This window comes from Trachurus trachurus (assembly GCF_905171665.1).
Source record: "Trachurus trachurus genome assembly, chromosome: 8".
In the NCBI taxonomy this organism is placed as follows: domain Eukaryota; kingdom Metazoa; phylum Chordata; class Actinopteri; order Carangiformes; family Carangidae; genus Trachurus; species Trachurus trachurus.
In genome coordinates this window covers 32,345,200-32,404,838 of record NC_139905.1, presented here as the reverse complement: position 1 = coordinate 32,404,838, position 59,639 = coordinate 32,345,200, and the positions used below count along the sequence as shown (strand labels likewise).

Below are 59,639 nucleotides of genomic sequence, written 5' to 3'. Positions count from 1 at the left end.
CTAGACTGCTTATCCTGCACTAAGGTTGCAGGTGAGCTGGAGCCTTCAGGCGGGGTACACCCTGGACAGGTCACCAGTCTATCGCAGGGTTAACAACCGTTCACACTCACACCTATCAGAGTTAGAGTCACCAATGAACCTCACCTGCATGTCTTTGGTCTGTGGGAGGAAGCCTGAGTACCCAGAGAGAACCCACATGCACAGGGGGAACATGCAAACTCCACACAGAGGGGCCCCATGGGCCTGATCAATATCACCAATATCACCGCAATAAAAGAAATCCTCCTCCTCCTCACTCAGTCACTCCCACCCATTTACAGTATTATCTGTTGTGAGGGATAATACCAGCAATGGATTAGCTTTAGTTGTGAAAAAATGTGACCATGTTTGACATTGCAAACAAACATAAAACCCCAGTCTATAACTCCTTGCCATAGCTACATAGGTGGTTTGCAGGTGACGTCACATGGAACGGGATGGTATGGCAGGAAGTGTTTTGCCGACAGGATAACGGTTGGAAAATGCCCAAGTTTTGCGCTGCTACGGCTGTACAAACCAGTCAAACCAGGAAAAACAAAATAATAACAACATTGAGGGAGAAAGAAGTTATTATCTCCATTATGTGACTGAAACATGGCAGGTAATTCCCACCAGCCGCGTGGTGTTCACAGCTCGGGGCCGTTCACCGCCTGGCGGCGGAGGAAGAGGTGTCATAAGACGACCGAGGCAGATGCAACTTTTCAATGATGCACCACAAGTCTGAGACGCCCCGTCTGCCTCGGCCGTCTCACTGACCCACCGTCCGTCTGATCCTCTGCCCTTCCTGATCGGCTCCGAGCTGCAAACACCCCACAGTTGAAAGCGGGGCGGTTGGTTTTTGCACCAGTCCAGTCTCTCCACTCTGGCCTTTTTTTTCACTTTTCCTCAGTGTGTATGGATCACATCCGATATCTTTTTCTATTTTTAGACAATACCTGCTACTTGCAGGCTTACCCAACACTTTTGAGTACTCGCTTTCCATTAATTTCCAATCACCGTTCTCCACTTCCTGCCCCCCATCTGAACTTCACGCATCATCGGAATCATGTGACTGCACACCACCTATTGGTGCACATAAAATATTACCTGGTTGTGGATTATCATTGAGCTGTTAGATTGACTCCGCCTATGGAATGATGCCAATATGTCATGATTACATGCAAAGCAATTAGCTAGCGGTGATGTTACACAAGCATGACATATTATGGATTTGCACCGTCAACAAAATCGGTCACTTACTAACTTACGTCATTTAATTGCAATATATAGTATGACATAAGCATACACTTACACTGTCGTTACATATTGCAGCCCTAATTTCAGACCCACCAATTAAATCCTGAACACAGAGATGTTGAAACAGCCTCTGAGGCCTGGCTCCACAATGACATTATGAATGGCAAAAAGGCTTTTTACATGTTTACCCACTCTTTAAGTTTCCACACGCTAATGTCATTGGAAAATTCCTAGCTGAGACACTTTGAGGAATTGGGGCTGACTGATTTGGGAATCACTGCAGAAAACAACTTTAGAGATATTTTATGCTATTGAGAAGTGTAAAATGATTTCCTGGTTCATAATGAATTGATGGGACCACTGACCAACACAGTTCAGGTAACTAATGGAAAAGAACATCAGCAAAGTTTGTTTCTCACCACAAACCTTGATCTTTTTGACCTTTGAGATGACTTCTGTGTGGCCTACTTGTAATTCTACTGTCCTAAACTGAACTCAGTATGAGCAGAGCTTTCATTTGAGCCTAATATTGAGGCTCTATGATGATTTTGAAAAATGGCCATTTAAAGGGCCAAAAATTGGCATCCATCTTGAATTTGAAGGTCAAAAATAGGTCAAATCAATAAATCTACATCATTTATGAACTTCTTGACCCAAATAGTCATAGAAACCATGTATTATGCAGCACTGTGGGCCAAACCATTGAAAAGATCATTTCCAGCTTGGCGGACGGTAGCCATTTTGGATTTAGGGCTCTCAAAAATTTTCCCCACATTTTTGGGCGGGGCACCCTAGCTAAATTTTCTATTTAACCTTCATAGATAACAAATCCAGTGAGAAACGAACCTTCGCTCTCCACGGTCACGGAACTTCTGTAAATGACCCAACTAGTTAAACAGTCTGTGGCCTCTTTTAAGAGTTCATTTTGAATGTAGTTTTCTACGACTTCCTTATAAAAAAAACACCCAAACCCACCATGTAAAAATTCTGAATATAACTTCTTGTAGTCTCTACTCACTTAAAAAAAAAGTATTAAACTTCTCTTCTACTTGTATATTTCTTCACATGATCTTATTTCAACATTTCGGCCATTTGTTTAGTGTTTTGGAGTATTTATCGTCTATGTGTTGTATATCAAGTAAAAAAGTCAGATTCTCTTCCCACCAAATTCTAGTCAAGTTAAAGTGTTGGGAGAAAAGTCTGCAGGAAATTGGCATTTCTAAGTTAGAGAAAGGTGCGAGTGAGATGCATTATAGGAAATGTAGGATTGCTTGTTTTGGGGATCTGATCTAGATCACTCATCAAATCTGTCTCAAGTCCCACCACATAAACAAGTCAAATAGTGATGCCTGGAGTTCTTCTTTCAGACAAACAACAGATACAATGACATACTGTGAATGAAATCAAGGCTCAGGTTTATAACAATGTAATATGATAATCACAATCAAAATATTAGAACAGTGTAAAATAGGTATACAGAGGGGGAAGTCGGACTGACTCAGCCTTTTACAATCAATCAAAAGAAACTAATTTATTGCATACACAATGTCTGAAATGTACTTTAGAGTCGTTCATCCTGGGCCGGTGAACTAAGAAACTTTTGCCTTTTAAAAACCAGTCTGCATTGTTTCACACAGTCACCCTCACCTTCTTCAGTGCTATTTCACGTATAAAATCTAAGATCTGCTCGCTGACTCGAACCCCGGATCAGATTTCTAAGTCATCGTGTAGTGCAACAGAACGCAATAAAATTAACAATGTTATTCACTTACAAAGTTACCAGCCGACATGTTGGGTGAACTTTTCTACATTTGTCTTCCAAAGACAGATCTGACCAACGTTTGGCACTTGCAAGGTGCTAATTACGGACCATGTATGCATGTATACAGTAGGATATATGTGCACACACAGACATACACACCTGTGCGCTCAGGCAACACAAGGTGCATGACCACTGTGTTTGGGAACATTGCTTCCCTTTCATCTTATTTCTTCTAGCCGCTACCATAGAAGTCTAATCGGGGTCATATCCTTAAAATCTGGACAAAAAAAAAAAAAAAAAATGACATTGTTGAACATTAGCAACAATTTTACAGCTAAGGAGCAGAGAGACAGACAGGGCTGTAGCCAGTTACTACTTAAAACCTCTAAAATAAGGAGTCGATAACCCCACACTTACTCCTGTGTGAATTATACATGGAGAACATTTTGACACAATGCAGAGAGGCCATTCAGCTCACAATCCTGATTCTGCTTTCATGTAAAACTTTCAAACACTACTGCATAATTGATTTGCAGTACGTACTGACTGAATATTACACTGCAGCATGTTTGTGCACTGAGTACAGATTCCAGTTCAAATTGTTGAAGAATTTGCAAAAGGAAATTCCAGTTGTCACCAAATATCCTGTGTTTACATTGCGTCTCAACGTTCCCTGTGTATAATTCGCTTTATTCTACCCTACTTGCCTATTAACAGCTCCATTCACAGTCCAATTCAGCTCAGTGTCTATTTTACAAACTGGAAATGACTCTGGAGTCGGTCTATGGTCATAAAGGAAAATGGATGGGTTATCTTCCAACTAGGCCTACTGACAGCATAGAATAGACATACATAGAGAGAAATTTATATATTAGCTTAGTATATATAATATACAAACAGCATACATAGTCTCTGTGACAGCAGTGAACAGGATGAAGAGAGACAGAAAGATAAACAGGGTTTCAACCTTTAGTCTCTGTAGGGTCCCAAATGAGAGAGAGAGTGTGTGTTTGTGTGTGTGTGTGTGTGTGGTTTATACCCCTTTCACAACAAAACAATGACTGTGTGCCTGGTGCTCCACTCTGCTCCGCTGTCTGGGTTGAAAGCGGGTCTGCCACTGCTCAGCTGTGGTGTGACTGCCCAAACACAGGTCACTATAGAAACCGCGGGATAGAGCACTATATGTGGGAAAGTGTAGCAACTGAACCTCAAGAAAAATCCTGTGGTTTTACCAAAATCACGCCGTTTATCAGTGTAAACACAACATTGCACTTCTAATGATGCTGCGATGCAATAACCCTGTTTAGAGGCGGGCACAGAACTACAGCTGAACCCGGATCTTGTGTGAACAGTGCCAAACGTGTACTGAGTATGGAGGAATATTCTGGTTTGTGAGAGTCAAACACAGGTTGAACCTGAGTCCTGTGTAATACACAGGGTGTGGAAAGCCTTTTGTGATCGAGAATGTGAGCGTGTGTGTTCGTGTACACGGGGGAAGACCGATGAGAGATGGAACACGTGTGCTCCTGAAAGAGAGAGGGACGGGGAGGGAGAGAAAGAGATCAAATCAGAAACCCCTTTCATCAACCAAGATAGAAAAAACTAAAATTTTTGCACATCTATTTCTTAGGCAGGTGCGTTGGAGGGTGACAATTAAGTCCAAATTAGAAAAAGAAGAGTTCCGGCACACATGGCCAACTTGCAGAATTTATTGTATTGCAACGTTTTGGTGCTAGACCTTTTTCGCGCCGACACAGGAAGCCATCTTAAATAGGAGTGGCTGTGTGACACAAACCAATCACTTTCCCACACGTCTGGGTGTGAGGAATTCAAATATTAAATATCAACATACAAACAATAGAAACAGCATCAATATACGACTCTGCATGATTTGTTCAGACTGTTTCAGATTTCTATTGTATCCTTGCACACGTTTTATTGCACGTCCCTCTGTCTTCTATTTTTCTATTGTATCTGTCGTATTTATTGTTTCTGACTGTAATTATTAGCTATTACCTTCCATTAGAACCTAATGTATCCAGTCAAAGCAGCTTAGTATTGTTTATATTCATTGCTCTTTACCTTTGTATATTGATGCTGTTTCTATTGTTTGTATGTTGATATTTAATATTTGAATTCCTCACACCCAGACGTGTGGGAAAGTGATTGGTTTGTGTCACACAGCCACTCCTATTTAAAGGGACAACGAGGAGTTTTGGAAAAGCGAAGCATTTTCACACTACATTTATGAGCCTCCGCGCACACCATAAAATTCTTTGACCGGCGCAAGACAGACTCATGTTTTCATTCATCAAGAATTAAAGTCAGAGGTTGGAAGACGATCACATACCGTCGTAGTTCCGACCATAAACGGCGATTCTGCGGCGTTATTCTCATGACTCGCCCCGAAACCGAAAGTAAGGAAACGCTGGTCGGCTCGCCCAGCATTTCCACCACCACTAATAATAACAAAATAACGATAGAGACAAAACGATATAATTATCTAAAATGGGCCCATTAACAAGTGTGGGTAACGTAGATTCATCCACATTAACGTGACATTTGCTTTGAAAACATTTGCTTGAAAAAGGTCTAGCACCGAAACGTTGCAATACAATAAATTCTGCAAGTTGGCCATGTGTGTGGGAACTCTTCTTTTTCTAATCAACCAAGATAGAAAAAACAAAGTTACAGCCGCTGTCACCACAGCTGCCACCCACCATGATGTGTCACATTGTTCTGCTGTACTGTATGCCGGTCTTGGAGGCGATGTTGGACCAGGGCAGCAGGGAGCGCAGCAGGGACTGGGCCTGCCGGTACAACCTCTGAGGGATGGAGCAGGGGCTCAGGCTGGCCAGGGTGGAACCAATGTGCTGGATATAGTCAGTGGGACAAAATGTTAAGGAAAACATTCATATGTGGTTCATTTAGCCGACACGTCACCTCCTCTATTCGAGACATCACAGATTCTACAAGTCAACAGAGTGAAAAAGAAATGTGAAAAACATTCGCACAACCCCACCTTTGTGTAAAACAGTAAACTTCTGAGAAAAACGCACCCAGAGTTTTCAAAGATCACCTGGCGACTATTAACAAAAAAACAGGACCCAGCAGCACATCCACCTTTTCTTGTATTTAAAGGGATAGTTCAACATTTGGCAAATTGGCTCATTGCCATAATCCCTTTAGTCATAGCAGTAGGTTCATTACCTTTACTTGTCGGTGCAAGCGGTTTTTAGAACGGCGGAGCAGAGCCGCAAGCTGCTCAGAGCTACGCTACGGAGGCTAATGGGATTTCTTGGTTTCCCTCATCAAACTCATCAAATACACAATCCAACAACTCCAAAACGCTCTGGTGGACAAGTTGTGACCTGAACATTCACCACGCTATGAGATAATAACACAACGTTACCAGACAGAGTTGTTTTAGAGGTAAATACAGAGACTGCTTGATGAAAAACTGCCCCCGACGGGAACGCGCATCAGCGGTTTTGCATGAATTTCCCTCTAAAACAACTCTGTCTGGTAACGTTGTGTTATTATCTCATAGCGTGGTGAATGTGCACGTCACAACTTGTCCACCAGAGCGTTGTGGAGTTGTTGGATTGTGTATTTGATTAGTTTGATGAGGGAAACCAAGAAATCCCATTAGCCTCCGTAGCGTAGCTCTGAGCAGCACACGGCTCTGCTCCGCCATTCTAAAAACAGCTTGCACCGACAATTAAAGGTAATGAACCTACTGCTATGACTATAGGGAGTATGGCAATGGGCCAATTTGCCAAAATGTTGAACTATATACCTTTAACAATTAACACAAACAGGTCCGGCTGCACGGTAAAAGGCGTAACAAAAAGTAATAGAAACTGGCTCTCACGTATAAAAAAGTATACTAAATTTATAGGGCAAACACTGAGGACAGCTGAGAGCTGAAAACACATCCTATTCCATTCTTTGCCCAATAAATCTGGTATGATTTTTCATACATGAGCATTGGTTTCTATTATTTTTTGAGTCAATGGGGTGAAACATAAATAAAAACTGTCCCATAAACAACAGCGACTTCTTTCCTCTCTTCCGTAAAAGGATATAATATTGTCCAAGGTGGATGACCTCCATTGATGTAGAGCACGTATGTGAACCCATCTTTGAGGACTCCTCGTATGGAGTAGTAGTAGGGCAGGTAGTGGTGCTGCCTGAAGTCCCTGTTCTCATAAAAGTGGATGGCAGTGTTGTTGGTGGTGAGGACATGAAGGTAGATGGCCTTACAGTGGTCCTGGGCTGTGGTTGAGATGTGCTCCTTCAAACTGTCCAGCAGTAGGGAGCCTGTATGGTTGTAAAGGGGAGAGAGAGTTGCATCAGTGGGCACTACGGCCTGCTGGGTCATGGGTGAAATGTTTCCTCATGTCATTGCATCAGTGCAGAGAAAAGGGTGAAAGATGAGGGAGAGAACAAACAGTATACACACAAAGAAAGAAGGGGGCGAGTACTCGAAGCAGCTGCAGTTGAAAGTGTGTAGAAGGTTACGGAGATGAGGCATGCAGCCCCTTTATGTTATTAATTATTCATGCCAGACCGGCAGAGGGGGAAACCTTCAGACAGCTTACCGTCTCCTATTCTGACATGACAATGTGTCTGCAGTCTCAACAATTCTGTGTTAACATGAATGCATCCACACATTAAAACACAAGACGTTTTCATACAAGTACCATGATAATATTTTACTAATGAAATCACAACTTAAAGTGATAGTTCAACATTTTCCCATTTTCATGGGATTTCTTGGTTTCCCTCATCAAACTCATCAAATACACAATCCAACAACTCCAAAACGCTCTGGTGGACAAGTTGTGACCTGCACATTCACCACGCTATGAGATAATAACACAACGTTACCAGACAGAGTTGTTTTAGAGGGAAATACAGAGACTGCTTACTGAAAAACAGCGGTTTAGCATGAATTCACCTAGAAAACAACTCAGAGAACAACAAGAAAATAACTTCTGTTATTATCTCATAGTGTGGTGAATGTGCAGGTCACAACTTGTACACCAAGAAATCCCATGAGCCTCCGTAGCGTAGCTCTGAGCAGTTCGCGGCTCTGCTCCACTGTTCTAAAAATAGCTTGCACCGACAATTAAAGGTAATATAGGGATTATGACAATGTGCCAATTTGCCAAAAATATTGAACTATCCCTTTAAATCATTTTAAACCAACACTAAGTAACTTTTCAACCTTCATATAATATTTTCAGAACTTTTGTGATGTTACATCGACTTACACCTCTGTCATGGCCTGAGGGGGTCTGTAATGTACCGCCTTCACAACAGCTTCCAGGTGGATGGTAGGAACCCCAAACTACAAATGTGCTGACTGCTTTACGGCAGAAGTCACTTTCCCCACTCGTTAAAAAGACGGAAGTCGCCGCGAACGCCGATGTGGGATTACCGCTATCACGGCAGAAGCAGCAAGAAAACCAAGGAAATTAAAACTTTTGTCTGAGGAGACTAAAGGGCAAATTCCACTGGATGCGGAATAGATAGATAGATAGATAGATAGATAGATAGATAGATAGATAGATAGATAGATAGACAGATAGACAGATAGATAGATAGATAGATAGATAGATAGATAGATAGATAGATAGATAGATAGATAGATAGATAGATAGATAGATAAACTTTATTGTCTGTCACGAGTGACAGAAATTCGTCTTTGACAGGCTCGTATAAAATGGCTGTAGCTCCACTTCGGTGCGGTGGCGGAGCCGCAGCCGTTTCTACTCAGGTCAATGTGTAGCTTCAACTGGGACCAGCACCTGGCAGCCCCACGCAGAGGTTCTGTTTTTGCCGGACGCTGGAGCACCGTGCAGAAAGTCAGCACAGAGCAGCTTGTTCGGGAGAGGAAATCATAAAATACAAAACAAAACACCCGGTTAATTTTCAAAATAAAATACACCGTGTTTACGGCGGATCATATTTCCCGCACTACACCGTAAAAACGTTGTAATGGGCTGAGGCCAGAAGTCAACAGGTCAGGGGTTTTCAGACACCGTTTCACCCCGTTGACACCATGAACGAGGAGATACTGGTTGTAAAATCACAAAATATAATATATAAATCCGTCAACACCGAATTGTTGCAGCAACTGGGAGATGAGGGTGTTTACGACGCTCCGCGCCGGTGCTCATGGGAAATGGGGTCTTCCTTCAGGCAAAACACTACCGCTTTGGTCCACTGGCGCCGCCAAACTCAACCAAAACTGAAAGTTCTTAAGTATTGCTTTAAAGGGACAGTATGGGACTTTATTGGCTTTTTATTGACAAAAATCAAATATCGCTTTCATAAATACGTATTTCACTGAAGTGGAATCGCGCCCGCATACAAACGAGCGCTTTCTCGTACCTTAGAATGAGATGTTACAAGTCGTTACAAACATACAGGGGGGGGTTCACCGAACCTTCTCTGCCATGTTGAATCGCCATGTTTTACGTTCAGTGTCACCGTGGCTGTAAGTAACCTCAAACTCGGGCCGCCGGAGCTTCTCGGCTCGGGGAGAAAGTTTTCCAGACAGCGCCTGTTAAAACTGTCACCACCGTGTAGCTAGTGTGAGGAAGGACGGAGGCACTGGTGTTGCCTTCAGGTGCAGTCAGACACCTGAATGACGCCGTGAGTGACGCCGTCGGCAAACCAACTGGATGTTATTTTACTCGACGAGAGAAAGCCGGTAAAACGTGGGTCAGGTAAACAATACGACATCACCATGACAACATATTGTCACGCCTGTATTGTTTTGCCTCGTGCTGGCGGACCGTTTGTTTACATAGAGGCTTGTTTATCCTGATACATGCAGCGTGTGTTGTTTTTCTGACTTCTGCCCGAGTTTACGTAAACGCAACAGCAAGAATACGTGCCGACATGCAACCGCACCGCTAGATGGGGGTAAATCTCACATACTGTCCCTTTAACGTTGTGTTTTATGTTTGTTATTCAAGTTGTTCAAGTCAGGCACTGGGGGTTAAAAATTCCTTGAGTCCCTCCATGACGTGTGCTGAAGTGCCAATTGACCTATGGCTAAGCCACGCCCCCAAACGCGATGAGCCAATCACAGTGCGCATAGCTAGCCCATACACTCGGACATTCTCTGCTTCCACGTCCATTGAAATGCATTGCAGTTGGTCAGTTTTCATCTGTTTTTTCTTGACATTTTAAGTTTAAAATGGTCAAACGGTGTGCATGGGGTACATGCAACTCCGACACTAGGTATCCCGAGAGGTTGGGCGACGGGGTGTATTTTTTTTTTTTACCTTTTCCCAAGCCACATCTCAACCGAGAGAAGTGTCTGCTCTGGATAAAGTTATGCGGTAGACCACAACACCAACTAAACGTGGATAAAATTAACAAGGATGTCTACATCTGTTCTAAGTTAAGTCAACAACGTATTTGAGGCAACATATTGTCAGAGATGTTTAGATGTTAGCCAGTATCACAACTAAGCATAAAGTCCGCTATCTTAATGCTAACGTATAATGTAAAACTCCATAGACAGGCTAACAGAAATTAGCCCGTCGCTATCGGCATTTCGCAGCAACCGACAGCCATAGCAGTAAAGCTAAGTTAAGTTTTGGTGACTAGATGATATTTAATCTTTCTGTCTCCAAAAATCATCAATTGCCTCCTGTGAAATGTCTCCTACTGTGACAGTTGCCATAGCAACTGTCACCGAATGTTGACTGTTTGTCTGAGTGAGTGGAGGGGCCGGGGCTAACAGACATTTACTCTCTTTTATGCTTGTAATAATCTTGTCTTCTATGCTTGAATATCCTTGTTATTAGCTTTTATGCCTTGTTTCTGCTGAATGTTTGTATTGTTGTGTATATTTGTTATTGTCTTTTAACCTTTTAATCTTTTCTCCCTCACAGCCCCCCCCCCCCCCCCCCCCCCCCATCAAGAAGCTTATGCCTCTTGTCAGGCCATCATTGTAAATAAGAACTTGTTCTTAATTGATTTCGCCTGGTTAAATAAAGGTTAAATAAAAAATAAAAAAATTAGCCATAGGTCAATTGTTGAGTGTACTGGTGAAAATACTGTATCAGCAGGTCAAAGGACAATAACAAGAATTCACCATGTCCCTGTCACTCAAACCTCACACAGACTTTGTGCGTAATGTCCTCATATTTCTGTTTGAAAACCTCTGAATTGGAGTGCAGGTTGGGGTTTAGTATGTTGTGGGTACACTTGAGTCGGAGAAGTGAATGGAAGTCAGTGTGAAGTCCTGCAGTGACTAGGTGAGGTCCAGTGTGTGTGAGAGCTGTACCTATGCCATGTTTCCTGAACTCTTTGACCACTCCCAGGCTCAGGATGTAGGCTACCTGTGTGTCCACAGGGAAACTGGAGGCCAGGATGTCTCCATCCTAACACAAACACACAAACAGAAATAAAAAAATTTTTTTTAGAAATCACCATGAACTGAATTCTCTGTGAACATAAAATACATTATCACACTATTCACAAAAAATAAAAGCTACTGTCAGCATTGAATAAAAAATGTTACTTGAAATGATCTTTCGGCTCGTTACTTTGGTGTCCATGACCACTTTGTATTCTCCCTCTGGCGCTGGGCCATTAGACTGTCTTCATCTTTGCCTTCATGACAAATTATTCACAAGGGGAGGTGGGTTTTAAAATGCAAATACTGATCCGAAGGGAAATTACGCTTTGACACCGGGTGCTCCATCACCGGAGTCCCCAGCTTATGCAAATTCCAGCCTGCGGCGAGGAGCAGACTTCTGATACCAGACTGCAATGAATCCAGTTCCACTGTTTCATAACCACACTCTCAGGGGCAACAAGGGCATCAGGTTTGTCCAATTAGCAGACGACTAAAAACAGACCGGGCGGTGTTGGGATCCCACTTATCACATTTCCACATGGCAGCTGAATGAGAGTGGATAAACTGCACTAATAGCATATTCAGAGAAGACAACTTCAAAGACCACAGGTCATGACATCCAGGTGTTTTGTGCCAGTGCCTGTAACATTAAGCAAACATCACACACACACACACACCTCTTTGTGTACTTTGGTCCGGCCTTTGATCTCAGCCACAATCATTCCCACGATGCCTCCTCTGAAGGTGGCAGCGAGGGAGAAGAACTTCTTGTTGGAGGTGATGTCCTGATACCATGAGTCTGGGTACCTGGAGTCAAAGGTCAGACAGATTGACATTCAGGCGTGGGCATGTACAGGAATCTTACAAACTTAAAGGGATAGTTCACCCAAAATTCAAATTTCACTCATTATCTACTCACCCTCATGTCGACTAAGAGCTGTGAGAATTTTCAGAGTCCTCCGTCCCTTCTCTGAGTTACGGGGGGGGTCCGCGCAGCAGTATTTGTCCATATAATGGTTGTCAATGGATACCAACTTTCTTCGTCCAAAAAGACACACCAAAAAACATCCAAATACCTCCATACTGCTCGTCTGTAATGTCCCTCTTGTATTGAAGCCCCGACATGAGAAATTGTTCCGCCGGTCAGTGCAAATCACGTGAGATTTGCACTGACACAGGAAGAGCAGTGAACTGAGACACTGGGAGCTTCCACTACAAACAAGCTTAAAATATAGACTTTTCAGAACAATTTCTCATGTCGGGGCTTCAATACAAGAGGGACATTACAGACGAGCAGTATGGAGGTATTTGGATGTTTTTTGGTGTGTCTTTTTGGACGAAGAAAGTTAGTATCCATTGACAACCATTATATGGATAAATACTGCTGCGTGGACCCCCCCGTAACTCAGAGAAGGGACGGAGGACTCTGAAAATTCTCACAGCTCTTAGTTGACATGAGGGTGAGTAGATAATGAGTGACATTTTAATTTTGGGTGAACTATCCCTTTAAGTAAAAATAACTCAAATCCAATTAACAAAAAAAAAAGTATTTTGTAAGTAATTTCATAAGAACGGTGTGGTAAAAAGGATTCAAGTTATTAGTTCTGGTTTAGTCTCTCAGAGATGTTAGTGAATCCAAGTTGAGTAGTATCAATAGACATGTATTGATGACAAAAATGTGTTGTTCAAAGTTCCTTTACCTGTTTCTCCCTACAAATAAAAAGGTACACATTTAATTCACAAACTCAATAATGGACTCAGATGTTCTCCCTAACAGGTGTTGTCACTAACACACTGAATATGATCCTTACTCGATCGGGAACCAGTCACCACAGAGCAGCTTGACATTCTCTATGTCATCGTGGCAGAGGAAGCGGAGCTGGACTTCACTGAGAGCTGTGGGAGGCACCACGTCACTCATTCACACCTGCACACGTCCACAGAGAGAAGAGTCACTAACAAACTCCAACAAACACAAACAATTACAAGACTCTCAACCTTCTACAAATGCATTTTAATTGGATTAAAACATTTAAGAGCTTTGTATTATAACACAATACTCAATTTAAACTATATATAATATATATATATAATATAAACCTATTTTGAAATCAATACAGTATAACAGTGTAGAAAATTGAAACCAATACAATGTAACAGTTATAGCCTATATAACATATGTAACAAAAGTTCTGAAATCTGAATCATTAAAAGATAAAATACAAACCAAGACATCAATAACAAAACAACAAGTGGATGAATCAAATTGTCAATCAGTGGTAAAACTAAATATCAATGTTAATAAGAAATTAATTATTGAGTTACTCTGATTTATTGGTTATTACAATAATTGGTTCATTAATATATCTTGATGATGAATGAATCATCAAAACCATTGCTTAATAACTTTTTGTATATTGACAAATTCATTTAGCTGTAACTAGCTACTTGTGTCATTCCTTAAAAATCAATTGGACATAATCTTAGATAATAATACAGTTTTCTTGGTGTTCTTTGAAACCAAGTAGATTACAATAGGTTAGATGATTCCACGTTGGGTTTATGGAAACTTAGTCTGTATGGATAACTCTAATTTCAAATAGCAGTGTTGAAATCCAGGATTATTATTATTATTATGAACAGTCCTTTACTAGTCTTTTTAGTTGTTACAGCATAAAACAACAGTAAACCTAACTAAACTAAACAATCACTATACTGTAAGATTAAGATAGTGTAAAAGCAGTGACAACTTGGAACCATAAACAGAAAAACTTACTGTTAGCTTCAACCATTACAGCTCTATTAACAATGGGTCACATGCTAACAAGCACACAACTCAAAATACCCGAGCTCTAGTTCATAACTTCTGCTCACTTCATGGCATAATAATACAAAAACAAAACAACGTATTCGTTCCTGCATCTCATGTAACGTTAGACTGTGACAGACACGTCTTATGTTACAGTAAGTTAGTTGATGTTGTTCAACCCTGCTAAGTTACCACTTTCACCTCCAGCCCCTCTGTTCTTTCAGCGGCTTCAGCCACATTTTTAGCCAGCTATCTAAATTACATCACGGTGTCAACAAACACAGTCATGAGACAGCAGACGAACACACACCGAGCAGATACAGCAGCCATTTAAAGTATTGCAGTTATTATTACAGTTAGCTGCTGTTTAGCTGTGAGCTAACATTTTGTAACGCTAGCCAACGGCAGGTTGCTAAGCTAACGTACCTTGTTTCGACACTCGGGCCGGAGGAAAGTCGAGGAGAATGATATTCTCTTGGTATCAGTGGACACAGTCACTACTCCGGATACAGCATGATAAAACACCAGTCTATTTCCGACTCTCAAGGCTGTTTCATTACTGTGCCAGGGCAACACAGACTGCTAAGCTAAGCTAGCCGCAGCTCCCTCTGCTTCCAGAACAGCTGGATGTTTTCTTCCTGTTTGTGGCCGTTACACAGAATGACGTCACTCCGGAGCGTTTTCTTCTACTGATCAGTGGGTTGGTATCAAACACACTAATGATTTACCGCCACCTACCGGACACAAGTCTGAACTACACACTGCAGAAACAATCCAAAGTAAAAGATGCAGACATAAAGGTGATTTTTATTGTCTTTATTTGTGTTGTATTGTGTTTAATAACTTGCTAAAATCTTGAACCATGGAAAATTCCTGTAAGCATATCAGCACTTCCACAAAGAAATAGTTATAATAACTTTTATCTCACATAGGCTATATCAGAATAAATGTTTGTTTTCAAGTAAAATATAAATACATTTATTGAATGAAGTTTAGTCAAAGCTCCAGCAGAAAAAGCAGCCATCATCCAGTGAAGGTTGGAACTCATTAATGTATTCATGGTTCAAAGAAATCTGCATCGACCAGGACATGACATCATATAGAACAACACAATATATTATTAACTGATATCAATTGTTCAAAAATTAAAGCAGAAGTAAGCGATCCGGTGGTTTTGGCTAACTTCTTGTCAGCCGATGGAGTTAGCAGTCCCCGCCCTCGTCCCTACGTCACCACATTCACGCGCATCCCTTGGCTGCACACACAGGCCCTCATTTATTAAACTTGCGTACACCAAAAAAATGGGTGTACACCAAATTCACCGCAAGGATCGGCATTTATTAATCTGAGCGTGAGCGTATGGTACGCACAAATCTCACGCCAGCTCTGACCAGGTGTACGCACATTTGGAACCAGCGTAGAACATGCAGGAACGAGTGCTGCTGTGTCAGAACGATTATTAAACCATAGTCGATGTGGACCACATGTTGTTGTTGTTTATATTGATAAAAAGATAAAAAGTAGCCAAAAAAAAAAAAAAAGAAACGATAAAACCAAGTCCGTGTTGAAAATATAACTCGAGTTTTATTTTGGGCAACTGAGATGAATTAAAAACCATGACGTGACAGATGCTCGTTAATCAGCTGTGTAAACAGAAACAGTCAATGACAGACAGACCTGTTATTGTTAGATCACACACACAAACTTCCAACATCTCCTGCACCAGAGCATGACCGGACGGCTCCTCAGTCTCTCTCTCTGCCGGACACCGGAGCCCGGGGGGGGGGGGGTAGATTTACACCAGAATCTACACCAGATCCTGCGCAAGTTTGATAAATGAGGGCCACAGAGAGGACCGCCCCTTTATGGCGTTCTCTCTCCTCATTGGATAAAGGTTGTAGGATACGAGGAAAGTTTTCTCCTGGGCTTACAGCAGAGCAGAGTGACTGACAGACCCGTGTTTCAGACCAAACACTCTATATAAGTGATTGCTGTCGGAAGATATAACTATTTAAGACTTATATTAACACATACATTCCGCTTACTTCTGCTTTAATACAGGTCTACATATAAAATAAAAACACATGTTAAATGATTTATAAAACCCATTAGAAATTGTGGTGGGGGACGTATCACTTAAGATAAATCAAATATTATCCTTGATCATACATCCCTAAAGTAGATACATATAACTTTGCAACATCATCTGGATATTTTTAGTGAATATACAAAATTAAGTATTTCATACATGTTATAAACTTGCTTTATCTGACTTAATATATAATGTGGGTGTGTACATGTGGTAGTAATAATGTGGGTCTTATATCTACATGACAACATCAGTCTAAATACGACATATATTACTGTACTGACAGTATCTTATCAACTTCAACATCAACAAGCAAGTGAGTTGATGCCGAGGAACAAATCAAATGAATCCAACAAGTATTATATATAATTAAATGAGAAATGTGATGACATACGGCTGCAGTGAGGGTATGATATTTAATCATGGGAGACAGTGAACTGTGTATTGTACATACAGCAGGTCAGTCAGATGTCCGTCGTGTCCCAGATTTATTCTGGAAACATGTCAGTTCTAAGACTTTTGTGCTAGTTTCACATCCAGTCAACTTTGGATTCAAATACAAAGACACACCCCTTGTGTCATGAAGACTTATTTAATCGTCCGACTTTGCTGTTAACCTTTGTTTATTTGAAATCTTTGTCCTACGCATGTTAAAAGGTCATGAGAAGATAATTGCAAAAACATTCCGTTCTGTGGGAGATATGTAATTAGCAAACGTGTAATTGAAGCATTGAGATTACCCAACAGAAAACTGACTGGTTAGTGGTTCATTAAAGTCTATGTAAAGAAACTGACGTGTCAACAAAGTCAGGTCACAATGATCATGATACCTTCTTCATTTCTTCTTGAAGTGCTTTACCAATCTGCTGCTATTTTACCAAACATGTACCTCAATCCTGCTTTGGTTTCTTCATCCACTCCACTTCTCATCTTCTCCAGCTTCTGGACTTTGTCTGTTTCTCCTTTCTCCTTCATCTTCTCAATCAGGGAGTCCAGGTGGAAATAAGTGGACAGCGAGGTAACATTCAGAGCGATCTCCTCCAGGTTGATGACATGTTGGTAGGCCTCCTCCAGCAGCTGATTTTTCTGTGCTGTCAGATCATTCATTTCCTTCTCTAAATTTTCCAGAAGACTTGATGTCTTCTCACTTTCAGATTTATTCTTTTCAAATGTCTCCTTCATTTCATCTTCAGTTTTCTGGACTTTCCTTGTCTTGTTCACAAACCTCCAGGTTTCTTTAACATGATCTGATTCAGGACACTTGTTAGTACAAACAGTGCAGCGGCCTTTTTTAATGACCTCACAGCCTCCAGGACTCCAGCTGACCGTACATTCAGGGTAGTGACAGTTTTCTTCACAGACTTTACAGACAACAGCTCCTTCATAAAAAAAACCCCACATGCCACCTTTAATAGGTTCTTTATCTTTGTAGACCTCGTCAACCTCTATTGTGAACTTCTCATTCTTCTTCATCTCTTCTTCATGTTTCGTCAGAGCTTCTTGGGTCTGTTGGATTTCTTTCTGCTTCAGTTCAATCGACATGATTCTCTCTTGCAGGTTTTTGATGCAGGCTCCCAGTCTGATACGTGCTGTCAACACGTCCACTGTTCTCCGAAGGTTTTTAGGTGAAGAATATTCCAGGAAGGCAGCCAACTGGCCCATTCCATCCTTTGTTACTGCCCATGCATTCTTCAAGATGGTATGGCTTAGCTCAGTTTTTGATGCATCTTGGCGGTTATCAAACAGGAAGTGGAGAGGCTGCTGTTTGTCATTTTTGGCACATTTAATGTTTGCAGCCTCCAGAGCTTGTAGAGCAGTTGTGGGTGTCTCTCCAGTTGAATGTGTGATGAGAGCCACAATCTTCTTCTCCATGTCTTTTCCAAACAGAGATGCCGCTGAATCAAAGATGTACCTCTGTCAGTCGCTCACTCGACTTTGACTCGCCTTCAACACCAAACCAACGGCATTGATCTCCTGAACTCCATTCTCTGAACTGAACAACTGCAACAATTCTTTTCTGACGATGTCATCATGTTCAAGCCCTTTGGTACTTCCATAACCAGGAGTGTTGACTATGGTCAGAGAGTAGCTCACAGTTTTATCTTCAAAGCCAAAAACCTCGTACACAATCACATCTGATGTTTGACTTTCTGTCTGCCCTCTGCTCTCTCCCTCCATTATAAACCAGATGTTGTCGTCACTCTTCACTCCCATGATGTAGTTGACCGTAGCATTTACCAGGGTAGATTTTCCTGCTCCTATCTCACCCACAAGTAAGATGGTTTTGTTTATTTTGTTTAAATTTTTTCTCCCAATCGTCATGCGGGTCAGATTTCCAACCTTCTCTTTCTGTGGTCTCAGATGATAGACAGCAGGAGGTCCTGAACGGATCAGAGTACTTTTGGAGATGATGTCCTTGTATTTATCTGAGGTTCTGTTGTCTTTCAAAAGGGAGAACCTGTGGAATAGTGATCATTGGGAATATAGAAAAGAGATAATAGTTACTTTATATAAAACTTTTGTTGAATGGAAAGTCCTTTGGTCAAGTATGTGGCAGCTGACTGTTTCAAGTATTCATGTAACCAAATCTGGGTTTTTTACTCTGACAGATCTTAGCTACTGTGGCCCTAAGAGGTCAACACTGCAACTAAAGTAAACACATGTAAATAAACAGATTCAGAAGTTATCTTCATCAATTTCACAATGCATGCCGCAATAATATGATGGCTGGGTATGAAATGGAGGCCCCAGTCACTGATGCTACTGTACAGTGATTGGCTGCTCTCCTGATACCTCTGAAATCAATGCAGATTTACACATATCCGTTGCCTCTACAAATGGGCCAACAACTACAAGTATACTGGTTGAATATTTTAGTGTGAACCGTGAATGTCAAATTTGTAATGACACCATAATTCAGTCATTTAGTAAACATTATACAGTATACCATATATTCATTATACAGTATGTAGCAGGGCTGGACTGGCCATCTGGCATACCGGGCAATGCCCGGTGGGCCGATGCACATATTTGGGCCGGCCCAGTACTGTCATAATTAAAAAAAAAAAAAAAAAAAAAGAAGAAAAAAAAAGGATATAGTTTTTTTATCGACCGCAACGGTATCTGAGACACTAAACGTGGCCCATTGGTTGAGTTTCTTGAAGGACATTGGGCTAGTCCAATGAAATCTCTCAGCTCTCGTTGGCCCGCCCCTCCCCTCCCTCTTGATCATTTTGTCTGTGCCGGGGATCACCGCCGCCCCCCCACCCCCCAGCAGCCACAGGTGCTGCTGCGCCGGGAGACGAGCGAGGAGGACCCGATGATGATGAGCGAGTGGAGGCAAGTAACATTAGCCTGGGGCTGGCTAGGCTACACTTTTGAGACATGTCCAAAACAAAGCAAAAAACGTTTTTACATTGAATGTGATAACTAACTACATACTGGTGAATGCAGCTGCCGCTAATGCTAACGTAGCTCCTCAGGGATTTCTAACTTTGATAAATTAACATGTGACAACATATTAGCCCATTAGTTGAAGGGCTGTGAGTCATCCATCATACATCTGAGACCTTCATCTTGACTTTGTGAGTTTATGCAACTTGTTTTGTCTCAGATTTTAAAAAAAGAAAAAAAGGTTTGATTATCGGTATATCCTTGTTGAAGCATTAGAGATGATGATTTTAAATTCAAACATCTGCATATCATTTAAGTTCAATTAACAGGAATGCAGTAGGCCTTAGGCCTCTTTTGAGACTTTTAAGTCATCCTTCATGACAGATAAATTTGTTCACTAGGTGTCACCACGTCACAAAAAGGCTACTTGGCTACATATACTTGTCAGAACACAAATACTGAGTACAAGTTCTGTTTGCTGTTTCTTGCAGGTCACAAATTTGGTGAGAGTGGAGCTGGCTGGCTGCAGACGAGGAAGTAGGGCAATACATACTTGTGCACATACACATATGAGAATGCATATCTATTTAGACCTGTAATTCTAAGACTTTTTTTCCCCAATGCTCTATGGTTTCATAATGACTGAGTCACCTTTAATACAAATGAGTTTCAGCTCTAATGCTGCTACTGTCTGTAATATGTTTCTATTTAGATTATTTGTCAGGATATTTTGTTATTATTGTCACTGTTTGTCCTTATCTCCCTGTGTCTCTCTCTCTCGCTCCAATTGGTAGAGGTAGCGCCCACCTCTAGTCATGACATAATTTCTGTTGTGATTTGACACTATAATGAATAAAGATGTATTGATTGATCAATTTTAGTCCTTGAGTTCATAGCTACACGCTTTATTTGTTAACTGCCATCAAGGAATATGACTCCTTTGTAGTATACGTTAGAGAAGACGCTGCAAGATTTGTGGACTTCTACGCTGTGTCCGCTGATCAGTAGCCTAGTGGGCCGGTCTGGACAGAAAATGCCCGGGCTGAATTTTTGTCCCAGTCCAGCCCTGGTATGTAGTAGCAGTACATTAGTAGGTCTCTCTCTTTCTTATTGTTATTCAAAATTGAGGTGAAAAAAACCTTAAAATTAAGTGATGAAAAAGACACTTATTAGTATCCCTTCTGTTATGTTCTTAATATTTGCAGCACATGTGCTGATGAGGATGTTCTCTGTATTTTGTTATTACAAAATATTAATAAGCATCATTAATCTCATGGTTATGTTTATACAAAAAGAAATGTTGTTGCATTTTGTTAGTACATGACTTACATGATGATGGCTGGTGGACAGAGCTGTGAGGATGTTGGTACCTGGATGAGATGTTTGTAAAAAAAATATCAGCAAAACATTCACCTGTGGGAAATAAAAATTTAAATTTAACTTTATTGTTACTATAACATTTGGTCAGTTGAGGTGCCCTCTTTGTAATTTCTGTCTCAAGCTCTGTCCAGTCCATATGAGATAAGTTTCATAGAAACAAACTGAAACTAACAGCTGTGTTAAACGAAAACAACAAATATTTGGCAAAAAAACAATAGCCTAATCAAAAAGTCTACAAAATATTTTAACATTTAGCATTTTGAAAATTCAAAGAACTTTTAAAACAATCTTACCTGTGTTGTTGGCTTTAGAAACTTTGTGAGCTCTGTTGACGATGCAGGAGGAGCAGAGATTTATATCACAGACTCGCTGTCGTCACATGATTTCACAAAAACTTCCATTCCATAACATCCCTCACATTCCTACAAGGCTGAAAAAAACATCTTACATAAAATTATCATTGTACACGAAAAATTAAGTGATGAATCTCCTCACTTTCTCTGATGTTGAAGACTTCAGTGAATCCACAACAAAGCTACAACAAAAGCATAAAGCATGGTATGTTGTTATTTGGATTTTATCCTGAGTAAGGTGCATGAAAATGAAATGATCATAATGGGTTATTCAAACACTGCCAGACTTGAAATAAAAATACACATAGCAATACTCATAGATGTAAAGGATTACAGAATATTAAAACTGCCATGTTAGGTGTCAGATAAAACTTCTCTTGGTAAAATATACTGTATAGTCTGTCACAAAATAACCACAGAGTGACAGATAACCCAGATAACCCTAACCCCCATAAAAACAAAACAAAAAGAAAACATTAGCGAAGCAGGATTTCATTTGTACTTTCATTTGTGATGAGAGTGATGGCGTGGTGAAACTTTCATTGTTGTTTGTTCCCACAGTGGAATGTTTTTCCTTGTGGAAAGGAATTTAATCAAGAAAATCAATGTTTGTCTGATCTCTAACTTTATTCTTAGGAACAGGAGTTGTGTTCAGTTGTAGTGAAACATCCTCTGATGCAAGCTAGGGCACATCTTCAGTGATGTATCCTGAGATCATTGGGTGTTTCGGGTCTCACGAACATCAGACACCCTCCCTCAGGCGACCCAGCTGAGGTTGATCAGGCCTCAGCTTGTGCCCTAGCAGCGCTTGACCACGGATCCGCCCTCTTTATCCAAAGCCACCTAGAGGCTTTCTCTGCCAAGTCTGCGCTGTTGTAGATGGCTCTCCTCCTCCTCTCGCCTGTAATGCCGAGTGCAGTGTACGCTCTGCAGAGAGACTGCCCTGCAAAGCCCCTGCACCCAACCTCCACAGGCATGCACCTTGCCTTCCAGCCTTTGCTGTGGCAGTCGCTCACCAGGCTGTCGTATTTCGCCCTCTTGCGCTCAAAAGCTTCTTCCATGCGCTCTTCCCATGGCACAGTGAGCTCCAGCGTGACAATGCTCTTTGTTGCCTCTGACACCAAGACGATGTCAGGCCTGAGGGTGGTCTTAGCAACATGCTGGGGGAACTTGAGCTGGCTGCCCAGGTCCACTAACAGCTGCCAGTCCTGTGCAGTGTTGAGGAGCCCTGTTGTTGCCCTCAGTGTTGTTTTCGGCTTCTCCCCAGCTCTGATGAAGTTGATGTTGTGCTTCATGGGTCTTGCCTTCCTGCAGGTGGTGATGGCGCTGCAGATGCTCTCTGCAATGGTCTTGAGCACCTGGTCATGTCGCCATCAGTATCGGCCTTCCCCCAGAGCTTCTGGGCAGCAGCTCAGTATGTGCTCAAGAGTCCCCTTCTTTTGGCAGAGGTGGCATGCTGGTGTGTCGGCCAAGCCCCAGCAGTGCAGGTTGGATGGGCTGGGAAGGACATCATAGACACCCTGGACCAGGAATTTGATGCGGTCTGGTCCTGGCACCTTGCTGTCTCATTCCCACTGCTCTGCTGGACCGTTCCTCCTCAACTGCTGCTCTCACCTCATTCTGGACCAGTTGCCTCCGCTCCTTCCCTCGGGCTTTGTCAAACCGAGGGGGAGCGGTGGTTCCCAGTCCAGCTCTTCCTCTGGCCACTGTCCCCACCAGGACTCCATGGCGTAGCCATGACTCTGCCTGCTCCACTGCAGCCTCTGCTCTCCACTTCCTGCCTGTTTTGACTGCTACCCCTGCCCCGGAGACTTTTGACTGAATCTGATGATTCATGAAGTTGAAGCACCTCCCTTGCTCGCAAGACTTTGAACTCCTCCACAATGGACTTCAAGGGGAGTGTCAGCTTGCAGGTGTTCCCATAGAGGGCGATGCCGCTCAAACTCCTTGGCAGTCCTAACCATCTCCTCAGGTAGCGGCTGACTCTCCTTTCCAGATCTGCGTTGGTGGTAATCGGAAACTCATAGAGGAGCAGTGGCCACAGTACCCTTGGCAGTATCCCGTGCTGGTAAATCCACGCCTTGAATTTTCCTGGCAGGCCAGACTTGTCCACATCCTTGAGCCATTCCTCCAACTCATCGCATGTGCTCTTGATGGAAGCTGTGTCCCTCAGGCTGCTGTCGAAGAACTTCCCCAAGCTCTTTATCGGCTTCTCAGAGATGGTGGGAATTGACCCTTCGCCAACTCCTCCCACAAACGGCTATTGTCCAATCCTACGTTAGCAACCGTAACTATAGGCCTGGCAAGCTTTCCGCAGTGAGTCATTACGTTTGCTTTTGTGGACACATTTTGAGACTAGGACGAAAAACATTTGTTTGTAGAGAAGGATGTTGTTGTTGCTGCTGCTACTATGGCGGTGGCGGCGGCGGCAGCAGCAATATAGAGATGTTCAGATACGAGCGGACTTTTTTTTCGACTTGAGCAAGTGTAAATATGGGGATAACCATATGTTCACCTCTGAAATGACAGCTGTACTTTTAGGCTTTTACCTGGGCTTTTAGGCGAGGGATCCTCCAGGCAGGGACTGCTTTCACTGACTGATACAGCGGTGGGAGAAAAAAAAAACAGCAGCGAAAGCTGTATGTGGTTCACAATCGCCCAAAAACTTGCAGTTTGACAACGTTTCATGACCAGTGAGATGACCTAAGTCTTCGTGGGTTGATAGACGGTAAAATTACCGGTCCTTACTGCTGCCCTGTACATTGTCCAGTCGTGTCGTTGAACAGATGTTTTATCCTCCTGCGCGAGTCACGTCACTGAAAACTATGAATGATCTTTGTGACTTCTTCTCTCTATTATCTCAGAACAGTTTATCCAGAAATTTGCTGATATTTCCTTTGAAATCGATACCAAATACTGCCAGGAGCATGGCTGGGAGTGAAAGCTTGCCCGCCGTAGCAACAGTAACCAAGGGGGCGGGGCTTACGCAAAGGGTCAATTGGTGTTCCTGCGATGGAGAAACGGAACTTGTCTGCCACTCTGCCCTTCTTCACGACCAAGGATCTTGATTTCGTCGGCTTGAATGACATTCTGGCCCACCCCATCAACTTCTCGAGCCCTGTCAGGATCCATCTGCCTCCAGGCACTGACTCTGTGGTCACCGTCAGGTCATCCATGAAGGCACAGATGGGTGGTTGGCAGATCCCAGACTTGGTCTTGGGGCCTCGGCATTCTGGTTCAGCAGATTTCACCAGCATGTTCATCGCTAGTGCAAACAGGATCACTGAGATGGTACAGCCTGTGATGATTCCCACCTCTAATCTGTGCCACTCAGATGTTGTTGATCCTGCCAAGACTCTCAGACTGAAATCGCTGTAGTAATCCAGTATGAGGTCTCTTACTGCAGCTGGAACATGGTGCCTCTCCAGTGCTTCGAGGACCAGCTTGTGGGGCATTGAGCCGTAGGCATTGGCCAGGTCCAGCCACAGGACCACCAGGTCACCTTTGTACTCCCTTGCCTCTCTGAGGAGCTGAGTGACCACACCCGTGTGCTCTAAACAGCCTGGTACCCCAGGGATGCCACCTTTCTGCACTGAAGTGTCGATGTACCCGTTCTTGAGGAGGAACTCCGCCAGTCGCTTAGCTACAATGCTAAAGAAAATCTTCCCTTCAACACTGAGCAGCGATATGATACGGAACTGGCTGATGTTCTTGGAGTCCTCCTCTTTTGGGATCCACACTCCCTCCGCGAATCTCCACTGCTGCGCTGTTCTTCCCCTTCTCCAGATGACCTTCAGGATCTTCCAAAGCCGATGTAGAAGCTTAGGGCAGTACTTGTAGACCTTGTAGGGTGTACCACTCGGTCCTGGTGCTGACCTGGACCTTGCTTTTCGCACCACCTCCTGAACTTCTTTCAGGAGTGGCTCCCTCAGATCGAAGGCCTCGGCAGGTTCTGGTGGTGATATTACCGCCTTGCACTGCCCTAATTCTTGGTGTCACGAGGGGTCGCTGAAGGTGCTATGGAGGTGCTGGTCGACTTCCTCCTTTGAACAAACCAGGCGTCCACTGCGTCTCTGTCCAAGGAGCTCCTTGACAAAGCCAAAGGGGTTGTTGATGAAAGCAGCCCGCTTTCTAGCCCTCTCTCTCCACCGTCTCCTGTGTTGTTCAGCTCTGCGCAGGACTAGGAGCCTCTTCCTGAGCATGTGACGGAGCTCTGCCAGTGGTCCCCTCTCCTCTTCACTGGCTTCTTTATGTTGTTTCTTCAAGGCTTTCAGCTCTTTCCTGATGTTGTGGATTTTGACCGCCCTCTGGTTCTTGGTGTAAGGCTGCTTAGGTCTCCTTTCCTCCTCAACTCCAAACCTTTCTGCAGCCATGCTTACTATGATGGTCGTCATGGTCTGAAGCCTCCTCTCAACATCCCCTTTGGCTGTTGCTTTCAGCACCTGATCTGCATCCTTATCAAACTTCTGCCACTCTGCTGTTTTGGAGGCTCGGGGCCATCTGATCCTTCTCTTCTCGGACTGCCTGGTTGAAGGGACTGTCCGCACCACTTGGAGGCTCTGAGCTCTGTGGGGTGCTTCCCGGCTCGGCTCCTCCTCTGTCTCACCAGGTTCAGTAGGTAATTCTAAGGTAAGTCAAAATTCTGGACAATGTGAGATTTGGTCACAGTATGAAGCTTCTGCAAAGTATCATCAAGGCTGAAACCTTTTCCTCAGCACATCTTGGTCGAGCGTGTAGCTACTGCTGGGTCACCTCAACATCTGAACTCCACTGTAGGATTTCATATGTGGAACAGTTGCTTCCGTCCACAACCAGCTACAGAGCAACATGATTGGGGTGGTGGTTATGTTTGGTCTCCACCAACTGATAAGGGAATGATTCACTATGTATACCAGCTCCTCTGTAGTGACAGTTTCTTTTAAATGTATTTTTATGATTTTTGAATGAGTTAATTATTTTTTAATCTGAAGAAAGCTGCTACTGCTGCTGAGAACCAAGTCATCCCTCCACTTGGTTTTTCAACTCTGATCAATCAATTTGCAGGTGTGAAAAATATTTACTACATTTTTCAAGTATTTTGACCTTTTCTCTTTGGAACCCTTTGACTTTTACTTGATCAGCCCTTAGATGCTACAGACTCCATCACAGCCAACTCCTCCTCCTATTGTCATCTTGTGCTGCTGCACTTTAGAAGCGAACACTGTCCTATCACTCTGTTTAAGTCTGTTGGATGTGAATACCTGCCCTTATTTCAGTGAGATAGCCACCTTCAAAACCTGGTGTGATAAGAACTATTTGGTGCTTAACACTAACAAGACAAAATAAATGATCTTTAACCCCAAGGTAATTGCAGCTCATGACCGGGTAATCATTGGTAACTGCACTATTGAACAGGTTCCTTCATATAAGTACTTGGGTTTGATGGTGTCTGATCATTTGGGCTGGAGCGACCATGTGGCTGCAGCTGTTTGGGGTCCGAAGCGAGATAATGTTAACATTCTACAATGCAGTGTTGGCCAGTATCATAAGATACGGTATGGCCAGTGGCGTGCACAGACTTTTTGAGGGGCAGGGGCGAAAAGGAAAAAAAAGGGCACATAATAGCGCGTCCTCGCCACTGAAGAGGGCACTTTAGCACGCGTTTTGGCTTCCCTAATGGCACTTTAACACGTGTTTTGGCTCCCAAGAGGCCACTTTGGCACATGTTTTGGCTCCTAGATGTGGCTCCTAGAGGGCACTTTCAGGGCTGCCAAGTTTCAGAAAATGACAAGAGTGAGACTGTAGCGACATGGTGCAAAAAAAATTTGGCCTTTTTTAATATCGATTTTGTCAGGTTTCTGTCTGTATGTTTTGGACTTCCTGTTTTATTTTGTAGTTTGAGTTCATTCCCATTTTGGTTCGTCACTTCCTGTCAAGCTCCTTTGTTCTGTTTCCCGCCATTAATCACCACACCTGTATTTAAGCCCATGGTCACGCCCCCTCCCTTTGCCAGATTGTCATTGTAACCTTTGTGTGCTGTGCTCTCTCGCGTTCTTTTGAGAAACCCTTTAAGACCTGTTTTTTGTTATATTGATTCTTGGAGATCTGCCTTGCCCTTCTTGGATTTATGTGCTTGTTTTTTGGACTGCCTTCCTGTGAATGACCCTGCCTGCCCTCCAGTAAAGCTTTTTGGAATTCGGACTGTGTTGTGCGTGTGATCACTCTGCGACTGAGTCTCTGGGTAGTCTTTGGCCTTGTCAGATTTGGCCTGTTTTATAATATCAATACCTTAAGACTAAAAAACGTCGATTTGGCCTGTTTTAACACGTGTTTTGGCTCCCAAGAGGGCACATTAGCACCGATTTGGCTTCCAAGAGGGCACTTTAGCACACGCTTTGGCTCCTAGAGGGCACTTTAGCACACGTTTTGGCTCCTAGAAGGCACTTTAGCACACGTTTTGGCTCCTAGAGGGCACTTTAGCACACGTTTTGGCTGCCATGATGGCACTTAATCACGCGTTTTGGCTCCCAAGAGGGCACTTAAAGCAGAAGTGAGTGATATATTTGTGTTAATATAAGTCTTAAATAGTTATATCTTCCGACAGCAATCACTTACATAGAGTGTTTGGTCTGAAACACGGGTCTCTCAGTCCCTCTGCTCTGCTCTGAGCCGAAGAGAAAACATTTATCGTATCCTACAGTTTTTATCCAATGAGGAGAGAGAACGGCATGCAGGGCTGTGTGTGCAGCCAAGGAACGCCGTGAATGTGGTGACGTAGCGACGAGGACTGTTATGGTGCGTTCAAGGAAACTCGTATTTTTCCGACCGTGAAGTGGTACCAGTTCGATCTGGTACGAGTTCACCGGTCGCAAGTTACGAGTGGCCGTTATAGTGACTTTCACCGGTAAAACAGGTCGGAAAAACACGAGTGGGTTGCCTGGAACGCTACAAAGTCGTAAGTTGTGACTTGAAGCTGTAATTTACGATTTCAAAAGCCTGCCTGGAACGCAGCATTAGCGAAAACGACCGGATCACTCACTTCTGCTTTAAGCACGCGTTTTGGCCCCCAAGAGGGCACTTTAGCACACATTTTGGCCCCCATGAGGGCACTTTAGCACACATTTTGGCCCCCATGAGGACACTTTAGCACGTGTTTTGGCTCCTAGAGGACACTTTAACGCGTGTTTTGGCTCCCAGGGGGCTCTTTAGCACGCGTTTTTCAACAATTGGGCCATGAGGGCGACCCCCCCCCCCTGTGCACGCCACTGGGTATGGCAGCATGGTTCGGCTCCCTCACAGTCCAGTGTAAGGCCAGACTCCAAAGAATGGTGACCACAGCACTGAGGATAGTGGGGAAACAGGTTGTGAAGGAAGCAAATAGGCTCCTGAGTGACCCTTCACACGTCCTCTTTCAAGAGTACCAGCTGCTGCCATCAGGGAGGCGCTATAGAGCCAGCAGGTGTAGGACCCACCCTTCATTCCCACCTCCATCTCATTACTAAATAAACAAACAAACACCTCTCATGGCAGAGGCCCCTCCCTTCCCCCACTAGGGTAGTGGGGAGGCCTACTGCTGCGGATCCACTACTTCACATTCACACGCATCCCTTGGCTGCACACACAGAGAGGACCGCCCCTTTATGCCGTTCTCTCTCCTCATTGGATAAAGGTTGTAGGATACAAGGAAAGTTTTCTCCTCGGCTTACAGCAGAGCAGAGTGACTGACAGACCCGTGTTTCAGACCAAACACTCTATAGAAGTGATTGCTGTCGGAAGATACAACTATTTAAGACTTATATTAACACAAATATTCCGCTTACTTCTGCTTTAAGGACTCTCCTTAAAGCAGAAGTGAGTGATCCGGTCGTTTTGGCTAATGCTGCGTTCCAGGCAGGCTTTTGAAATCGTAAATTACAGCTTCAAGTCACAACTTACGACTTTGTAGCGTTCCAGGCAACCCACTCGTGTTTTTCCGACCTGTTTTACCGGTGAAAGTCACTATAACGGCCACTCGTAACTTGCGACCGGTGAACTCGTACCAGATCGAACTGGTACCACTTCACGGTCGGAAAAATACGAGTTTCCTTGAACGCACCATAACAGTCCTCGTCGCTACGTCACCACATTCACGGCGTTCCTTGGCTGCACACACAGCCCTGCATGCCGTTCTCTCTCCTCATTGGATAAAAACTGTAGGATACGATAAATGTTTTCTCCTCGGCTCAGAGCAGAGCAGAGTGACTGACAGACCCGTGTTTCGGTCCAAACACTCTATGTAAGTGATTGCTGTCGGAAGATATAACTATTTAAGACTTATATTAACACAAATATATCACTCACTTCTGCTTTAACCCTTGGATGCATGAGCTACCAATACCTACACTCTTCCATGAGTGGGGTCAAAAATGACCCCAATTAGAATCAATGCGTTTTTGTAATGAATGTCTTTAATTTTGGTTAAAAATTATGGTTTTCATTATATTTTGGTCAACAAAAGAGTGATTTCATTTTTGACATGTTCATGTATCACTTTTTATTCACATTTGATCACAAAACAATCAATCAGGTATCAAAAATGTCAAAATCCATTGTTTGTGTGTCCGTCTGTCTGTTTGACTATGGAGGATAAACAGAGAACATTCAGTAGGTCCGGGGACCATAACACTGTCCACACATATGTAAACACACAAACATCTTCTCTCTTTTCACTGTGTGCAGTAGGATCATTTGTTGGGCAAGGTCCACAGGAATCCTAGCTGGCCTCCTATAGCAGCCATGATACTTTAGATAAGAAAACATAAAAAGGACAATGTTTGAATGGCACACAAAACTACTGTATAAACCAATAATATGTAGCTATGTAAGTAAATGCCTGTGCATTTATATAAATACAGTATGTAAAATATAATATGTAATATGTATGTAAATACACAGACATGCATGCGCACACGCACACACCATATACATACATCACATCAATAGTCAATAATCGTAGGCCCCTATAACGGGTTAGCTTTTATTACAGGGAAGTTATAGATATATTATGAGTCTCACTCTCTACACAACAAATGCAGTTATGTTATCTACCTTACTATACTAGCTAACATCAAAGTACTAACATTACTTTGCAGTTAAGCTAAATAATGCCTACTTTGTAACAACAACTACTTTGTAACAACAAAGTAGGCTAATTTGATGACAATAATACTAACGTTATACTCTATCACAGAAAAGTAATGGATGTGGAAAATAAGTTCATAAATGAAGATAATACTTACATGTATGTTGCTGTGTAAAAATTACCTCCTGGGTGGTGAGACTACTGACATCAGATGTGTAAATAGGACAGTAACAGTATACTGCCAGTCAGTGTTGATGAGAATCAAAGGTTCCTTGGAAATTCCATAGGAAATGCTTGGGGTCATTTTTGACCCCGCTTATGGAAGAGTGGGGTAGTGATACAAAAACTGCAATTTCTTAAAATTAATGAAATATTTTTTAAAAATACAAATGGCCTCATGTCACAAACATGTTTTATGAGGAATACCTGGAATATGAAATTATAATTACTTTTAATTTCAAAGATATTGAAGAATAACAAGCCATGGGGTCATTTTTGACCCCACTTATGCATCTAAGGGTTAAGAAAGAAAGATTTCTTTCATTTTACATGTTTGCTGTTTACCACAACCAAACTACCTCAATGCTATGCTGTTTTGAGAGAGTTAAGAATGAATAAGGATGTAGGATGTGTTAGAGGACTAATTTATCTGTCTAAACATCATAACTATGACACCTGAAACGGTAAACACAGCTGATCGATCGAAAAAAATTACCGCTCCAGTGAATTTACTTTCCGTCATTGAGAACAGGTTCTTGAATGTAACTCGGTTTTTTTTTCAGTTTTTAAACTTTGGCGGCTCTGCCACTTGTCTTTTTGCCACTCAGTGGACGTTCCACAGCAACTTCCGAGTACCGTGACGTCAAGTGCATACCCTCTATTGGTCTGCTGAAGTAGCATACTGAATCCTACATTCAGCAGTATGCAGTATACAGTACATACTAACGCAGTATGTAGGCAGTACAGTTTACAACATTTTTCTTTTTTGGGGGGGGGGCGCTCTGACTTTTATATCTATTGGCCCTTATGCTGCGTTCAAAACAACTCGGAAGTTGGGAAAAAACAAGCTCTGACTTGTCAAAAATGAATTGGCGTCAAACTTGGAAACAACAACATCAAAACATGCGGCAGCGCTCATCTTCAATGGTTGGAATGTAAAAACTTTACCTAGAAAACAACTCTGTCTCGTAGCGCTTCGTGATTATGTCATAGCGTGGTGAATGTGCAGGTCACAACTTGTCCACCAGAGCGTTTTGGAGTTGTTGGATTGTGTATTTGATGAGTTTGATAGGGGAAACCAAGAAATCCCATGAGCCTCCGTAGCATAGCTCTAAGCAGCTCACGGCTTACACCGACAATTAAAGGTAACAAACCTACTAGGGATAATGGCAATGGGCCAATTTGCCAAAATGTTGAACTATCCCTTTAACTTAGTGAATTATGAGCTGTTGAAGTGAATTGTAGCTGAACAACATTCACTTGCATTGACCAGGAGTACCTATAGTTTGACTTAAACAATGGAGCTGTGTATCTTGTTCACCTTGTCTCTGACTATGCAGGTATAGGCAGCATAATTCCTATGCAACCAACACAAAGCTGCATCTGATATTTCCTGTTCAACTGCATATTGTCATGCTAGCTTTGTCATGTGTCAGCGCTGACGACAACCAGAACTAAAGGCATGTTGCTGTCAGGCTGTTTGTGTGATATATGTCCAATTCAAACATTAGTCCTTTGATATACCTTCTTAAAATGTGATGGAAACATTCATTAGGGCAGCAGCCATGGATTTGTGCTTATTAACACTTTAGTGTTACTGACCATTCAAAGTGCTTTAGAATACTTGCCCCTTCACCCATTCTCATGCCTGATAGAACAGCCACCAAGTGCCCAAGCAGGGGTAGGGATGAGGACACTTTATCACTCAGCCTGCCCTGGAGGAGCCGGGGATCGAACCACCAACCTCAGGAGGACACTCTGCCGATGACCTCACAGAATTTTACTCAACACAAAAGGTCTTGTCCCCTCTCTTTCTATCTATCTTTCTTTATTTAAATGAAACTTAAAGCAGAAGTAAGCGGAATGTTTGTGTTAATATATAAGTCTTAAATAGTTGTATCTTCCAACAGCAATCACTTCTATAGAGTGTTAGGTCTGAAACACGGGTCTGTCAGTCACTCTGCTCTGAGCCGAGGAGAAAACTTTCCTTGTATCCTACAACCTTTATCCAATGAGGAGAGAGAACGGCATAAAGGGGCGGTCCTCTCTGTGTGTGCAGCCAAGGGATGCGTGTGAATGTGGAGACGTAGGGACGAGGGCGAGGACTGCTAACTCCATCTGCTGACAGGAAGTTAGCCAAAACGGCTGGAACCAAAAGGTATTATGAAATCTCTATAAACCACAAAGCTATTCTTTATTTGAATGTCTTTATTGTCATTGTAAAAGTACAACGAAATTGGGTGCAGTCCCTAAGGTGCAAGTTTTTTTTTTTTTAATTTGAATATTCTCTATATTTATATAGAGAATGTGATTTATCTATTTAGGACCCACACTTTTATTATTATTATTATCTTTATTTAAGTAAATTTTATTGCGATTGGACAGTTGGAGAGAGACAGGAAATGGAGAGTGAGAGAGGGGGAAAAACATGCAGCAAATGGCGGCCTGGGGTGGAGTTGAACCCGGGGCCACTGCAGCGAGGACTATTGCCTCAGTTCACGGGGCACCTGCTCTATCAGACTCTTTATCCACTTCCTGTGAAATGGTTTCACTCAGGGATTTCACTTTTGTCTACTGTTGAAATCTTGTAAAATCAGATTATTAGAATAATGAACACTACAGTAATGTTGCCTACACCAATCCAAGTACTTTCATTATAAACTTTATAATGAAAATACAATAAACATACACTTAAAATTTTGGGGCGAGATTAATTCCAAAGGAAAGGGGTTTCTTATCATACACATTCCCATAGTCTGTCCCAGTCGACTCTTTACATTTGGACCTGTTGGTTTTGCTATTTCATTTTTGAATTGACTTGCCTTCTGTGTGGTCATTTTTCTCCCTGGCTGTATGCCAATATTCTATTCATATATGTTTTTCTTATTCATTTCTAATTGATGTGAAATTTGTCTTGTCTCCCATTCTATGTAATGTCATCATGATATCAACATAGGCTTTGGGATGAACATATACATTGTGTTAAGGTATTTGACATTTGCATATGTTGCCCCACCCTTGTGTACTTCACTTGTATTCTGTTACCCTGACCTCCCTTTGTGTGTGTATAGCTATTAAGTCTCTGTAGTCTGTTCTCTGTCTCAGTTTGTGTGTTGGACTCGTGGTTGACTTTGTGAAGTCTCATTGTGTCTCTTGTTGCTCTGTTTTGGGAAATTTTCAATTTTTTGCTGCTTCTTCTCCTGATTGGTTTCTGCATAGTGTTTTCATTCCTGGGTTTAGCTTCCATTTTGGATTTGAATTCTACAAGTAAGTCTCTTTTTGTTATGTTTTGTAATACTTCCCCCTCCAATAAATCCATTTGGTTGTCTGTATTTAAAAGTGCACCACTACCCTGTTTGAATATGACCGAAAGCCTTCATGTTTCCATTGAGTTAATGCTCCAACACAAGCTTCAGAACAGCTTTCATAGGCTGAGGGGAAGTGGAACAGGTTAATTGATGATGATAATGAAAGAGAGAGAGAGAGATCCAGCAGACCTCTGATATATGCCATATCCGGCTGTAAGGGTGAGAGCAAGACAATCTAGATCTTTGGAGATTTTATTTTTAATTTTTTTTTGGTGAAAAAACAAAACAAACAACAACCAATAAAAAAAAGCAGAATATCTCAAATGTATCTACTTTAAAGCAGAAGTAAGCGATCCGGTCGTTTGGGCTAATGCTGCGTTCCAGGCAGGCTTTTGAAACCGTAAGTTACAGCTTCAAGTTACGACTTACGACTTTGTAGCGTTCCAGGCAACCCGTAACTCGTGTTTTTCCGACCTGTTGCACCTGTTTTACCTGTGAAAGTCACTATAACGGCCACTCGTAACTTCCGACCCGTGAACTCGTACCAGATCGAACTGGTACGACTTCACAGGTCGGAAAAACACGAGTTACGGGTTGCCTTGAACGCACTATAACTTCTTGTCAGCCGACGGAGTTAGCAGCCCCCGCCCTTGTCATGGATCTATTGGTCCTCGTCCCTACGTCACCACATTCATGCGCATCCCTTGGCTGCACACACAGCCCTTCATGCCGTTCTCTCTCCTCATTGGATAAAACTTGTAGGATACAAGAAAAGTTTTCTCCTCGGCGCAGAGCAGAGCAGAGGGACTGACAGACCCGTGTTTCAGACCAAACACTCTATGTAAGTGATTGCCGTCGGAAGATATAACTATTTAAGACTTATATTAACACAAAAATATCGCTTACTTCTGCTTTAATTCATACAGAAAAATTGTCTACTAAGAAAAACCCATATGTTTTTGCTATGGTATGATGCTATGAAATGTATTTTTAAGCAGTGAAAGTTTCCATCACATGTGACCTAAAACCAACTCTCATCATGTGTGTGCGCCATCTGTATCCTTCTCCTACCTGTGAACACAGCAGTTACAAGTAGACTAGCCTCAATATGACTTGTGCCCTCTATAGCTGAGTAAGCTAATATTGTAACTATGTAGTGAATTTTAAGCATTTACTATTATCTGAATATTTAATCCATCTGTACTGTAATAGAAATATTACAGTGTCATGTGACATTGAATCAACTTAAATGTTTGGGCACATTGAACTGAAAAAAAACAAACAAAAAACAAATTAAATCAAAACCATAGTAAAATGATCCACTCACTATGATTAGAGAATATTATTATAGTAGCTATGACATGTCAGGTCCCTGACTCCCTGGCCCTGTAATGTCCTCCAGAAACAAATGTCGCGCCTTTTTCTTGATGTGTATTCATAGTACACTGCCAGGAAAAGAGGAAAAATCCACTGCGATATTCTGTACTCTCCTTCACGTTGAGAGCACAGACCTCCATCCCAGTGCTAACATTCATGGCCAAGGACGAGTGTCAGGCTGGTGAAGGTTGGTCACGTCAGTCAAAGTCAGAAGATTGCTGTCTCAAAAGTGTGGCTGTCAATGTACGCCAAACGGCCGCTCTGACCACCATGATCATTCATACGCATCCACATGAGGCAAGTTGGCCAAGGTGTCTTGCCCAAGGACACTACAACAGCGACTGGGACAGAGTGGGATTCGAACCACCAACCCTCTGATTATTGGCCGACCCGCTTTACCTCCTGAGCCGCTGCCGTGCAGTTTCTCCTTTGACGTCACCTGATGTGACAGGTTTCAGCAATCAAACTGAACTTTACATGCAAATGAAGAGCCTTATAGAATCTGAAGGATCATGGCCATAATTCGTGAGTGTTGTTCAACCTGACTGCTATAGTGCATGTGCACGAGCAGATCATGTATGTGCACGTGCATATGCATTTGTACATGTACCTCTGCATGTATTGATTCTTAATTTTGGCTATAAATGCAGCCTCATCACACCTTAATCTGAAATTAAATATCAAGTCTGTATATGAAAATGGAAATTTTCTGATGTTTGTTTAATTTTCAAATTCACATTTATGTTCACATTATGGGAATCTGGTCACAGAACCAACTTTATATAATATTCACAGATATTGACAGGCTTTCTCTATTAAACTAGATCAGCAACCTTCACTGACCTTAAAGGGATAGTTCACCCAAAATTCAAATTTCACTCATTATCTACTCACCCTCTTGTCAACTAAGAGCTGTGAGACTTTTCAGAGTCCTCCGTCCCTTCTCTGAGTTACGGGGGGGTCCGTGCAGCAGTATTTGTCCATATAATGGTTGACAATGGATACCAACATTCTTCGTCCAAAAAGACACACCAAAAAACATCCAAATACCTCCATAGTGTTCGTCTGTAATGTCCCTCTTGTATTGAAGCCCCGACATGAGAAATTGTTCCGAAAATTTTTTAATAAGTCTATGTTTTAAGCTTTTTTGTAGCGGAAGCTCCCAGTGTCTCAGTTCACTGCTCTTCTTGTGTCAGTGCAAATCTCGCGTAATTTGCACTGACCAGCGGAACAATTTCTCATGTCGGGGCTTCAATACAAGAGGGACATTACAGACGAGCAGTATGGAGGTATTTGGATTTTTTTTTGGTGTGTCTTTTTGGACGAAGAAAGTTGGTATCCATTGACAACCATTATATAGACAAATACTGCTGCTCGGACCCCCCTGTAACTCAGAGAAGGGATGGAGGACTCTGAAAATTCTCACAGCTCTTAGTCGACATGAGGGTGAGTAGATAATGAGTGAAATTTGAATTTTGGGTGAACTATCCCTTTAATTGTTCTGAAAATATGATTTAAAAAGAGTAAATAACAGTTTAGGTTAAAGATAGGAGGAGTCGTGGCTGAAACTCCAACATGACTGCCATGTTACATCACCTGAAAACACTATACCCCATCCAACGCTCCTGGTTTCACTCCTCCTCAGCCTGACCAAGTCACATGCACTCACAGGTGAATAAAAACCCCATGAGATACTATCAGTGGGTATACTCAGAGGTTGTCACAAAAGCCTCTGTGCTCTGCTTTGGCTTCCTTCTCTCCCACACAGACTCACAGCAACAGGTAGCTATGCACCCCGCACTCTGCTTTTAAAGCTTCAACAGCACATTCAGGTTGAGCAGAACAAATCTGATGATGACAAGTTTGTAGCCTTTTGCTGCAGTAACATGTGTATGAATTGTTGAGGACAACTGTCTGATACGTTTCTTGTTGAAAAATTCAATTCCAGGTTGTTACTGTTAGAGTTACGGTTCTTCTTTATTTTACTATATTTTTCCAATGATACTTCATGCTGAAATAGTGTTACATTTCCACTCGATATGACTGATATGACGAAACACATTGCTGCTGCTTTTCCATATTTTACAACCTTTGCCCAAGAACCATTTACACCAGCTCCAATAACAGTGCAGCCGGGGCCTCGGGATCAAATATTCACCAACTGAGCAATGTTTTACAATACTGACACGATTCCTGCCTCTGCAAAACAAATCATGTCACACGCTAAATATTTGCAGTCAGATAAACAGCCAGAAACAGGGAGCATGTTTGTCGCAGGTGTTACGTCCGGCTCTCATTCCCACAATACGGTGAAGGGAAGGAGAGTCTGCCATGATCATGTGACTCTTCATATAACTGCACTAACATTTGGATAACCCATTGAGTCTCACCACCATCCACAGTATTTCTATTATTATTTTACTCAGTTACAGTTATTTATTATCAATAAATGCCTCTAAATAACATGTGTAACCAACATGGTGCAGAAGGCAGAGAATGTGCCAAACGAGCACAACCCACTGACAGTAGTTATAAAATACATTTAATCATACAATCACACAATGTGTTTTATTTATTTATTTATATGGTATGCACATATTTATCTTTTTTTTTTTTCCTCTGGCAAGTTTCATCTACGTTTTTATGATCTTATGTTGTGTGAATGGTTGTATGTCAGTGAAGTGTAGAAACTGAATTGCCCTTTGGGGATAACGTTTTCTGTATCTGTATCAAAAATGTATACATGAGATCACACCAAGGCCGTAATTACCATATACATTGGGGGGGACACATCCCCCCCAATATTCAGATATGCTCAAAATGTCCTCCCCAATATATAGCTAGCTGATTAAAAAATTAAAATTTTAAAATTTAAAAGTATGTCAAAGTGTGGAAGCTGATGCACACCTAAAAAATCTTGAAAAACAGGTGCGTCGGAGCATAGGTAGGGAGTGAACAAAGGCAAAAAGGGTCTCCCGCACACTGTCAAGTCACTTGCAAAAGACTTTAATAAAACAAACAACGTTTCGGTCCACAGGACCTTTTTCAAGCAGAGATTTTTTAAAAAGCATTTCAGGCAAATATATGGCCTACTATGACTAAGATAGCCAATCACAGGCTGGGTCAGTGGGGGGTCCCAGAAGGTCCTACAGCTGTAGTCAACTAGTGGTGATTTGTGCAGCTCCACCCAAGGGGTGTGCCAACAGACACAGTGAGTAGCTGGATAGGTAGTGAGCCTGTAAAGTTAATTTCACCTCAGGCAGACATATATGTGAGTGAGAGCTCACATGTGTGTCTCTCTATAACAGCAGGGACACCCACAAATATATATCAACACAATAGTAAGCAAAGAGCAATTTACAAACAGAAGAAGAACAAACACTACAATGTATATACTATACCAAGAGAAATATATATTTTTCATTTTAAACAAAAAACATAACAGTGCATGGAGAAGAGAATAGTCATAGTAAGACCATGCCTGGCATAAGTTAAAAATACATATACTTTTTTATATTTTTAATTTTAAACAAAAAACCTTACAGTGCATGGAGAGGAAGAGAATAGTCATAGTACGACCATGCCTGACATCTTAATAGCAAGATAGGGGTCATGAGGGGGGGGGGGGGGGGGGGGGGGGGGGGGCGTTGTCCAGCAGGGCTTCAATACCTGGTGATAGAGGCATGCAATGATGAGCAGATAATCATAAATAAAATCTTTGCTGATCATATGCCATTCATCACTAAATACAAAATTACAGCATCACATTTAATAAAAATTCATCATTAAGGCCTTTAGGGGATAAAGTTTGTAGGGTGAAGATCCAGAATGCTTCACGTCTCTTCAAAGTAAGGTCATGATCACCACCTCGAGGTGGTGATTTAACTAGTTCAATGCCATGAAATCGCAGGGTAGTAATATCATGTTTGGCCTCATTGAAGTGTAAGGCCACTGGTGAGTTTTTGTCCTGCCTGCGAATGGCGCTCTTGTGTTCACAAATTCTCACTTTTAATTTTCTGGTGGTCTTACCCACATAACATAAACCACAGGGGCATTTTAGCAAATACACAACATGGGTAGAGGCACAAGTAATCACACTTTTTATAGGAAAACGTTTTCCTGTGTGAGGGTGGCAAAAATATGAAACTTTAGAGGTGTTGTTACATTGTGCACAACTGCCACAGCGGTAATTTCCATTGGGAAGGGGACTCAAGAGAGACTGGGCAAACTGAGGTGAGCCACCCTGTGTGAAGGTGGCCTGCACCAGGTGATCTCTAAGGTTACGGTCCCGCTTGAACACAAATAGAGGGGGATCTTTGAAGAGAGGAGTCAGTTCTGGATCTGAATTTATTATGTGCCAATGTTTCTTGAAGGCTGATTTGATCACATATGAAGTAGGGGAGTACGTAGTAATGCAAGTAAAGGAAAAGTTCTTGCTGTTCTTTTTTCTGGCGCTGAGCAGTTCAGAGCGAGGTTTATTAAGTGCTGCATTGTATGCCTGCTCCACCCAGGTGATAGGATAACCCCTTTCCAGAAACCTGTTTTTCATATCTATTGCTTTCTCTGTAAAGTCTTCAACAGAATGGCAGATTCTTCTTAATCTATAGAATTGGCTTTTAGGGAGGCCTTTTTTGAGAGGGACAGGGTGTGAGCTATTAGCTATCAGGAGAGTATTTCTGTCTGTATCCTTTCTGTATAGGGTAGTGGACAGCTCGTCCTCCCTTTTAAACACCCACATATCCAGAAAGTGCACTCTTTCATGGCTGTACTCCATTGTGAACTTGAGGTTACAATTAAAACTGTTAAGTAATGTGAAAAAATCATTTAAGTCTTCAACCTTACCCTGATAGATACAAAACACATCATCTATGTAACGATACCACTTCAATATTCTGTTGAGGTGGTGGTTGTTTTCAGGATTGGATACAAACATCTTCTCAAAAAAGCCCATGTACAGATTCGCATAATTAGGGGCACAGATTGTGCCCATACTTGTGCCAGAAGTCTGAAGATAAAACACATTGTCAAAAGAAAAATAGTTATATTTCATTACAAAATTTGCCAGGTCTAAAATCAGGTCATTTGGAGGATTATTAATGTCCTCTCGGTTTTGTAGAAAGAATTTAAGGGCCTCAAGACCACCTTCATGTGGTATATTCGTGTACAGACTTGTCACATCTAGAGTTACCAAGATGACATCATCTGGAAGAGCATGTAGGTTAGAGATCTTATTAATAAAATCAGTGGAATCTTTAATATAGGACGGCAAAGACTGTGCAATGGGTTTAATATGATAGTCTACAAATTCAGATAAAGGAGATCACCTCAGTTTGCCCAGTCTCTCTTGAGTCCCCTTCCCAATGGAAATTACCGCTGTGGCAGTTGTGCACAATGTAACAACACCTCTAAAGTTTCATATTTTTGCCACCCTCACACAGGAAAACGTTTTCCTATAAAAAGTGTGATTACTTGTGCCTCTACCCATGTTGTGTATTTGCTAAAATGCCCCTGTGGTTTATGTTATGTGGGTAAGACCACCAGAAAATTAAAAGTGAGAATTTGTGAACACAAGAGCGCCATTCGCAGGCAGGACAAAAACTCACCAGTGGCCTTACACTTCAATGAGGCCAAACATGATATTACTACCCTGCGATTTCATGGCATTGAACTAGTTAAATCACCACCTCGAGGTGGTGATCATGACCTTACTTTGAAGAGACGTGAAGCATTCTGGATCTTCACCCTACAAACTTTATCCCCTAAAGGCCTTAATGATGAATTTTTATTAAATGTGATGCTGTAATTTTGTATTTAGTGATAAATGGCATATGATCAGCAAAGATTTTATTTATGATTATCTGCTCATCATTGCATGCCTCTATCACCAGGTATTGAAGCCCTGCTGGACAACGCCCCCCCCCCCCCCCCCCCCCCCCCCCCCCCCCCCCCCCCCCCCTCATGACCCCTATCTTGCTATTAAGATGTCAGGCATGGTCGTACTATGACTATTCTCTTCCTCTCCATGCACTGTAAGGTTTTTTGTTTAAAATTAAAAATATAAAAAAGTATATGTATTTTTAACTTATGCCAGGCATGGTCTTACTATGACTATTCTCTTCTCCATGCACTGTTATGTTTTTTGTTTAAAATGAAAAATATATATTTCTCTTGGTATAGTATATACATTGTAGTGTTTGTTCTTCTTCTGTTTGTAAATTGCTCTTTGCTTACTATTGTGTTGATATATATTTGTGGGTGTCCCTGCTGTTATAGAGAGACACACATGTGAGCTCTCACTCACATATATGTCTGCCTGAGGTGAAATTAACTTTACAGGCTCACTACCTATCCAGCTACTCACTGTGTCTGTTGGCACACCCCTTGGGTGGAGCTGCACAAATCACCACTAGTTGACTACAGCTGTAGGACCTTCTGGGACCCCCCACTGACCCAGCCTGTGATTGGCTATCTTAGTCATAGTAGGCCATATATTTGCCTGAAATGCTTTTTAAAAAATCTCTGCTTGAAAAAGGTCCTGTGGACCGAAACGTTGTTTGTTTTATTAAAGTCTTTTGCAAGTGACTTGACAGTGTGCGGGAGACCCTTTTTGCCTTTGTTCAAAATTTAAAAGTATCCCATGTGTTAGCGAATTTACCGTACTTTCCGGACTATAGAGCGCACCTGAGTATAAGCCACACCAGCTAAATTTTAAAAGAAAATATAGTACATACAGTATATAGGCCGCACTTGAATATAAGCCTCAGGTTTTCATGTTGTAACATGATATATTTACACAGAAAGACAGTAGGGAACTGTGCAAGTCCACTTGCTTTTCCGTTGTTTTGGTTACGCTCCTCTCCTCCATGTGCATTTGTTGACAACGAAGCCGGCGAAAAATCAATAAATGGAGCGACCGGATAACGTTACATAACATATACGATGTTACGGCGTGTGTGTTTTATGTAGTCTTAACCGTCATAAACAAAAGATTACGGGTATGGAGCAGAGACGAGAGCTGGGACACCGGGACAGGGAAAAAAGTAGCGGCTTATAGTCCGAAAAGTACGGTACATATACAGTATATATAGAAAGAGAGAGATTTGGTCCCCCCAATGTTGACTCCATGGTTACGGCCTTGGATCACACAGTGTTTAAACCAAACAGGTTGGGATGTAATCTGGCTTTAACTGAGAACTAGTGTGAACAGAGAGGCCTATCAGGCATTTGAGATTAATAAAGATTATTGTTATTATCAGCAGACTATGTGACTGGCAAATATGTGTTGTCATGGAAACATGTTGGTAACTCCTGATAGGCTGATCTGATTAACCTGATCCAGCTTGGAGCTTTGCATGAAGGACCAGAGCTGGAGCCTATCATACTGCCAGATATATTTTGAAAATCATCTTTTTATTGAATGAGTTATGTACAGCTCCCAACACACTGGTTCAATCGTGACAATAAGACACTGTAGTTTAGGGACAAGAGAAAATTCAGCTCATGTGTGACCTCTGTGACCCAGGATGCGTGTGGTGTGTGCTTTGGGTCTGTTTCTGACCCTGGCGCATCTGTCTACTCCTCTGATGCTGGGAGCCTTCAACATCAAGTCATTCGGAGACAAGAAAGCCTCCAACACCACTCTGATGAACCTCATCAGCACGGTCTGAAACTCCTCTGTTTGATTTTCCTATGTTATTTTATTTCACCATACTCATAATACTCACATTTGGAAAATGAAGGGAATATACTGTATTTTGAAGGATACCAGAGTTCCATCTACCACTATCTTGACCTGGTGACATGTTAGGCATGCCTTTACATCCAGTGAATACTATATATTTTGTAAACTAACAATTTAAGGATTCCAGATCCACAAAGTTTGCAGAGTTACAAGAAGTACCCAGGGGGCAAAATCCCATTTTTTTGGAAAACAGACATGGAGTGTTGTAAAAGGTTTGACACCAGAAATTATATCTAGGAACTTCAAAGATTAAAACCTGGGTGGACAACCCGGTCAACTAGCTGCTGGAAAGCTACAGGGGCCAAAACCCCTTTCTTTCATTTTGCTGGCGAAATGATGTAAATGCAAATATTTAGGTACTACAATGGCATAAATAGTCATACAACTATAAAATTTGGCAGAGAGTATCTTGACACATAGGGGGAGGCATGAAAAAAAGATTCTGGGGTTTGTTGTAACTCAATTTTAAGATATCACCCTCAACATCCCAAAAAAGACAAAAAAAAGTACTGTTCGCCTGACAAATTCTCATGAAAATTATTATTTTTCAGCACTTTATGGAGAATATCTATGCTTAACATGTATATAGAACATTTCCTTAAAGCAGAAGTGAGTGATCCGGTCGTTTTCGCTAATGCTGCGTTCCAGGCAGGCTTTTGAAATCATAAATTACAGCTTCAAGTCACAACTTACGACTTTGTAGCGTTCCAGGCAACCCACTCGTGTTTTTCCGACCTGTTTTACCGGTGAAAGTCACTATAACGGCCACTCGTAACTTCCGACCCGTGAAATCGTACCAGTACGTCTTTTTGTACAGTCTATGTACCAGATCGAACTGGTACGACGTCACAGGTCGGAAAAAAACGAGTTTCCTTGAACGCACCATAACAGTCCTCGTCCCTACGTCGCCACATTCACGGCGTCCCTTGGCTGCACACACAGCCCTGCATGCCGTTCTCTCTCCTCATTGGATAAAAACTGTAGGATACAATAAATGTTTTCTCCTCGACTCAGAGCAGAGCAGAGTGACTGACAGACCCGTGTTTCGGTCCAAACACTCTATGTAAGTGATTGCTGTCGGAAGATATAACTATTTAAGACTTATATTAACACAAATATATCACTCACTTCTGCTTTAATTCATAAGCTTCCATTTGAGTCCAAGATAGTCTTTCTATCTCAAAAGCCCCACTTGCTGTGGCCAATGGTCTTCTCTATCTATCTGTTCACTTTGGGGAGACCAGAAATAGAATGTTTTCTGATCATGTCAGTTAACATGTAGTTTTTCACAATAGGTGTTGCATTGTTTGGAGACAGCCTGTAGCTTTCCAGTAGCTAGTAGAAAGGCTATCTTGGACTCAAATGGAAGCTTATGAATTAAGGACATTTTCTATATACATATATAGATATTCTCCATAAAGTGCTGAAAAATAATAATTTTCATGAGAATTTGTCAGGCGAACAGTACTTTTTTTTGGGATGTTGAGGGTGATATCTTAAAATCGAGTTGCAACAAACCCCAGAATCTTTTTTTTCATGCCTCCCCCTATGTGTCAAGATACTCTCTGCCAAATTTTATAGTTGTATGACTATTTATGCCATTGTAGTACCTAAATATTTGCATTTACATCATTTCGCCAGCAAAATGACCCAAGAAAGGGGTTTTGGCCCCTGTAGCTTTCCAGCAGCTAGTTGACCGGGTTGTCCACCCAGGTTTTAATCTTTGAAGTTCCTAGATATAATTTCTGGTGTCAAACCTTTTACAACGCTCCGTGTCCGTTTTTTTTTTGCTTTGCCCCCTGGGTAAAGGGAGATAGGAGATTTTGAATTGTAGTTTTTTTTTTCAATCAACCATTAGATGTGGACCCTACATTTCCCACAATACAACCAACAGCATTGATTTACCTTAACTGGTAAATAACCAAAGAAGATTTTTTCTTGTCTTAGCCTCAGCTCGTACAGTACAACCCTAGTATAACCCAGATGACATCACTATGACATTGTCAGGGTTATTTTCTCTCATTCTGAGTGACACAAGTAGCCTACTTACTATACTGAACAGCTTTGTATAAAATGAGTCTGTTTGTTCATGATATAACACAAAAACACTTTTATCAGACGTATGATGTTCTGTGGTTTCTCGGTGCGTTACAGATCGTCCATCGCTATGACATCATTCTGATCCAGGAAGTCAGAGACATCGATCTGTCTGCCACCAAAAAACTCATGGAGCATGTCAACAAGTTAGACACACTTTGTACAACTCATACTGTATATTTCCTGTACTACAAAAGACAAATATCATAGTTATAAAAAAAACATCTGTGTGTGTGTATTTCTCCAGAGGATCTCCTGAGTTCACGTACAAACACATTGTGAGCGAGCCACTGGGCCGCAGCTCCTACAAGGAGCGATATCTTTTCCTCTACAGGTACAAAAATGTTTTACACGTATCCACACAGTAATGTTACATAAGTATGTGTCCTGTATTCAAAGTACAATCACAGAAGAACTGAAGTATCAAACGTACACACAGCAGAATGGTGAAAATCAGAGTGATTTTATTAAAATGACATGCTCAAATTGATACATAAACAGTATGTGGTCTTAGTCACTATCACTTAAGAGATGTCTTGTTTCTCCAGGGAGGAAACAGTGTCTGTGGTTAAAAACTACACCTATGACGATGGCAGTGAGAACTGTGGGACTGACACATTCATCAGAGAGCCCTTTGTTGTCATGTTCTCCTCCAAATACACCGGTAGGCTGTGGAGAAGTGCCACAAGATGGGATGAAGTTCCCACTCAGATTACCACTAATCACACCTTTAAGATCCATATAGGAAACACTCTGTCCTCCTTCAATCATCCCTCTCTCCATTCCCTCCTCTCTCCCTCTTGTTTTGTAGCTTTGGAGAACTTTGTCCTGATCCCTCAGCACGCCTCTCCAGACTTTGCTGTGGAGGAAGTTGACGCTCTCTATGATGTGGTGACTGATGTCCGCAAACGCTGGAAGACCAATGTGAATAACTCCACAAAAAATTTGAACATTAAAGGTACATTGTGTAAGAATTCCTCCCATCTAGCGTTGCGGTTGTAGATCGCAAGCAACTCAGTCGTATTTTTCATGCTGCATTCACGTGAAATCGGTTAGACGGCAGACGGACAACAGCCGCTGCAGGTAACGGCTTAAACAAGCCTCTATGTAAACAAGTGGTCCGTCAGCACAAGGCAAAACAATACACCTGACAATATGTTGTCATGGTGATGTGGTATTGTTTACCTGACCCACGTTTTACCGGCTTTCTCTGGACTTCTGTGACTAAAATGACATCTGGTTGGTTACCGACGGCCGTTTTTCCGACTCACAGTCCTCACTGCGTTACCGTGGTGACTTTTCACAGGCGCCACCTCGACCTGAGCCGACAGCTCCGGTGTCTAAAAACATGGCGACACGACATGGCAGCCAGCACCGAGCTTACCCGCTCCATGTAGATATGAATGATATGAACGGCTCATTCAGAGCTGAAAGGAACACTTCACTTTGTTGATGGGGGGGATTATTGATGAATGAAAAACGTACTACGAAAATAATCGATTTTCGTGAATAGATAACAGGAGAACTTACACAATGTACCTTTAATGTGTAAAAGATGCAAAGGGGACAAAGGATACATTTGATAAAACATGAGATGAGACTAATCAGACCGTCCCTGCAGGACATTGTTCTGCTGGGAGACTTCAACACAGGCTGCAGCTACGTATCAGGCTCCGACTGGCAGCAGATCCGCCTCTTCACTGACAAGAGCTTCCACTGGCTGATCCCTGATGAGGCCGACACCACGGTGTCACACACCAACTGCCCTTACGACAGGTACATTACACTACACTACACACACACTGGAACTTGCATGCACACACCCCATGGTAATCACACCTCTCATTGTGCGTTTGCAGGATTGTGGTCACCACTGACATGATGAAGGGCATGGTGCAGAAGAGTGCTGCAGCGTACGACTACATGAAGGATCTGAGTCTCAGCCACAAGCTGGTAAAAGGAGTTCCAGCTTTAACCTTTATGATAGAGTTGGCTTCATTTATAAAGGACAAATGTTCAGTCTGAGGGGTAACTTAAAGAGGAACTATGTACTTCCCACTGTTTTGCTAACCCTCCTCCTGGCCATGTGCATTTGTTTACAACAAAGATGTCCAGGAATCAATCAATAGAGCGGTAGATAACGTCAGGTATCATATACAATGTTATGACGTGTATATTTGTCTAGTTTAATCTGCCATTAACAAGAGATAATGGATTAAAGGGATAGTTCACCCAAAATTCAAATTACAGTCATTTTCTACTCACCCTCATGTGGACTAAGGGCTGGGAGAAGTTTCAGAGTCGTCCGTGCCTTCTCTAAGTTACAGGGGGCTCCGTGCAGCACTGCATGTCCATATGAATGGATACCACTTTTCTTCTTCCAAAAAGACACACCAAAAAACATCCAAATACCTCCATACTGCTCGTCTGTAATGTCCCTCTTGTATTGAAGCCCCGACATGAGAAATTGTTCCGAAAAAAAATTAAATAAGTCTATATTTTAAGCTTGTTTGTAGCAGAAGCTCCCAGTGTCTCAGTTCACTGCTCTGCCTGTGTCAGTGCAAATCTCGCGTGATTTGAACTGACAATGGTGTAGCCGTGAACTGGGTGTCATTTGCACTGACACAGGCAGAGCAGTGAACTGAGACACACAAAGGTGTCATCAAATACACAATCCAAAAACTCCAAAACGCTTTCGTGGACAAGTTGTGACCTGCACATTCACCACGCTGAGATAATAATGGAACGTTATGAAACGGAGCCGTTTTCGAGGTAAATACAGAGTCTGCTTGCTGAAAAACTGTCCCTTAAGGCAACGCGCATCAGCGGTTTTGCATGAATTTACCTCTAAAACAGCTCCGTCTCGTAACGTTCTGTTATTATCTCATAGCGTGGTGAATGTGCAGCTCACAACTTGTCCACGACAGCCTTTTGGAGTTGTTGGGTTCTGTATTTGATGAGTTTGATGAGGGAAACCAAGAAATTCCCTTAGCCTCCATAGCATAGTCCTGAGCAGCCTGCCGCTCCGCCGTTCTAAAAATAGCTTACACCGACAATTAAAGGTAATGAACCTACTGCTATGACTATAGGGATTATGGCAATGGGCCAATTTGCCAAAATGTTGAACTATCCCTTTAAACATTTCTGACTGATACTACTACTCTTCATTTTGGTCCAGTTTGTGTCATCTATGCCCATGTGGACCACAAACAAGTAAGTATGTTTTTTCTTCTCTCTCAGGCTCTGGCTGTCAGTGACCATTTCCCTGTGGAGGTGAAGATGGCTGGGCTCCTGCTGGCCAGGTCGTAGATACAACAACTGTCCAACAGATCTCTGGGCTCAATCTACATGATGATCACTCAGTGGAGGAATTCTCTCCAACCACACAGCCAGGAATTAATAAAACAAAATAAACAACTCTACCAAAATATGTCATTATGATCTTGTTTCTTGGAGGAGGCATAAGAAGAAAAAACGAGGACAATCTGTTAAAATCGCTGCGAAGGGCCAAGCAACAGAAATCATGTGCGAGATGAAGCCCTCCCGTTCACTGTCTGATCAGCTCTGTCTTGACCTTAAGGTCGTGGATTTGATTCCCATGTTGACAGAGATGGTATGCCCGGCAGTAGCCCCCTGTGGCCCTTTCCCAGAGGAAATTTTCTAGTTTTCAAGTAAAATATTAATATAAATTTACTGAATGAAGTTTAGTCAAAGCTCGAGCAGAAAACACAACCATCACCCAGTGAAGGTTGAAACTCATTTGAGTAAGATGATATTTTATTCATGGTTGAAAGAAATCTGCATCAAACAGCACACGATTTCATATAGAACAACAAAATATATTGAATTCACAGATATCAATTGTTCAAAAATAGATTCCAACAGAAAAGGATCAAAATGTTTCCTTGTGGCATAAAGACACATGACGAAACCAAACCAGGGTAGCCTACAATTGATTTCATGATTCAACTCTTAAAAAATACACCAGTTCAGTGAAGCCCCCTCTGTTCAAAGTTATTATAACAATAAATAAAACATGTTTAACCCTTATATATCATGTCAGCAATATCTTACTCTCCCACAACCAGTTTATCAACAAGCATAGTCTGACTGTGATGTCAGGGGAGGACGGGCTGTTCACAAACTGCTGTACTGAGGATTGAACACACAGGGGCACCCTCACTCCATTCAGTGTCAACTGTGCTTTTCAATGTCAGCTGTACCTGATGGTTCATCCTTGAACAAAGAAAGAGCAGCTGCAAAAATCGACTCAATTTAGTCCCTTGTTCTACAAATGCAGGTCTACTGTACATAAAATAAAAACACATGTTAAATATATAAAACCCATTAGAAATTGGGGGTGGAGGTCATATCGCTTAAGATAAATCAAATATATATCCTTAATTATACATTCCTAAATTAGATATAACTTTGCATCATGTTACACCATATGAATACTGATCATCTGGATATTATTAATCTGTGTGAATACGGTATAAAAACTTTAGAATTTCATACAGGTTATACACTTGTTTTATCTCAATAATGTGAATGTGTATGTGATAGTAATAATATAGGTCCTTATAAGTGGCATATATGACAACAACAGTGTAAAAGTTAGAACAGGGAAGTGCAATAGAATAAGAGGAGTGCAATACAATTATTCGTGCAATAAAATGAATAATAGAACAGTGGAGTGCAATGGGCTCTATGCACAGCTCCACTACTTCCTGAACTTACAGTACGGCTGCTCGTTTATTTCCTGTCTTACATTATTGGACAAACTGATTAATCCAGGTTAATCCAGGTGTGTCACAATGGTCAGACACACCTGGATTAATCAGTTTGTCCAATAATGTAAGACAGGAAATAAAGGAGCTGCCTTAAGCTCAGGAAGTAGTGGAGCTGTGCATAGCGCCCATAGAATATTGGTAGTGCAATAGGACAGACATAATAGTGCTGTACTGACTATTCCGTAAACTTCAGCATCAACAAGCAGATTGCTGTTGCAGTAAGTGGATTAAGAGGGATGAATCAGATAAATCCTTCAAGTATTAAATATTTACATGAGAAATTTAGATGGTGTAAGGCTGCAGTGAGGGTATGATATTTAATCATGGGAGACAGGGAACTGTGTATTGTACATGCAGCAGATCAGTTGTCAGACGTCCGTCGTGTCCATGATCTTATTCTGGAAACATGTCTGAATTCTTCTTTATGAGAAGATAACTGCAAGGAACTTTTGTTCTGTATATAAGCAAACATGTCATTTAAGAATTCAGAAAGCTGACTGGTTACTGGTTCATTTAAGTCAATAGCCATGTTTCCATCCAAAATTATTCAAATTACTGGGAAATGCGCATTAAAAGAAATTAAAATCATTAAAAGTACGGACTTTGGTGAAAACTACAAACTTGCGTGAGTTTGATTTTGATTTTGTGCGAATCAGGGGATTTTAGGGGAGCGTACCTATGTTCCCCGGGTCCTATGTTCCCCGGGACCCTCTTTTTGAAAAAGGGTCCTATGTTCCCCGCTTTTCCCAAAAAGGGTCCTATGTTCCCCGGTCGCAGTACATACTGGGGAACATAGGACCTTTTTTCTGAAAAAGAGTCCTATGTTCCCAGCTGTTGCTGGTCGATGGGCTCTCTCTACTTATCTGGACTCTATCTATCTGGCCTGTCTAGCCTCTACCTGGTCTTTTTACTAAACTTAACCAACTCCTTCCTTCATTGCCTAAACCCAACCAATGGGACAATTACACTTCTCACTCAAAGTCACAACTCAACTTCCCACTCCAAAATAGGCAAAAATCTGCAAAGTCACAGCTCCACTTCGAGGAATGGGTACAAAAATTGCATGTTCCCTGGGTCCTTTTGGGGAAAAGCGGGGAACATAGGACCCTTTTTCTAAAATAAGGTTCTACGTTCCCCGGTCCCATACAAAGTGGGGAACATAGGACCCAGGGAACATAGGGATGACCCCGATTTTAGTTCATAATTTTCTGATGCAATACGTCTAGATGCAAATCTAAACACGCTGATGGAAACATGGCTTATGTCAGCAAATGTCAGGTCACAACCATCTTGTTTACCTTCTTCATTTCTTCTTGAAGTGCTTTACCAATCTGCTGCTATTTTACCAAACATGTACCTCAATCCTGCTTTGGTTTCTTCATCCACTCCACTATTCATCTTCTCCAGCTTCTGGACTTTGTCTGTTTCTCCTTTCTCCTTCATCTTCTCAATCAGGGAGTCCAGGTGGAAATAAGTGGACAGCGAGGTAACATTCAGAGCGATCTCCTCCAGGTTGATGACATGTTGGTAGGCCTCCTCCAGCAACTGATTTTTCTGTGCTGTCAGATCATTCATTTCCTTCTCTAAATTTTCCAGAAGACTTGATGTCTTCTCACCTTCAGATTTATTCTTTTCAAATGTCTCCTTCATTTCGTCTTCAGTTTTCTGGACTTTCCTTGTCTTGTTCACATACCTCCAGGTTTCTTTAACATGATCTGATTCAGGACACTTGTTAGTACAAACAGTGCAGCGGCCTTTTTTAATGACCTCACAGCCTCCAGGACTCCAGCTGACCGTACATCCAGGGTAGTGACAGTTTTCTTCACAGACTTTACAGACAACAGCTCCTTCAAAGAAAAACAACCCCCACCTCCCACCTTCAATAGGTTCTTTCTCTTTGTAGACCTCGTCAACCTCTATTGTGAACTTCTCATTCTTCTTCATCTCTTCCTCATGTTTCTTCAGAGCTTCTTGGGTCTGTTGGATTTCTTTCTGCTTCAGTTCAATCGACATGATTCTCTCTTGCAGGTTTTTGATGCAGGCTCCCAGTCTGATACGTGCTGTCAACACGTCCACTGTTCTCCGAAGGTTTTTAGGTGAAGAATATTCCAGGAAGGCAGCCAACTGGCCCATTCCATCCTTTGTTACTGCCCATGCATTCTTCAAGATGGTATGGCTTAGCTCAGTTTTTGATGCATCTTGGCGGTTATCAAACAGGAAGTGGAGAGGCTGCTGTTTGTCATTTTTGACACATTTAATGTTTGCAGCCTCCAGAGCTTGTAGAGCAGTTGTGGGTGTCTCTCCAGTTGAATGTGTGATGAGAGCCACAATCTTCTTCTCCATGTCTTTTCCAAACAGAGATGCCGCCGAATCAAAGATGTACCTCTGTCGGTCGCTCACTCGACTTTCACTCGCCTTCAACACCAAACCAACGGCATTGATCTCCTGAACTCCATTCTCTGAACTGAACAACTGCAACAATTCTTTGCTGACGATGTCATCATGTTCAAGCCCTTTGGTACTTCCATAACCAGGAGTGTCGACTATGGTCAGAGAGTAGCTCACAGTTTTATCTTCAAAGCCAAAAACCTCGTACACAATCACATCTGATGTTTGGCTGTCTGCCTTCCTCTTCTCCTCCACCTCCATCAAAAACCAGATGTTCTCATCTCTCTTCACTCCCATGATGTAGTTGACCATAGCATTTACCAGGGTAGATTTTCCTGCTCCTATCTCACCCACAAGTAAGATGGTTTTGTTTATTCTGTTCAGATTTTTTCTGCCAATTGTCATGCGGGTCAGATTTCCAACCTTCTCTTTCTGTGGTCTTAGCTTGTAGACAGCAGGAGGTCCTGGGCTGATCAGAGTACTTTTGGAGATGATGTTACTGTACTTATCTGAGGTTCTGTTGCCTTTGAAAAGGATGTCCCTGCAGAAATAGTGATCATTGGGAATAGAGCAAAGAGTTTATAGTTACCTCATATGGAACTTTTGTTGACTTTGAAATCTCTAAGATGCATCATGGCCCTTCAAAATATGATGGCTGGTACAAGATGGAGGCCTCTGTCACTGACTTTACTTTACATTAAATTGGCAGGATCCCTGATATGACTGTACCAGATATACAGATAGCCATTCCCTCTATAAACTGACCAACCATTTGTATTTCTGTATATTTTAGTGTAAACATCAGTTTGATAATCGCAACTGATTTGGTCATTTAGTAGACTTGACACAGTATATTCATTGAATATGTGGTAGAACGTTAGTAGTGGGTTCCAAACACTATCTTTCTCATTGTCACTCTTGACGTGAAAAATAACTTTTAAAATAAAGTGATGAAAAAATGATGGACCTAGCTTGCTGGTCAATGCTCTGTGACTTTTAAATGGGGACTATGGAAGTCAAGTCATTCTTCCTTTACAGTTCCCCCTACAGTTTTGGAGAGCATATTTGCACTGTTGTACAAACTAACCGCTAAACCTCCTCCCTTTTTTTTCAAGAAGCCAGCAAGAAGGCAATCCATGGAGCAATGTGGGTAACATTAACAAGGGATTACGATTTACTTGGCGTGTTGTGGCATAGTGCCATAAAGCAGTGCATGTTTCTCATGTGATTAGATCTAGGAGACCAGGGTGGAGGCTTTGATCTTACAGTACAAGGTTGGTTTTTGGCCAAGAGACGCTAGTGGAAGGCAGAGAGCCTCCATTCTCCCAATAATAAGTAATTTAACCATCACAATTACTCAGAAGCTGTTTAATTAAGCAGCGAATCCTGTATAGTTCCTCTTTAAAGCATTTAGCAAGTGTGTCCCAGCAAGGGTGATCACTTTTTGCTGTCCTTTTGAAATAGTTCTGTTGTTGTTCTCTGAATTTGGCAATACAAAATATTAAAAAGCAACTTTAATTTCTCTTTTTCATGGATTATATTTATTCAAAAAATACTTGTGGTTATTGCATTTTGATATTAATTGTTGTTACTCACATGGTGACGGCTGGTGGACAGAGCTGTAAAGGATAAACAGGTGGTTGGTGCCTGGATGAGATGTTTGTAAAATATCAGCAGAACGTTCATCTGTAAGGAAGGAAAATAAAATTACAAATTCAATTATTAAAAATGGAAATCTATATCTGTGCTTTTCTGAACTTTGACTATAACATTTATTCAGTTGAGCTGCCCTATCAGTACTTTCTATCTCAAGCTCTGTCTGTCCAGTCCTTAAGCTGATTTTCTTAGGAACAAACTGAAACTAACAGCGATGTGAATTATTTGATAATCAGTAAGAAATCCAAACCAATCCAATTGAAAAGTGCAAACCCTTTAAATATTCAGCATTTTGGTGCATTAAAGAATTTCATAACCCCCCTTTTAGAACGATCTTACCTGTGTTGTTGGCTTTGGAAAGCTCTGTGAGCTCTGCTGAGGAGGCAGGAGGAGCAGAGAGTTTTATATCACAGACTCTCTGTGGTCACATGATTTCACAGTAACTTCCATTCCATTGTAAAACGTCCCTTGCATTCCTACCAGACTGGAACAAAACATCATCACACATGAAAAATGAAATGAGAGATGAATCTCTGCACATTCACTGATGTTGGAGACGTCACATGTATACATTTATTTGGATTCTATTGTGATTTGAGTGAAGTACATGACATTAAATTGAATGATATACGTAGCTAATATAGGCTGTGATGCGTCTGTGATCGCGAGACTCGACGAGACCGGTGCGAGATTCAACATGGCAGCCTCCTGCTGCTAGATTGTCAACACATCAGACCGTCCTCCTTTTACCACGAAAAAAACAATTTTCTGGACTGCAACCCATCCGTCACCACAACCGATCGATCTGGAAGACCTCGAGGATTACATCGACGAGTGTTTCACCCGACTCTGCACAATGAGCGACACACAGAAAGCTCACGACATGGACAATTGCACCTCCGCCACGCCAAACTCCAAGAGATGCCGGCTATCTAACTCCTTCCATAACTCTCCGGACAAAACATGCTGTACTGAGGTCAGTGACATTCTCCTCTCGATTGATAGCAAACTCTCGACACTAGATGCAAGGATCGGGCTGGTGGAAGTTCTCCACAAAGAATTCCAAAACTTACGCGAGAGTTTGGAATTCAGCCAGGAACAGCTCGCGACACTCACGAGAGATAATAAATCATTAAAACAATCCGTCAACACTCTCACAACTGAACTCGCCTCCGCTGTTAAAGCAAACAAGGACATGAAAGAGACCATACTCGACATACAATCGCGCAGTATGAGGGAAAACCTTGTTTTCTCCGGGATTCCAGAGTGTGCACAGGACAGCGACCCAGAACAGCAGATCAAGGATTTTATGTCCACACACCTTAAAATGCCACGGGACACTGTAAACAACATCACATTCCATCGCGTGCATCGTATTGGACCCAAAAACCCTGCAAACAAACACCCACGACCCATCGTCGCAAAATTCGAACATTTCAAGCATAAACAACAAGTACAACGCCAGGGCAGACAACTCAAAAACACAAACTTTGGACTGAATGACCAGTTCCCTCGACAAATCATGGACAGACGTAAGGCATTGTTCCCCATCAGGAAACAAAAAATGCAAGAGGGTAAAAAAGCAGTGATCTCTGTTGATAGGTTATACATAGATGGCCAGCTCTTCCGAGATGCTAAGATAACCCCCTGGCTATTCTAAGACATGATGATGATTATGATGATGATTATGATGATGATGACAATTGCACCTTAGTCTCTCTCACTAAGCCCCCCAACTTGGTTTAAATGTATGTTTATGTATTCTATGTTGTCTCTCTGTGTTTTGCCTTCTCTGTTTGTTTTTTCTGTTTTTTGTTGTTGTTGTTTTTGCGTTTTTTCCCAATGCCCCCCCCCCTCTCTCTCCCTCTTTTTCTCTCTCTCTCTCACACACACACACACACACACACACACACACACACACACACACACACACACACACACACACACACACACACACACACTATCAACAAATGCAAGACGCAGTCTAATTGACCCTTGCACTCTGCTACCATGAACACATTAAAATGTATCACTTGGAACATCCGTGGTATTGGTACACAGGCAAAAAGACTCAAAGTATTTAGTCACTTAAGCAGATTACAGGCGGATATATGTCTCTTACAGGAAACCCACACAACGGAATCTGACAATCATAAACTACAAACTCCACAATTTAATCAAATTTTCTCAGCACACCTTAATTCCAGGCAGAGAGGCGTAGCTATTTTAATTCACAAGAGGGTCTCATTTACCCACAATGATACGATCAAGGACCCAGAAGGGCGATTTATCATAATAAACATAACAGTGTACAATAGCCCAATCACAATAGCATCCATATATGGCCCCAATAAAGACGACTCTGCATTCTTCCATACCTTTTTTACATCTCTTCTAAATCTAGCCGACTCACCCACAATAATTGGAGGTGACTTTAATACAGTCATTAATCCATCTTTAGACAGATCCAACAACCCACACAACACACGTAACTATCAATCAACTGAAACACTTAAACAGTTCATGAGCGACGTGGGTCTTGGCGATTGTTGGCGATTAAAACACCCCACCACTCAAGAATTCTCATTTTTTTCATCAGTACATCACTCATATTCTCGTATCGATTTTTTTCTATCCAGCAATTCTATTATACCCCAAATTTCAGATACACAGATACACGCCATTACTATCAGCGATCACGCTCCGGTCTCTCTCACTTGGAAAATTAACCGTCCCCATAAACCACCCACAAGATGGCGTTTTAACTTATCTCTACTCACGGATCCTGAATTTGATAAATTTATCAAAAGAGAGTGGGCTTCCTTCATAAAAATAAATGATTCACCAGAAATAGCACCATCGTTACTATGGGAAACAGGGAAAGCAGTTTTAAGAGGAAAAATCATATCATACTCAACACATAAGAAAAAGAAAGATAATGAACAGGAAATGTACCTAGAACAAAAGATTAAAGAATTAGAGAACATCAATGCAAATAACCTAACAGTAACAATAGAGAATGAATTGCGGCATTACAAATTACAGCTAAGTGAACATATTAGTAGGAAAACTCAATTTCTTATACTGAGACTCAGGCATGAAAATTTCGAATACAATAATAAATCTGGAAAATATCTCGCCAACCAAATAAAACAAAACAGAGAAAAGACGACAATCTCAACCATTGTGAATTCGGAAGGGAGAATAGTACAAACACCGGAAGAAATAAATAAGACTTTCCAAGATTTTTATACTAAACTATACATATCACCACATAAACCAAGCCAGGAAGACATTCATACATTCCTAAATAACATTGAGCTACCTCAACTTACTGAGGACCAAGCAAATATTCTTGACAGACCGTTTACAATATTAGAATTTCATACTGCACTTAAACTCCTTCCGAATAATAAGTCACCAGGACCAGACGGATTCCCAGCTGAATTCTATAAACACTTCTGGAGCATTCTCTCCCCAATTTTCAACAGATTGACAATCGACATCAAAGAAAAATCCAAACTTCCCACTGACATGAACACGGCTGCAATATCTCTATTATTAAAACCTAATAAGGACCCTACCTACCCATCAAGCTACCGCCCCCTATCTCTTATCAATACAGACACAAAGATTATCAGTAAAGCATTGGCATTACGAATTGAAACAGTCACACCACATATCATCCATTCAGACCAAACAGGCTTTATTAAAACAAGACAATCATGTAACAACCTACGTAGATTATTTAATTTAATTCATTATACATCTCAGATCAATACATCAACGGCTATAATATCACTAGACGCAGAAAAAGCTTTTGATAGGGTAAACTGGGCTTTTTTGTTCTCTGCACTTAAAAAATTTGGATTTGGTGAATCATTTATACACTGGGTGAGGGTTCTGTACACTACACCAATGGCCACAGTCATCACTAATGGAATGGGATCACAATGTTTCACTTTGCACAGGGGCACTCGGCAAGGATGCCCACTCTCACCATCACTATTCGCTATATTCATCGAACCACTCGCAGCCGCAATTCGTCAAAATGCAAACATCACAGGAATAATAACAAAAAACGTACACCACAAGATTAATTTATACGCAGACGACATACTTTTATATCTACAAAATCCCTCAGTATCACTACTCGAAACCATTCATCTCATAAATGCATTCTCCAAAATATCTGACTATAGTATCAACTGGTCCAAATCAATTATTCTCCCACTAAACAACTATAGCTGGGATGTGGCAGTCTCAACCCCTCCACTCACAATTAGCACTGGTTTTATCACATACTTAGGAATCAACATCTCCGCCAGGCTGTCAGAGTTGGTTAATCTCAACTTTAACCCACTTCTCAAAAAAATAGAACACAGCTTACAGCGCTGGATGAATCTACCAATATCCCTCATAGGCAGAATCTCTACAATCAAAATGACTATACTACCCATGATAAATTACCTTTTCTCAATGATCCCCATTATGCCCCCATCCTCCTGGTTCAAATCCCTAGACTCTGCTATCTCAAAATACTACTGGAAAAATAAAACACCCAGAATCAAATTAGCTACACTACAGAAATCCAAGTCTCAGGGAGGCCTGGAAGCACCAAATTTTCTCTATTATTTCTTAGCCCATCAATTACAATATATTCATAAATGGATGCACCCCACTGACACGGACAATTCCTGGATAGACATCGAACAAACATTATGCAAAGAAATCAGTATATCAGATCTACCATTCATAAGTCACTCCATCACACACCACCCCTGCTTCAAAATTCCAACCATAGCCACAACTCTGACAGCCTGGTGGAAGATCCACCAACTCTCTGGCACCACAATTTCACCTACCAAGCACTCTCCGATCTGGAATAATCCTGACTTTTTAATTAATAAAAAGCCACTATACCTTTCATCATGGATCAGTAAAGGCATAACACATCTCCAACACTTACTTCACAATAACACTTGGTCCACTTTTTCTTTTTTGGTCCAGAATTTTGGCATTGGGGAAAACCATTTCCTGGAATTTATGCAAATCAAATCTGCTATTCAAGTTAAAATCAACTCACCCTCCCTTGACCTTACCCCATTAATATCAAGCCTTATAGAAATTACAACAAGGAAAAAACTACTTTCCAAAATTCACAAAATACTATCAACATACGACCAGACAATGTCCCTTCCATCAAATAAATGGGAACATGATTTACAGCTCACCCCCAATCCCGACTTCTGGACCCAAATCTGTAAAAACATCTTTTCCTCGTCCACCAATACAAACATCCAGCTTATCCAATATAAAATCATTCACAGAATACATTTCACGGGGGAACGTATGTTTAAAATGGGCTTCATAGACACAAGCATCTGTCCACACTGCTCACAAAACACTACAGATAACTACTTGCATGCCACATGGAACTGTACACCGATTAAACAATTCTGGCAGGACGTCACAAACAACCTTTCACACATCATGGACTGTCACATCCC

General features: G+C 41.8%; 2 protein-coding genes across 2 annotated transcripts; one reads left to right on the top strand and one right to left on the bottom strand.

Moving 5' to 3' along the window:
* Nucleotides 1-3,710: 3,710 nt before the first annotated feature.
* naa60 (N-alpha-acetyltransferase 60, NatF catalytic subunit) lies at nt 3,711-14,871 on the bottom strand. The gene is made up of 7 exons (XM_083976390.1): nt 14,662-14,871; nt 13,238-13,353; nt 12,104-12,233; nt 11,352-11,448; nt 7,126-7,360; nt 5,758-5,923; nt 3,711-4,563 (listed from the first exon to the last, which is right to left on the bottom strand). The coding sequence occupies exons 2-6, from the start codon at nt 13,345-13,347 to the stop codon at nt 5,767-5,769; spliced, it is 729 nt and encodes a 242-aa protein (XP_083832516.1). The 5' UTR covers nt 13,348-13,353; nt 14,662-14,871; the 3' UTR covers nt 3,711-4,563; nt 5,758-5,766.
* Nucleotides 14,872-42,977: 28,106 nt separating this feature from the next.
* LOC310989758 (deoxyribonuclease-1-like) lies at nt 42,978-48,601 on the top strand (the record flags this gene model as incomplete). The annotated part of the gene is made up of 8 exons (XM_083976905.1): nt 42,978-43,115; nt 45,350-45,438; nt 45,540-45,626; nt 45,841-45,956; nt 46,104-46,216; nt 46,914-47,068; nt 47,152-47,245; nt 48,533-48,601. 8 exons carry the CDS (start codon nt 42,978-42,980, stop codon nt 48,599-48,601), a joined length of 861 nt encoding a protein of 286 aa, XP_083833031.1.
* Nucleotides 48,602-59,639: the final 11,038 nt, after the last annotated feature.

Coding starts and splice junctions, on each gene's coding strand:
- naa60 (XM_083976390.1), bottom strand. CDS start 13,347: ATGAGTGACGTGGTGCCTCCCACAGCTCTCAGTGAAGTCCAGCTCCGC. Junction 12,234..13,237: donor GGTGACTGGTTCCCGATCGA/GTAAGGATCATA, acceptor CTTTGACTCCAG/GTACCCAGACTCATGGTATC. Junction 11,449..12,103: donor GGACCAAAGTACACAAAGAG/GTGTGTGTGTGT, acceptor TGTTTGTGTTAG/GATGGAGACATCCTGGCCTC.